General features: G+C 46.3%; 1 protein-coding gene across 1 annotated transcript; it reads left to right on the forward strand.

Annotated features, from left to right (window-relative positions):
* The first annotated feature begins 4,403 nt into the window (after positions 1–4,403).
* Positions 4,404–60,147, forward strand: LOC140387798 (cadherin-related family member 4-like). The gene is made up of 12 exons (XM_072470925.1): positions 4,404–4,473; positions 5,366–5,546; positions 7,737–7,893; positions 10,105–10,210; positions 10,292–10,507; positions 12,090–12,235; positions 21,500–21,641; positions 26,178–26,422; positions 27,752–27,882; positions 36,212–36,272; positions 59,820–59,850; positions 59,994–60,147. The coding sequence occupies exons 1-12, from the start codon at positions 4,404–4,406 to the stop codon at positions 60,056–60,058; spliced, it is 1,551 nt and encodes a 516-aa protein (XP_072327026.1). The 3' UTR covers positions 60,059–60,147.
* Positions 60,148–68,448: the final 8,301 nt, after the last annotated feature.

The raw sequence follows: 68,448 nt of genomic DNA on the forward strand, positions 1-68,448 counted from the left end.
TTATTGCAGAGCCCTCTAAAAGAGGTAGCTGAGGAGATTGTGGAGGGATTGATGGTGATCTTTCAGGAATCACAGGAGGCAGAGAGGGTCCAAGAGGACTGGAAAGTGGCTAATGTAACACTGCTGTTTAAGAAGGGAGAGAGGCAGAAGACGGGATATTATAGGCAGGTTAGCCTGACTTCAGTCATTGGTAAGATTTTAGAGTCCATTAGTAAAGATGAAATCGTGGAGTACTTGGAATTGCATGATAAAATAGGACAGAGTCAGCATGGCTTCGTCAAGGGGAGGTCATGTCTGACAAACCTTTCGAGTTCTTTGAAGAGGAAACAAGGAAGTTAGACAGAGGAGAACCAGTGGACGTTATTTAGTTATTTATTTAGATTTCCATAAGGCCTTTGACAATGTACCGCATAGGAGACTGTTAAATAAGTTAAGAGCCCATGGTGTTAAGGATAAGACCCTGCCATGGATAGAGGATTGGCTGACTGGCAGAAGTCAGAGAGTGGGGATAAAGGGGTCTTTTTCAGGATGGCAGCCGGTGACTAATGGTGTGCCTCAGGGGTCGGTGCTGGGACCACAACTTTTCACAATACACATTAATGATCTGGAAGAAAGAACTGAAGGCACTGTTGCTAAGTTTGCCGGTGATACAAAGATCTGTAGAGGGACAGATAGTATTGAGGAAGCACGGGGGGCTGCAGAAGGACTTGGACAGGCTAGGAGAGTGGGCAAAGAAGTGGCAGATGGAATACAATGTGGAAAAGTGTGAGGTTATGCACTTTGGAAGGAGAAATGGAGGCATAGACTATATTCTGAATTGGGAAATGCTTAGGAAATCAGAAGCACAAAGGGGCTTGGGAGTACTTGTTCACGATTCTCTTAAGTTAACATGCAGGTTCAGTCGGCAGTTAAGAAGGCAAATGCAATGTTAGCATTCATGTCGAGAGGGCTAGAATACAAGACCAGGGATGTACTTCTGCGGCTACATAAGGCTCTGGTCAGACTCCATTTGGAGTATTGTGAGCAGTTTTGGGCCCGATATCTAAGGAAGGATGTGCTGGCCTTGGAAAGGATCCAGAGGAGGTTCACAAGAATAGTCCCTGGAATGAAGAGCTTGTTGTATGAGGAGCGGTTGAGGACACTGGGCCTGTACTCGTTGGAGTTTAGAAGGATGAGGGGGGGATCTTATTGAAACTTACAGGAGACTGTGAGGCCTGGATAGAGTGGACGTGGAGAGGATGTTTCCACTTGTAGGAAAAACTAGAAGCAGAGGACACAATCTCAGACTAAAGGGACGATCCTTTAAAACAGAGATGAGGAGGAATTTCTTCAGCCAGAGCGTGATGAATTTGTGGAACTCTTTGCCGCAGAGGCTGTGGAGGCCAAATCACTTAGTGTCTTTAAGGCAGAGATAGATAGGTTCTTCATTAATAAGGGGATCAAGGGTTATGGGGAGACGGCAGGATGATGGGGATGAGAAAAATATCAGCCATGATTGAATGGCGGAGCAGACTCGATGGGCCGAGTGGCCTAATTCTACTCCTATGTCTTTTGGTCTTATGGTCTTATAGTAAGCAATGTAATGTCTCAGTAACCAATTGTATTTAAGCCTCCTTCCTGAGACACACATGATTTGATTTTAACTTATTCAAAATCCACCACTGACATAGAGTTCAAATTGAGCCCAGTCTGAAGTGGAAAGTGTTAGTTAGAATAGTCAGGTCAATGCCAAATCATGTACAGAATGCAAAACAAGGGAGGGAAGAAAAGATGGAATTAACAGAGAGAGATAAAAGAGAACAAAATAGTTTTTTTTAAAATACACTTCTGAAAATCTCCAACAAGAATTAAAATTTGAAAGAATGAAACTCCATAATTATAAAAGTGAATTTTCAAGATCAGGGAGGTTGTTTGGCAGTATTAAGACTATCAAACCATTAAAACTTAACTCACACTTGAAAGGCCAAGACCTAACATTTTTGGGTATTTTTATTGGATATTTATTGTGAAAGTACAATAATTTCCGACCATTCTGTGTGATTTGATACCAAGCCTGTTGGCAAGATATTATTATAGCGCAGCTTCTAGAGATATAAGGCACCTCTGGCAGCTTCCTAATTTCTATGATTCATTGCACGAGTATGGACTCCAGAAATTGCTGTTTGATTCACTTTTTAACGATGGTAAGTGCTGATAGCCTCACGGTTTTTCTCACTGTAAAATTCTGGCCTTAGATATTTTAGTTACAAATTACTTATCCATGTTAAGGTTGACATTACAGACACCTGTAGACATTGAACTGTGCTGTGCTTTCCTAAAGTACAGTTCAAGTCAACTTTATGAAGCAGTTAGTTGATTTTAAAGGGTTGTCCATTAAAATGAGATTTTGTTATATGATTATGCAATGTGTTGCTGCCCATATAACTAGGTTTAAATATTCAAAATATCTTTACCTACCTGCTTTACATTGTTCAGGCCAAACAATAAATTCAGAAGAATAGGACTGTATATTTTGACATTTGAATGCCTTCACGGTGGTCATACCATTAAGGAATTATTTTGATACCATTTTATTGGTATTTAGTTTGAAAACCACTCAAATTATTGGTTGGAAGAATTAGGTGTCATCAAGTCTGTACAGTTTTGAGTGTGGGAGGCTCCTATTGTGCCAGTGGTTAAACCAGATAGAACCAGGAGGACATGTGAGGACTATAAATTAACCATGAATTAGGCAGCAAAATTGAATTGATACCCAATATCAAGAATTAATGATTTATTCGCTAAATTAGCAGGTTTAATTTACACTAAATTTGATATGAGCCATGTGTACCAACAATTATAATTGGTTTAGCACAGTGCTAAAGAGCTGGCTTTTAAAGTAGACCAAGGCAGGCCAGCAGCACGGTTCAATTCCCGTACCAGCCTCCCCGAACAGGTGACTAGGGGCTTTTCACAGTAACTTCATTTGAAGCCTACATGTGACAATAAGCGATTTTCATTTCATTTCATTTCATTTCCAATTAGATGAAGCATCTGGGGTACTTGTTGCTATAAATGCATACAAAGGTTTGCAGCAGTATAAACTGCTACCTTTTGGAGTCTCATTGGCATGTGCTCTTTTCCAGAGCCTGTTGGAAAGCTCATTACAGGACCTACCTAAGGTGGTAATCTATCTAGACAATGTACTGATTACAGGAGCATCCAAAGAGGAGCACCTAGCAAATCTCAAGGAAGTTTTAAAAAGATTTAAGATGGCCGGTGTAAGGCTAAGAAGAGAAATGTGCATGTTCCAAGCTCATGAGTGAGGTCTTGGCATTTACATAGATGCCCAAGGGCTGCACCCTGTGGCAGAGAAGTTGAAAGCAATTAAGGAAGCACGGGCAGAAATGTGTCAGAATTGAAATCTTGTTTTAGGAATGGTGAAGACTCATTCTTAATCTTTCTACAATGTTAGCACCTCTACACATGCTGCTCAAGGAGCACTAGAAGTGGTATTGGAGAGAGCATCAGAAAGAAGCATTTGAAGAGTTAAACTAGCTTTACAGTCATCCAGTCTCTTAGTTTCTTTTGACCCCTCAAAGGAGATTATTAATTCTTACCTGCAATGCATCTTCTTATGGAATTAGAATAGTTTTATCACATAAGATGTTGCAGAAAGGCTCACCACCTGTATCTTGAGAATTCTGACCGATGCTGAAAATGCTTCTCCTCAAATCAAAAAAGAGAGACTAGCCGTAATGTTTGGAGTGAAGTAGTTCCATCAATATCTTTATGGACGGCACTTCATAGTAGTTACTGACCACAAACCCCTGTTAGGCTTCTTTAGGGAGGATAAGGTCATCCCACCCATTTCTTCAGTTGAGGTTCTATTATTAACAGTCTACGAGCCTTGGCCGGGTACATGCATGTCAAACACAAACGCTTTAAGCCACCTTCTTCTACCAAAAAATATACCACCTCCGCCAGTACCATTTGAAATTATTTTTGCTCTAAATATATTCCCTGTGTTGGCATGACAGATCAAACTTTGGACCCAGAAGGACCCCATATTATCTAGAGTTAAGCATATGGTCCTCCGAAGGCTAACATTATGATAACACGTCTGAGCAATTAAGACCCTTTCAGGTAAGAAAAGATGAGTTAAGTTGTGAACACGGCAGAGTATTATGAGGAGCAAGGGTGGCCGTCCCCACTCCTGCTGGAAAGTTGCTATTACGAGAGTTACACTGTGCCCATCTTGGGCTAACAAAGATAAAGATGCTCACACGCAGCGATGTGTGGTGGCCCGGGATGGATACCGACATAGAGAATCTGGTCAAACTATGTGATCAATGTCAAATGCAGCAAAGGTTGTCGGAGGATCACGTGACCCATTCGGCCAATCGGGCTGAAGCATGCGAATAATGGGGCTGAGTGCAGGTTTCCTTGCCAACTTTGGAGTTGTGGAGGATGATAGCCTTTACCTCACCATCTGTAAATAGTTACCAATCTTAACAAACCGTTTATTCATTGATCTATTTACTGCTCACCAGTCTTACAGGATTCTACAACACCAATCATCATTTTGATGTTGTCGCTGCTCCCATAATACCAGTTCCTAATTTCTTTGAAATACCTTTCTGTATTCATTAGTAACTGATGATTTCAGAAAGGGTATTGGTTCAGAAGAGTTACCAAGCCAACAGTGCAGGGAAAGTTAACACCTGTAGCTCAACAAACCAATCCTTTCAACTGTGAATGCCGCATGCTGTTTAATTTGGCAGCTCCCCAGAGCCAGATGGAGCAGAAATGGATGAAAATGTGTTCAAATTTATTACTTTTCAAATTGCTATTTTCTTTATTGATCGTAAAACATTTGTCCCCCTTGAGCTCTACAAATGTGCGGAGTTACTTATATCAATAACACACAGCATTATGAACAATGGACAATTCTTTGAACATTTGACATCAAAAGAAAAAGTGCACTATTCAAAATCTGACACGAGTCTTAGTAGATTCTCAACCGTTTCCTATTCTACCCAAAGTTTCTATAATGTAGTATCATGAGAAAGACCAAACACAGAATCAGAGGTCCATCGACAATGCAATAACATAAAAAAGCACCTGATGTAAATAATATTCTGCATGGAATTATGGCAAACAGGATGTTGACACCGTAAAATCCAGATAAATATTCTCAAACAGTTAATGTTGTGCAAATCTGCCACCTGTTTTTGAATTTGATGCACAGTCTGTGTTGTTTCCATTTTGCAATAACAATTTCAGAAAATATTCTGTATCCTTATCAGTTCTGGCACAATTTGAGGAACAGAGCTTAACTCCAGTCAAAGGGATGACCATTACTATTTGCACAATTTGTTTACAGACACGGGTGAAATCAAAGTGGCCTACTCCTTGGACTATGATGATCCCAATACACTGACTAGTCCAATACTGGAAATAAGAGCTTATGATTCAGACAGAGTTCATTCGTCCACAGCCACACTTACAGTCCACATTGCGGACATTAACGACAATCCTCCTCAGTGCTCCAGATACCTCTATATGTGAGTACCATTAAAAAAAATTATTTGATTCTGAACAACAATTTCAGTATTATCTGCCGATTGGACAATAAGTCTTCCAAGTACTGAAGGAACCACTGTGGCATTGAGAGTAAAGAACAAAATGGGACCTGGGCTGAGAAAGAATTATAGAATAGAATCTGTACAGTGCAGGAGGAGGCCATTCGGCCCATCGGGTCTTGGAAAGAGCACCCTACTTAAGCCCATGCCTCAACCCCATAACCCAGTAACCCCACCTAACCTTTTGGACACTAAGGTGCAAATTAGCATGGCCAAGCTAACCTGCACATCTTTGGTCTGTGGGAGGAAACTGAAGCACCCGGAGGAAGCCCACGCAGCCATGGGGAGAACGTACAAACTCCACACAGACAGTCACCCAAGGCCGGAATTGCACCCAGGTTCCTGGAGTTGTGAGGCAGCGGTGCTAACCACTGTGCCACCATACTGCCCTACAACCGTAATGTGTCAACAAGTGGCATGGAGTGTCTGTGTGAGGATTTCCACAGCATGGACTGTCCTTCTCATCACTAAAGATATGAGCTAGAATTTTATGCTGCTTTGTCGGGCAGTCGCCAACCCACCCGTGCTGCCCGGTAGAGGTCGTTGATCTTCTTACGGCACTAGGTGCCAGTCCTCCTGGTGACACTCCTCGAGCTGACGGCTTTGTCACTTCCGCCCAGGCGGCACTAGCTCCCCTGTGGCTGACCCTGCGAGATTCTCAGGGGAACAGAGCTTCCCATCTGACCTCTACCACGTTCAACATTCTGGCCAGGTTGGCATCCCCGAATCGTGGGGCTGGTCTCCTCGGTGGCATGGCTGCGAGCTGTGTAGGGTTGGCTGTGCAGGAGCGGTTTAAGTGCTGTTCTTGTTAGCAGGGGGCTGGCGAGCGCGGACCCAGTGAATCAGCTGGCGAGACAGGCATTTGCGGCATGAAGCCCATGGGGCCTCGTTAAGTGGTCCAATTTACGTTTTATAGCAGTGAAGGCCTCGCCGGGCCTAGTGTCGGGAAGGTCATGGCAGTTCCCCTCGCTACTACACTTAGCAACCTTTTGCATTAAATCATGCCCATTGAGTCAATGAAGGTTTCAGTCAGGATCAGTTCATAGCCAAAGCCCGTTTGGGACTTGAACCCGCATTGTTGGCCTCACTCTGCATCACGAACCAGCTGTCCAGCCAACTGAGCTAAACCGGCCCACCAACTGATATTGTTGAAGCCTATTTATTAATCAAGCACAATAACAGATACTGTAGAAATATGAGTGGAGCTACAATTTGTACATCCCAATTCATTGGCCATGGCCATTTTCAGAAAATGAAAAACAGATTATTATCATTATTTACATGTATGACATTCCTTTCTACATTTTTTAATCACAGAGAGAAACCATAATCCAAGTTTTTTAAAATTTTGTGCATCATCAGCTTATATATTTGGATCTAAAATTATATTTAAATCAACTTACAGTTAATTCTGTTTATGTCCCGACAATTTATTTAAACATTCAAAACTTTGGGACCTTGTATTTCCAATAAGGGGAAGTGGATTTACAACTATGAAGATGGAATAATTGCTGAACTATTTAAAGTGCCTCTGAGCCCAGGACATCTCAGCAGATTATCCTAGTTAGGTCACCAATTAAACTAAATTAACAAAACTGAGGGACAAAATGCGAGCAATGTCCATATTCCATGAACAAATTTTTTAAAACAATATTTTGGCTTCCCATTCAATTCTAGACTCCTGTCTGGAATCTGTTTCAGTGGGACAACACTGAACTTCTAAAATCATAACAAAGCCCCATGGTGAGTGCATTTAGCCAGATATTTCCCGGACCTCATAGCGCCGCGAAACACAAGGCTATAAAACATGACTCGCATTTAATAACGGGCCTCATTGGGGAACATGCGACTGAGGCCACACATAGCCCTGTTTTGTACACTGAGGAACTCCACTCGCCATTTTAAATTGCGTCCCGATCTCTGAGGCTTCCGAAGCGACCCCTGACCAGCCCTTTGCCCCCCCTTCCCCCCGAGCCTGCACCCATCATGGCTTTTTCGTATTCTCTGGTTCTTAAATGTGTTTAAATTGATGTTTGATTTAGAAGCAATGTTGATATTTTTCAAAATACATTCATTGAATGCTTTAACTTTTATTCTTTTTACACTTTGCAGCATTGAGCTTGCTGAAACCTCCCCAGAGGGTACTCCAGTTGTGTCACTTAACTGCTGGGATAATGACAGAACAGCAGCTAATAATATCCTGCTGTACACAATGATTCTAGACACATATTCAACAGAAAGATTTAACATTAGTAACAATGAAATAACTGTAAGTACAAATAAAGTTCATCGAAATGCTGTAGAAATAAACTTATTCTTTCCTTACGTGACTGTAATAAATGACCTAAAAGCTATTTCTGATTCTCAACATGATTAAGGAACTACAAGGTGTTATTTTATACTGAGTGAGACACTTCAAAGCACTTTAAGAAGGCTGGCTGAATTCTTCAATCCATTTCACTTTTAATTGCCTCATTCTTAAAGACTTTAAAGGATTACTGCCTGTACTAAATCAGCAAATAAAGTCACAACTATCCCACTTCTGAAGCTTCATAAAGCACTAGTTAGGCCCCATTTAGAATACTGTGAGCAATTTTGGGCCCCACACTTCAGGAAGGACATACTGGCACTGGAGCGGGTCCAGCGGAAATTCACACGGATGATCCCAGGAATGGTAGGCCTAACATACGATGAACGTCTGAGGATCCTGGGATTATATTCATTGGAGTTTAGGAGGTTGAGGGGAGATCTAATAGAAACTTACAAGATAATGAATGGCTTAGATAGGGTGGACGTGGGGAAGTTGTTTCCATTAGCAGGGGAGACTAGGACCCGGGGGCACAGCCTTAGAATAAAAGGGAGTCACTTTAGAACAGAGATGAGGAGAAATTTCTTCAGCCAGAGAGTGGTGGGTCTGTGGAATTCATTGCCACAGAGGGCAGTGGAGGCCGGGACGTTGAGTGTCTTTAAGACAGAAGTTGATAAATTCTTGATTTCTCGAGGAATTAAGGGCTATGGAGAGAGAGCGGGTAAATGGAGTTGAAATCAGCCATGATTGAATGGTGGAGTGGACTCGATGGGCCGAATAGCCTTACTTCCGCTTCTATGTCTTATGGTCTTAATATGCTCCAGGTTAGTTCTTGATGGTAAATATGGATACAATCTGGTTGTTTAATTTAAGAGTGCATAAAATTAACAACTGTCACAATAAACTAGCAAGTAGAAAAAATGTCACTTCCCATTCTCACAGTAATAAACGTGGAACAGATCCCCAGCACAATCGTCTAATGCTCAGAAGCACCTACAAGGGAAAAGGTACCTAAATTATGCAAACTCCATCAACACATGAACAACCATGACTCCCTCCATTCCAATCATGTCTGGGTCAAGATCCTGCAATTCCATACCTCCCTTCATTATGGGAGCAGATTCAGAGCAAGGATTACAATATTCGAAGAACCGGGCCAGCACCACCTTTGTCGGGTGACAAAGCATGGACGAGAAATGTACCTTTCCAGGGTAACCCACATCCTAAGAACAAACAAGCATTTATATTTATAAGTGGGCTTTGATTTTTTTTTGCAGGCTGTGCTCAGAGAAAATCTTTCCCTGCTGTTGGTCAATTCTTTGAACAAAAAAACCCCCTCCATAAATCAAATGAAAAATTATGAATATGATTGAGCCCATGAAATCCATACCTCCCAGATTCGGTATGACCTGCTGCATCATAGATTTGACCTAACTGAGTATTCCTCCCTAGCAATTCTTTTTCCAATTCTTTTTGCAATAATCAATTGCACAGACCATCATAATCTGTCCCTTGCCTTCTTGGGTTTGACCTTTCCAATTACTCTAAAGATGTTCCAACAACATAAAACATTCCTGTCTTGGGAAGACACAATTGATCCTAAACTCAACCAATTTTGGGAGAATGCATCACTGGGGACGATCACAGATTGCAAATAGTTACGTTTCTGAATCCTTCATAGCATCTTTAAGCTAATTATGACTAATATTCATGTACAATATCAAAAATAATAATCTCATCTTTTATTGAGTTTCATGCAATATTGTGGATGAAGGATGTTAGTGACTTGCTCAATTCTCAAATTCTACTTCATCACAGTCATTTTTGAAGCTTTTATATATTAACATGCATGTGGTGTGAAAGTTGAAATGATCCCTGCTGCGCTGACAGAGAAACTCCTTTCGAATCAGGTTGCAAAAAAATGTGGAAAAGGAATGTCGTCAGCCTCACCGTATCTGTGCTTTATTATAACAATCTGCAGATTGGTTTCAAGTTCACTGGAATTAAATCAGATTGAACGCAACTGAACCTAAAGTTTGAACTGAGATGAAATCACCATTTTTCCAAAATTAAACCTTCTTGGATTGACTACAAAAAACACAGTAACATCAGTGTAATCTCTTGCATAAGATGTTGATTCACTGATAATGAACCACATTATTTATTTTACAGGTTGGGTATTCACTTTTGCAATATGATGACAGTTCATTTGCTGCAGTTAATTTTCAACATATAATATTTGTTAAGGTGGCGGATAACGGCATCCCTCAATTGACAAGTAAGTCTGTGTCTTGGATTACTGATGCAACCATGAAGTTGAATTACTTTGAATTAGCCATTTGACATTCTGTTTGTTCAGGTACCTCCACAGTTATAGTGAAGGTCACACCCGTTAATGAGAGAACACCTTTCTCCGAAACAAGAGCATTTAATATATTTGAAGACAGCCCAATTGGGGCTCTGGTTGGAACAGCGGCATTTACTGATACGGACCTACCAGATAACAATGTAAAGTATTCTATTGTAGGAGGCAACACTGATGTCCCACCCAAGTTTTATATTGAACCTGACTCAGGTATTGTAAGATCACTTTAATGTTTCTATTCATATTTCTTGCTGTATAGGACTTTCTTTCTTTCTCACTGTAGGTTTCACTTAGCAACTCATAAAATATAAAACCCAGTGCATAATCCTAATAAGAAAGACAAGTTTGGCCTGGATTCTCCGTCAGCGGGATCCTCTGCTTAGTCGGCAATGCACTCACGCTCACGGATTTTCCGATGTGTGGGGGTACCCACAATGGGAAACTCCATTGACCGGCTGATGGAATGGAGGATCCTGCTGCCGGTGGGGACGGGCCGCACCAGAAAACAGGTTTGGTAGGATGAAGAATCCCACCCAAGGAGCGGGATTCTTCGATCAGCCAGCCGTGTGTTCCTCGGCGATGTGCCCTTGCTGACAGCAGGATTCTCCATTTCTGCCACCTGCCAATGGGATTTCCCAGTGTGGCCACCCTAAGCTACCAGGAAACCCGCGGGCGTCATGCGCTGCCGGTAGACCGGAGAAACCCACTGGCAGAGAATCTCGCCCAAGTTGTCTTTGGGAGCTATATATATATATATCATCACTCCTATTAGAAGATCTGTCAAACTGTGATTTTCCTATTTTTGTTTCATTGGCAGAAAGTCTAGCAGTAGGTTGAAAGCAGACTTCAATGGAAGTGGATTTAGCATTATTCAAGTGTGAATTTGGCTAAATTTGAAGGGATGGGAACAATTAAAGAGTTCCAAAAGGACAAGAACATTTCTGAGCATCTTCAGGGAGCCATTATCAGCCTTTACTCAAGCTAAATTGCAAAAATAGAAAACGGTATTTTCGGAATCAATACATTTAATTAAATCTGTAAGTTGAGTCTAATCATAGAATCCCTACAGTGCAGAAGGCGGCCATTCGGCCCATCGAGTGCACCGACCCTTTGAATGACGACCCTATTAGACAAATCCCCCACTCTATTCCTGCAATTCCACCCTAAGGGGCAATTTAGCATGGCCAATCCACCTAACCTGCACATCTTTGGACTGTGGGAGGAAACCGGAGCACCCGGAGGAAACCCACACAGACACGGGGAGAACGTACAAGCTCCACACAGACAGTTCCCCGAGGTCGGAATCGAACCTGGGTCCTAGCGCTGTGAGGCAACAGTGCTAACCACTGTTCCACCGTGATGCCTAAATATTCTTTATTTCAGTGAGAAGTAGAGCAGGAGGACTTGGATGAGTCGCAGAAACTGGATGGCAGGTTCCAGGCTAACTCACTACAGAATGAGACATTTTCTAATATACTTTGTAATAGATTGGGTGAATGAATGGCTGTGATATGAAAGCTACTCACTCATTACAGGCAACACTTATCATTCATATCTTTTCTCCAGTGGATGAATGGATTGCAAACACAGCCAGATAATCACCGTTCCTCATTTATATTATAGTTCTCCAGGTGAAGTATTGAAATACCCAAGAGAAAATCATGGCTGTCTTTAGAAATATTCAGTCATATTTATTTATTTGTATTTTGGTTTAATTTCGGGGGGAAGAATACCAGGAAGGATTTGTCCTTTAAAACTTCACTATTTCAGTAGCAGTTTTTTACTCCAACAGGTCGGATAAGGCTTCTAAATATACTGGACAGAGAAACACAAGATATTTATACCCTCACTGTCAGAGCTGTGGACATAAATAATGATCTGCAAATTGATCCATTCAGGCAGAGGAGTGGCTCAGCGATAGTAACTGTTAATGTGATGGTAAGATATCATTCTGTCAAAAATGAACTTTAGATTATATTTTCCCAACACAATTTGACTAAAACATTTAAGCTAAAGGGATTTGCTGGATTGCTTACTTCCGCATAGCTCATTCCATTTGGTTCTTTAGTGACAATTGATATCTCCTTGAACTGCTGTAGTTCATCTGGTGTGTATATGCCCACAGTGCTGCTCGGAAGGGAGTTTCAGGATTTTGACCCAGTGACAATGAAGGAGAGGCGATACAGTTCCAAGTCCCGCAGTGTACGGTTTGGCGCTGTGCTTGAAGGAGTTTGTGTTCTGGTTGTGACTCAAAGCGTGATGTGGCTTGATGGACAGGTGTCACCATTTTGGACGATTGGTAGCAAGATCATCAAAGTTATTAATGCTGCCACACCTTAAGGAGCATTTTAGAATGTCTTTGGGAGATTTCCTTTCTCCTCCCTTGGAATGGTGGCCACTTGAGATATGGGAAACTATGACCCGACAGGGCAGATGGTTTTTGGTCATCTGCGCACAGTGTCCAGTCCGTTAAAGTTGATTTTGCAGTAGTTTTGCCTGACTGCTTGTGGAGCTAACTTCAGAGACACGAGCATTCGTTCGATAGTCCTTCGGGTATTCACCTGTGACAGCTGTGCATATCATTGCCTCACTATTGGGAATGCTCAATCATATAACTCGACATGAAAAGATTTGCCTTTGGATCCTGTGAGAGAAAATACATGAAGCCATCTGTTTAACTCATTCACTTGTGTTTTTAATTAGAAGTTACATAATTACACAACAAATATAGAACTTGCTCGTAAGGACCTGGATGAGGTATGAGTATTAATAACTTACAAAATGTGGAACTGAACCAGAGGCCTGAATAAGGATAAAGGTAGAGGTAGAGGTTTCCTAAACGGTGTGGTCTCCCTATAAATATTATTCAATCAGGTCCACATGCATTAACCTTTCAAATGTACAAATCTCTGACGACTCAAATGTTCAAAACCAATGTATACTTAGAGTGCCATCTAGTGATAACTCACAGCATTTACATGTCAACTACAAAATAAGTATGGTTTCAATATTAACGGTTAAAGGAACAGGGGGTGGGATTCTCCAATCCCACGGCAGAGTGTCCACACCGTCGTAAACACCGCCGCGTTTTACGACGGCGTAAACGGACCGCTCCCAGGACTAATTCAGGCCCCTACAGGGGCCCAGCACACGAACTGTGTGCCGCGGGTCCCGTGCATGCGCAGTGGCCTCCTTCAACGTGCAGGCCCCGACGCAACATGGTGCAGGACTACAGGAGCCGGTGCATAGGAAAGGAGGGCCCCAGCCACAGAGGCCGGCCCGCCGATCGGTGGGCCCCGAGCGCGGGCCAGGCCACATCGGAGGCCCCCTCCCATCCCACAGGCCGCCAGCCGACCCTTCAACGCCGAGGTCCCGCTGGCCCAGAGTAGGTTACAACGGCGGCAGAGGGACTCGGTTCTTTTCTTACGGCCACTCGGCCCATTCGGGCCGGAGAATTGCCGCACCGGCCGCGTAGAGCGGCCCGCGACTGGCAGCACGCCAACCACGCTTGTGCCAATGCCGCCGATTCTCCGTTCTGCGGAGAATTGCATGCCGACGTAGGGGCGGCATGGCCCGTTTGCGGGGATTCTCCGGCCCGGACAAGGGCTGGCAGAATCCCGCCCAGGATGTATAAGTTCTCTCCTGCTTCAGGTGCCATGCCCCAAGAAGGTATTGACATCGATGGACTTCCATATGTTGGGCCATCATTATACTTAAATGCTGGCCTAACCAGTGAGGCCCACATCCCATAAATGAATTAAAACAAATTCTTGGCAAGGTACTAAAGTGTCTGTCTATTGCCGTTTACAGGTGGCAGATGAGCAGGAGATTCTCTCACTCTTACCAGCTGCCACAAGTGTATTGGAAGGATTTTAAGATTGATAGTCACCCTGTTTGGCCACACCATGAATGTGCCTTCCATCGCCATTGTGGTGAACCACTGTATTATATTGTACACACTGTTCTTACTTATGGTAATTACTGTTCTTACTGTTTGTTACATGTCTGGGTTTGTCCCTGCTGGCTCTGCCCCTCGGGCTCAAGTATAAAGATAGCTAACCTCCAATCCTGCCTTCATTCTGGGACTGGCTGCCAGCAGGTGTCTTTTAGCGGATTAAAGCCACAGTTTACTCTTCCGACTCTTGTCTGTCATCATTGATGGTACATCAATTTAATCAGCTAAAATTTTAAGATGGATCCATCACTCAAGCCTGATCGCCTGCAACTGGACCCCCAAGCAGCCGATGCCACTGCCACGTTTGAATACTGGCTAAGCTGCTTCGAATCTTACAGTGATTCCTCCGCCGCCGCCATCGCTGAGACCCACAAGCTGCGAGTCCTCAACTCCCGGGTGAGCCCGCAAGTTTTCTTTCTTATCAGAGACGCTACCTCGTTCGAGGATGCGATAATGCTGTTGAAGGGGCAGTATGTTAAGGAAGTCAACGAGGTGTACGCTAGGCATCTCCTTGCCACGAGGCGACAGCGCCCCGGAGAATCGCAAGCTGAATTTCTGCGTGCCTTGCGGGTCCAAGACACAGTACAACTCTCGGACTTGTTAGAAGTGGCCTTCCATAACATGGATGCGTACCCCTCCGACTACGCGGCACCCTCGTGGACGTCGTGGGCGCCGCCATCACCCGACCCAGGGGCGCCGCAAGCCTGTGCCGCGCAGCGACCCGCCAACTCTGGAGGCCCGAAATGTTACTTCTGTGGCCAGGATAAGCATCCCAGACAACGCTGCCCAGCGAGAAGCGCCATCTGTAATGGGTGCGGAAAGAAGGGCCACTTGTCTAAAGTCTGCCAGGCCCGACCTGGTTTTAAACCCAGCAGCGCTGCGTGTAGCCCGCGGGGACTGCTCCGATCTTCCACGTGCGACCCGTGGGGGCCGGCATCTTCGGCGCCACCCGCCACTTGCGACCCGTGAGGGGCGCCATCTTGGCCACCATCTTTGACGCCACCCGCCACGTGCGACCCGTGGGGGCCGCTCTTCAATGCCAGCCGCCACTTGCAACCCGTGGGGGCCACCATCTTGGAATCACCCCGCTGCCTCCCGGAAACTCTGCTCACCAGATCGTACGCTGGCCTCCGCTACCCTCGATTAGCCCACCCACCTTCCGAAGCTCGCCTCCATCACCCTCGACCAATCTCGACCTCATCACCTCACTAAATCCATGATGGCCGTCCGGATCAATGGCCATAAGACGACCTGCCTCTTCGACTCCGGGAGCACGGAGAGTTTCATTCACCCAGATACGGTACGGCGCTGCTCCCTCCCAATTTTACCCGCGAACCAGAAAATCTCCCTGGCTTCCGAATCACATTCCGTGGAAGTCCGGAGGTACTGTGTCACAACCCTTACAGTACGGGGCGTCGAGTACAAAAATTTCAAGCTCTACGTCCTCCCCCAACTCTGCGCTGCCCTACTACTAGGTCTAGATTTCCAATGCCACCTCAAAAGTCTTACCTTGGAGTTCGATGGACCCCTGCCCCCTCTCACCGTCTGTAGCCTCTCGACCCTTTAGGTCGCCCCACCCCCGCTCTTTGCTAACCTCACCCCGGACTGTAAGCCCGTCGCCACTAGGAGCAGACGATACAGTGCTCGTGACAAGGCCTTTCTCAGGTCGGAGGTCCAGCGACTCCTGCGGGAAGGGATCATCGAGGCCAGTACTAGCCCCTGGAGAGCCCAAGTGGTGGTCGTCAAAACTGGGCAGAAGCCCCGGATGGTCATCGACTAGTCAGACCATCAACCGGAACACGCAGCTCGATGCGTACCCTCTCCCCCGCATATCTGACATGGTCAATCGATTTGCGCTGTACCGAGTCTTCTCCACTATTGACTTGAAGTCCGCGTACCACCAGCTCCCGATCCGCCCGGAGGACCACCAATACACTACCTCGAGGCAGATGGCCGCCTCTATCACTTCCTCAGGATCCCGTTCGGCGTCACCAATGGAGTCTCGGTCTTCCAACGGGAGATGGACCAAATGGTTGACCAGTACGGGCTGCGGGCCACGTTCCCATATCTGGATAATGTCACCATCTGCGGCCATGACCAGCAGAACCATGACGCTAACCTCCAAAATTTCCTCCACACGCCAAGCTCCTTAACCTAACATACAATAAGAAGAAAAGCGTTTTCCGCACAACCCGCCTAGACACCCTTGGCTACGTTGTGGAAAACAGAGTCCTAGGGCCCGATCCTGACTGCATGCGCCCCCTCCTGGAACTTCCACTCCCCCACTGCCCCAAGGCCCTGAAGAGATGCCTGGGTTTCTTTTCCGATTATGCCCAGTGGATCCCCAATTATGCGGACAAGGCCCGCCCACTCATTAAATCCACCATTTTTCCCCTGACAGCTGAGGCCCGCCGGGCCTTCAACCGCATCAAAAGAGATATTGCCAAAGCCACGATGCATGCAGTAGACGAGTCCATTCCGTTCCAAGTGGAGAGCGATGCGTCTGACTTTGCTCTGGCCGCTACCCTCAACCAGGCGGGCAGGTCCGTGGCTTTCTTCTCCCGTACCCTCCAGGGCTCCGAAATTCGACACTCGTCCATTGAAAAGGAAGCCCAGGCCATTGTGGAAGCTGTGCGACATTGGAGGCATTACCTGGTTGGCAGGCGATTCACTCTCCTCATCAATCGCCGGTTGCCTTCATGTTTAACAATACGCAGCGGGGCAAGATCAAGAGTGACAAGATCCTAAGTGGAGGATCGAACTCTCCACCTATAATTATGATATTTTGTATCGACCTGGGAAGCTTAATGAGCCCCCAGATGCCCTATCCCACGGTACATGTGCCAGCGCACAAGTAGACCGATTTTGGGCCCTCCACAATGACCTCTGTCACCCGCGGGTCACCCATATTTTCCATTTTATCAAGGCCCACAACCTGCCTTGCTCCATCGAGGAGGTCAGGACCATGACCAGGGACTGCCAGATCTGCGCAGAGTGCAAACCGCACTTCTATTGGCCGGATAGTGCACACCTGGTAAAGGCCTCCTGCCCCTTTGAGTGCCTCAGCATCGATTTCAAAGGGCCCCTCCCCTCCACTGACCGTAATGTGTACTTTCTCAACATCATTGATGAGTACTCACGTTTCCCTTTCACCATCCCATGCCCTGACATGACCTCTGCCACAATCATCAAGGCCCTGCACAGCCTCTTCACCTTGTTCGGTTTCCCCACTTACATCCATAGCGATCGGGGTTACTCCTTCATGAGTGATGAGCTGCATCAGTTCCTGCTTAGCAAGGGCATCGCCTCAAGCAGGACTACCAGCTACAACCCCCGGGGAAACGGACAGGTGGAGAGGGAGAACATGACGGTCTGGAAGGCCATGCTTCTTGCCCTACGGTCGAGAAGTCTCCCAGTCTCTCGCTGGCAGGAGGTCCTTCCCGATGCGCTCCACTCCATCTGGTCGTTCCTGTGTACCACCACCAATGTGACCCCTTATGAGAGGATGTTTGTCTTCCCGAGGAAGTCCACCTCAGGGGTCTCGCTCCCATCCTGGCTGACGGTTCCAGGGCCCGTCCTCCTCCGGAAGCATGCGAGGAGTCACAAGTCGGATCTCCTGGTCGAACGGGTCCTTCTCCTCCATGTTACCCCCCAATATGCCTACGTGGCACACCATGACGGACGGGAGGACACAGTCTCCCTTCGGGACTTGGCACCCGCAGATTCCCCAGCGATCATCACCACTACCCCTGACTCTACACTGTCTCCCTCCGTTGTTACTCACGACTCTACACCGTCTCCCTCCGTTGCTACTTATCCGGAAGACGACACGCTCCTGGATACGCAGGCCTCAACACTTCATCCGACACCAGTGTCCTCACCACAGCCGGGACTGAGGCGATCACAACGGAAGGTCAGAGCCCCCGACAGACTCGATCTCTAATTCACCCCGTCCACTTCACTCCTGCCGGACTCTTTTTTTAACAGGGGGGTGAATGTGGTGAACCACTGTATTATATTGTACATACTGTTCTTACCGTTTGTTACATGTCTGGGTTTGTCCCTGCTGACTCCGCCCCTCGGGCTCAAGTATAAAGGTAGCTAACCTCCAGCCCTGCCCTCATTCTGGGACTGGCTGCCAGCAGGTGTCATTCAGCTGATTAAAGCCACAGTTTACTCTTCCGACTCTAGTCTGTCGCCATTGATGGTACAGCAGCCATCAAGTCCCAGAGTGGGATTGGAAGCCAGAGTTTCAGGCTCAGGGGCAGGGACGCTACCCACTGCACCACAAGACCTCCCACTGCAAAACATTACACAACAAAAACATATCATGTTGGTCACTTGGTAGCACAGAACTTAAATACTGCAGGAAAAAAAGAGACATGCTGTCGAGGCTTTTCATCTTGCATGCATCAGGCCAGATTCACAAGAATACCAAATCTCAAAGGGAACAACAATCTATACTACATGAGTGGAGGGTGCTGATTTGTTGACAAGTGGAATCTGATTGATAGAGGCATAGCCATGGACAATGTATCAGGCAACAGCTAACTGTCAAGCCTTTGCTTACATTCAAATTAGGCAGGTTGACTCTTTTGGTCAAAGAATTGCCATGGGGAATGAACCAGGGCACCCCCAGACTTCTGTTTAGTTGAAAAGAATACAATGAATGGGCATGCTTGTTCAGTCTGCAAAGGCCAGGGCCCTATGTGTGAATATGTGGAGCTTCTAGCTTGTGTAAGTGAGCACACAATGAGCCCAACTAAATTGATGTTTGTCTAAATCTTAGTTTAGTAAGTGTTGTTCAATCATGGAATCACTAACGATGTTGGACACTGTGTTCTGTGTTTTACAAGCATGGGCTGGAAAAGTGCGATCGGTACTTTGCCTGTTGTGGCTACAGTATTTCTATCACTAATCCAGTTCATTTTCTGGTCAATGGTAATCCCCAGGATGCTGATAGTGGGGAATTCAATGATGATAAAGCCATTGAATGTCAAGGGGAGATGGTTAGTGATGTGTTGGGTGTTCTGGATCACATACAGGTCACCAACACTTGAAGTAGTGCAACACTATTTTATTAAAAGGTTAACTGTTTAAACATACTTGAACTGTGGGTAAATAAGATACTAGCTTTAACTAAAGACCTTTGCCTTGTCCTAACCAGTTGATGCACTCAGCACATGGTGAATGTCTGTGTTGCAGGCTGTGAGCTCTGTGCTCCTAGCTGGCTGCTACTCGAATGAGCAGGAACTCTGATGCCCCCTGGCTTTATAGTGCGTGTGCTCTCACTGGTGATTGGCTACGGTGTTGTGTATGTTGATTGGTCCCATTGTGTGCCCATCAGTGTGTGTCTGCACCATGATATACTGGTGTATATTATGACAGTTAGGTCCTCTCTTGCTGGAGATGGTCATTGCCTGGCACTTGTGTGGTGCAAATGTGAGTTTCCACTTGTCAGTCCAGAAAACACAGGTGCCATTTTGGACACAGCAAGCTCCAAACAAACATCACTTTGATAAAGCCCCCCCCCCCCCCCCCCCCCCGCCCCCACACACACACACACACACAGATATTAAAGATAGGGAAAGTTAGAATCCAATAAGTAAAGTTAAAATAATATATGGTTGAGTGTCCTTTGATTGTCCTTGAGGTGTAGATTTTTAAACATTACGGCCAATTTGGATTAGTTTGTTTCTTGGATGTGGCAACATGTGTCGAAGGTGTTGGAATTATTATGAGATCTCTGTTCACTGGTAGAATTTGAGTCAACTTGTATTCCAAACTGGGTAATATACTTGTACCAAAAGAAAGAGAGAGAGAGAGAGCCCAGCCTTCAGCCTGTCTCTTCTGCTGAAGTCTTACTTGCAATCTCTGCAGTGGCTGCAGACTTGCCTTGAAATATTTCACCCATTGTATATTTTCAAGAGGTTTTGGGTGGTCTGTGGCAGCTATTGTTCTAATAACCAGTACTTTGTATTTTAGTGTCTCTTCCTTAGACAGTGCCGAGTTTCGATCGGTGTCATTTAAAGGGCATGGCCGCGTGACATTTGCCACACAGATTCTTACTGTGAGGAGGAGGTTTAAGAATTAACCTAATAACTGGTGGTTTATGATCCATTGTAGGATAAATAATATTTTGAAAATCCAGTAACATTTTCAATTCAGGCATGAAGTTCACAGGGCAATGGGGATAGAGTGGTGAATGGGACTGATTGGAATGCTCTACAGAGGGCTGCCACAGACTCGAGGGCCAAATGACCTCCTTCTGAATCTTAATTGATGTAATTTTCCCATAATTTGTCAGAGTGTCAGTCTCTGACTGAGAACTGTTCTGTATCTCTCCAAATACACTGCCGAGTTTTCTCACAAAAAAAAACTGGGGGCGGAGTTTATGCAGTCAGTCGAATGGAGCGGGATCTGACGGAGCCGACAAGGCCGGCTGCATAGAGATCAGGGTGCCATCTTTAAAGAGCGCGCTCCTCAGAACTGCCATTAAACTCCCCAAGCCCCTACACCGTGAAGTCATTGGGGGCCCTCCCCCCCACCCCCCACCCCAGGCACAATTACCGGGGGTTCTTCCGCACCCCCCCACCACTCAATTATCAGGAACTCTTTTCCCCTCCCCAGAACCACCCACCCCTCAATGCAAGCTCCCACCTCAATGCAAGCTCCCCTCCTTCATTCAATTCTAGGGTTCCTCCCCTCAATGTCAGGTTCCCCCCCCCCCCCACCCTCAGTGCCATGTTCCCGCCTTTACTGCCCGCTCCTTCCGTCACTGCCAAGTACCCCCTTCCAAGGCGTCCACGTTCTCCCCTCCCCCCAACACACATCACAGGAACCCCTCAACTTGGGTTCCTCCGAGAGCCCACCCTGGCACTTCCCCCTCGCACAGGTTGTCACTGCCGGGTTGTCACGAGTCAGTACTGCCAAGTTGGCTCTGCCATGGCAGCAAATATCTTGTTTCCTGACTCTTGCAGTATATTGTGCCTACCTCGCCCCAATTACTCCAAGTAGTTTCCGTTAGACTGCAACATTTATTCTGGAAGATGTATTAATGAACTGCTCTTTACTTGATCAAGCCATTATATTTTAATGGTTTGAAGCTGCTTTGTTTACAAAGATCAACTTCAATTTTGATTCATTGACTTGAATTCGTCCATGTTGAAAATTAGTTTTGTTATTCATCACCCACATACTTCTATCTCACTTCAGCTGCTGTTGCTAATTAGCTGTTTGAATTCCAGAACGTGAATGATGAGCCTCCAGTGTGTGACCCAGAGTATTATGAGAAAACGATCTATTCCACTATCACATCCTCAATTATCCAGTTGCAGTGTTCTGACAAGGACTCACCTGATCATGAACTCAGCTATTCAATCGTAGGGGGTGAGCCTAAATATTCTTTTGATTCTGGGATGTTCTTTGGAGATTGATGTTCCTAGTCTTAACAAACGTCTTCATTAAAATTGATTGAAACCTAAAGACTTGTAGAAATAACCTAGAATTTCCTTGATCATCTTTACATCAGAATTGCAGCAATGTTTCCGTTTACCCTCACCTAGCCAGCAGGAATATCCACACAAATTTCCTGAAGAATTTAGTTGCCCACACCAGAATGTAAAGCCAATGTAAACCAAGCACGCATCTAGATGCTCTCTCGCCAATAGGGGTAATAGTGTATGTGCCACTGCCTTTTGCATTATGTTTCACTCTCAGAAACCCGTGGAGCCAGATTTTTGTATCAGGCACAGACATCAGGAGTCAGGAACTTTCTTGACCCCCAAAATCCACCTCCGTCCTGCAGGAGACCGCCCATCCGCCCTATTCTAATGTTGGTGAGGCAGGCATGGACTGGAGACATGCCTGCTGCCTCCAGGAGTGGATCCGCTCCAGTAAGTGAGGTGGACAGATGGTGAGCTGCCCATTTCCCTTTACTGGAACTTCAAAGAACAAAGAAATGTACAGCACAGGAACAGGCCCTTCGGCCCTCCAAGCCCATGCCGACCATGCTGCCCGACTAAACTACAATCTTCTACACTTCCTGGGTCCGTATCCCTCTATTCCCATCATATTCATGTATTTGTCAAGATGCCCCTTAAATGTCACTATCGTCCCTGCTTCCATCACCTCCTCCACTAGCGAGTTCCAGGCACCCACTACCCTCTGTGTAAAAAACTTGCCTCGTACATCTACTCTAAACCTTGCCCCTCTCGCCTTGAACCTATGTCCCCTAGTAATTGACCCCTCTACCCTGGGGAAAAGCCTCTGACTATCCACTCTGTCTATGCCCCTCATAATTTTGTAGACCTCTATCAGGTCGCGCGTCAACCTCCGTCGTTCCAGTGAGAACAAACCGAGTTTATTCAACCGCTCCTCATAGCTAATGCCCTCCATACCAGGCAACATTCTGGTAAATCTCTTCTGCACCCTCTCTAAAGCCTCCACATCCTTCTGGTGGTGTGGCGACCAGAATTGAACACTATACTCCAAGTGTGGCCTAACTAGGTTCTGTACAGCTGCAACATGACTTGCCAATTCTTATACTCAATGCCCCGGCCAATGAAGGCGAGCATGCCGTATGCCTTCTTGACTACCTTCTCCACCTGTGTTGCCCCTTTCAGTGACCTGTGGACCTGTACTCTTAGATCTCTCTGACTTTCAATACTCTTGAGGGTTCTACCATTCACTGTATATTCCCTACCTGCATTAGACCTTCCAAAATGCATTACCTCACACTTCGACCCAGTTGTATTCATGGTTGTTGGCCCTCTAGCTCTCACCCCTTATCACCTCAGCCAAGCATTCATAATGAGACCACCTGACAAATGGGTTCACAGAAGGAGACTGAACATATGACCAGACATCTGTTTTGCTAGATGGCCTCATTATGAATGCAGAACAGGATTATATTCATTCTGCATCTCAATACAACAGCCGAGAACTTTATGGATAGATGTGAGAAGCGGGGAGGTGTAAAGGATTTTGAGGGCAATAAGACTGACAGAATTTTGGTTAAATATACTGCAGGTCTCACTGTGAGTAGTTCAAAATAATTGCAAAAAATTACTATCAAACTCTAGACATCAGCCATTTTGTTATCAACTCACTTTAAGCCCTGCTCCACATTCATTTTGGGGCAGAAACTATGCAAGCAAATAGGACGTAAGAGCAGGGGTAGACCATTCATTCCATTAATATTCAATACGATTATGGCTGATCACCCACTTCAATGCCTTTGTCCCACATTATCCTCATATCCTTTAAAGTCATTGGTATTTAGAAATCTGTCACTCTCTCTTTGAAAGATACTCAAGGACTGAGCTTCCAAGGACCTCTGGGGTAGAGAATTCCAAAGATTCACAACCCTCTGAGTAGAAATATTTCTCCTCACCTCGGTCCTAAGAGGCTTCCCCCTTATTTTGAAATGATGTCCCTGGTTCTAGATACCACAACCAAGGGAAACATCTTACCTGCATCTACCCTATCCACCTCTTTAAATATTTTGTATGTTTCAATGAGATTACCTCTCATTACTCATAGCCTTAGAAAATATAGGCCCAGTTTCCCCAATATCTCTTCATAGGACAGGGTAATGATCTGGGAACAAGACTGGTGAACGCTCATTGCACTCACTGTATTGAACAATATCCTTTCAGAGGAAAGGGGTCATAACTGCGCACAGTACTCTAGGTGCAGTCTAACCAATGTTCTGTACAATTGAAGCAAGATTTTATTACTCATGAACTCAAATCCTCTTGCAATAAAGAATAACAGACCTTTAGCCCTCCTAATTGCTTGCTAACTTTCAGTAACCTATTGAGGAGGACACCCAGGTGCCTTAGTATATCTAAACTTTCGAATCTCTTACAATTTAAGAAATACTCTGCACATCTGTTCCTCCCACCTAAGTGGATAATCACACATTTTTCCACCTGCCATGTTCTTGCCCACTCGTCAAGTCTATCCAAATATCCATGAAGCCACTTTGCATTTTCCTCGCATTGCACATTCCCACTTAACTTTGTGCCACCCACGAATTTGAAAATATTTGGACTGCAGTTAGAAAACCACCTGCTCCCCTGAGTTAATGGATCCCTGCAGAATTATATAAATAATCTTAATCTCCCCTTTAAACTGCCTCAACCAGTCAATCAAAAAGCTTTTAAGGGGCAATGGTGTGTGAAATTGAAGTAAACAATGCAGTTCAAAGCTTTTAGCCTTCTAGGCATTCAAACCGGCTCCCATACTTTAAGGGAAATGAAATTGACTGTAAACCACTTCAAAGGTTTAGATCACATTAAATTTTATCTTCATCTCACAGATCTTGAACTTGGCAAACCGACAAACTGCTTAAAGGGTTTAGGGGTAGAGATGGGGACACTTTCACTTTATTATGAGAGAACATTTTGGATATTGACAGGCTGTTTAAAGAGTTTAAGGCTGCAGATGGGGAGACTTTCACTATATCACGTGGGAACTTAAATTTCTAGATACTAACTGACTGTTTAAAGGGTTTAAAGGCTGCAGATAGGACGAGCAGCCAAACAACACTCATCTCAGGAAATGCCCCCAATCTGAACCTGTCCAGCCCAGAAGTCCACCCCCACCCCCGACTCCCACCTTCCATGAAGGCCTCCCCTTGGCCCCATGGAGGCAATTGTAGGGTGGGTACTCCCTCAGTGCCACCCCCCCCCCCCCCCACTCAGGCTGCAAACCACCAGGAATCCATTTTTAAATACTTGCACCAAATCCCGCCCCCGTGACTCCCATCTGGGGCACACAAGAGCAACACAGGCAGCACTTGACCAGGCTTCAAACCTGATAAAAGCATCCAGCATGGGGCGAGAAACCCTTTATGGGCAGCGGAGCAGGCCGGGAGACTCGCAATGGGTCTGAGACCTGAAGCAAATCCCGATTTTAGCCCGACATGGGAATCAACGGGCCATCGCGAGCCCCGGAGAAAGCTGGCGCCAGTAAGAAAGAATGACTTTTATTAATTTAGTGCTTTCATGACCACTGGAAATCTCAAAGTGCTTAACAACCATTGAAGTACTTTATGAAGTGTCGTGATTGTAATATAGGAAATGCAGCAGCCAATTTGTACGTAGTAAACTCCACAAACAACAATGTCATGATGACCATTGTCTTAGCAAATGTATCTCGTAAATGTCAAAAACATTTATGCTTATTGATGTTTCAATGTGAAACTGACATAATTCCACAAAAATTGCCTTACCAAATGTAACGTCACACCATTCTTTAACCTTGATTCCAAGACAAGTTCCACGAAAATGTAGGTCAATCAGCCGGAGATTGTAGAAATGTGTACAAGATTGGGCATTATTTGAATTTTAGTTAATCTCTCAATTGATTGAGGGACAGACATTGGCCAGGACACTGGAGATAACTACCCTGCTCTCCTCAGAATAGTGCCATACAATCTTTTACATCGGAGCAGGCAGAGGGTCTCACCGAAAAGACAGCACCTTCAGTCCCGCACAGGATTGTCAGCCTTGGGCTTTGTGCTCAAGTTCTGGTGTGGGACACAAACCCAAAACCCTGTGGACACTGTAACAATGGGGTAATTTACTGGATCATCGCCAACTCCAATCAAGGAGTTAGGGTGATGAGCTTAGATGATGCAGGAGATGGCTGGACGAGGCTCATCTGCTCTGTTGAAGAAAAAATAGGACCCTAGATACATCTTGTTATAATGGGATAGATTTCCAGTTTGCCAACTGGGCATGAAACTGTCATTGTAGATCAGCCACCTATTCTGGAAAGTGACAATTTATATTTCATTGACTTCCCTGGACACTGGGTGGTTTCTGATCTGTTTTACACCTGGGCAGCAAGTAGAAATCCCATCCCGGAAATGCATAATTTTCATGTCTGTGCGATGTTTTGGTAAATATTCTGCAGCAAACACGGATAACCTGTTTGAACTACAGAGGCCAGACAACAATCCTGCAAAGGTGGCCTCCACTCAAAGATTTCAGTTTGACGTCTTTCAAGGCATTGAGCACCCCAGGGAGTACACACTGCTGATCCAAGTGACAGATGAGTTTGGTGGGGATAAACATCAGCAACTGACTTCAACAGTAACTGCGGTGATACATGTGGTGCCATGGACAACCACCCAACCTACAACTACCACCAGTACCGAGGTAGCACTTTCTCCTTGTAATAGGTTTAACAATTAACAGATAAGGATGATTATTGTTGAGATGCAAGGAGCTATGCAGAATTCAAATATAATTATTCTATAACTTTGTTAGAAACATGTTCATATTATTTTAAAACATAACTTTATTTGTGATACTATGTGGACTATTACAGGAGAACAGGGAATAAGGGCCGAGATAGAATGGATAGGAAAGCCTTATTCCGGTTGAGAGGTCTATAATCAGGAGCATAGATTTAGGGGTAATAGGTTTAGAGGTGATTCAAGGGGAAATGTTTTCACTCAGAGGGTAATGATATTCTGGAACTCATTTAATTTTCTAATTTTTCCAATTGCGGGACAATTTAGCATGGCCAATCCACCTACACTGCACATCTAATTGTTCCTGATTCATAAGGCAGAGATTACGAGGACTTTAAACTTCATTGCACAAATGACCGTATATGTGTTGTGGGGGTGAGACCCACTCTGTCACGGGGAGAATGTGCAAACACCACACTAGCAGTGATCCAGGGCCAGGGTTGAACCCAGTTCCTTGGCGCCTTGAGGCAGCAGTGCTAACCAAGATCTGGAGAAAGGGATGAGGCTGGATAGCTCCTTGTCAGCCATCACAGACATGATGGGCCGAATGGCCTCCTTGCATGTTGGAAATTTCTGTAATTCTAGGGAGACTTGTGCACTACCACAGGGAGGCCTTGCACTAACTATCACTGGCTGTCTTTAACTTCCTGCTGACCTGGATTTTCACTGGGTGGATTGTGTTAAAATCACTCCAGTTTCCAAAATCCCCAAATTTTTCAAAGTGTGTTTTTTTCCATCTAATTTATTCATTGGTTATTACTAAACCTGGCAGAGCTGTATTTACTGCATGAATATGATGATGAACCTTTTTCAAGCGATTCCTCCTGGAAACTGGGGGTTGGCATAACCACGTTAGAGGGCATTAATCAGGCAACCATTTTAAAATCATACTGTCCAAGCTCCTGAATAAAGTATAATTTCTGGATTCCTCTGCAGATAGGAACAGGGTGATATTCAACATCGTTTACTTTTACATTTGAGGAAAATGAATAAAGCTAATTAATTTGAGATAATTCTAGTGCGTCAGGACATTTGGTAAGACTTAACTTGGACCATTTTGTAAGAATGCAGGTTCCCTCACTTTGATTATTCTGTCTCTCAATTCATTTCTGCTTCTTACATTAGAATTTGAAAGTTTGGGAACGATTGATGGATGTTGCTTTGGTGAAGGATTTATGCCATGATTCCTAATTGGATTCAGACTAATTGATATTTGTCCTCTTTTCCTCAGTTCACTACTCATGTGTTAACATTAACCTCCTTTTACTGGAGTCCAGAGAAATGGTTCACTGCGGTGCTGACTCTTGCCGGAGCTGTGGCGGCGGTCCTCGTTTCTGGCATTGCCTGGGTGTGCTATCAACGGTAGGTATTGGACTGTTACACTTTCTTTCAGGAGTACAACATTTTGGATTGTCTGGGCATTTTTGAATTGTATTATTCATTCAATAAACTTGATAGGCTGGAATGAATGAAAACAGAGAAAGTTGGAAATGCACAGCATCTAAAAGACAAAAATAGGTTAACATTTGGAGTGTAATCATTTGTCAGATCTGTTGAATTTTGCAGGGAAATTGCTGCTATCAAATCAGTCCAATCAGTCGAAAGCCATGTGTCAGTCATCATTGTACTGCATTAACTTTACATGGTTTGTTTAACCCAGTTGTCTATGACTGAAGCGTTCTCTTCTGTACCCTGTGTGGACTGAGTACTGACCTGTACCCCATTTCACACCAGGATCCTCTTTTTCTCAGCTGGATGCGACATGACCTGAGTCCACCAAGAATTTGATAGAACTTGACAGTGCAGGCACGATTGTTGCCCCTGGCTGGAGAAGTTAGAACATGAGGGACCCCTTATCTTAAAACTATGACTTCTCGTTCTAGATTGCCCCACATGAGAAAGCATCCACTCTACATCTACTTTGGCAATACCTTTTATCATCTTATAATACAGTAAGAAGTCTTACAACACCAGGTTAAAGTCCAACAGGTTTGTTTCAAACACTAGCTTTCGGAGCGCTGCTCCTTCCTCAGGTGAATGAAGAGGTATGTTCGAGAAACATATATATAGACAAATTCAAAGATGCAAGACAATGTTTAGAATGCGAGCATTTGCAGGTAATTAAGTGTTTACATATCCAGAGATAGGGGTAACCCCAGGTTAAAGAGGTGTGAATTGTCCCAAGCCAGGACAGTTGGTAGGATTTCGTAAGCCCAGGCAAGATGGTGGGGGATGAATGTAATGCGACATGAATACCAGGTCCCGGTTGAGGCCGCACTCATGTGTGCGGAACTTGGCTATAGGTTTCTGCTCGGCGATTCTGCGTTGTCGCGCGTCCTGAAGGCCGCCTCGGAGAACGCTTACCCGGAGATCAGAGGCTGAATGCCCTTGACTGCTGAAGTGTTCGCCGACTGGAAGGGAATATTCCTGCCTGGTGATTGTCAGGTATTGCCAAAGTAGATGTAGAGTGGATGCTTTCTCATGTGGTGCAGTCTAGAACGAGAAGTCATAGTTTTAAGATAAGGGGGTCCCTCATGTTCTAACTTCTCCAGACAATCACCAGGCAGGAATGTTCCCTTCCAGTCGGGGAACACTTCAGCAGTCAAGGGCATTCAGCCTCAGATCTCCGGGTAAGCGTTCTCCAAGGCGGCCTTCAGGACCCACGACAACGCAGAATCACCAAGCATAAACTTATAGCCAAGTTCCGCACACATGAGTGCGGCCTCAACCGGGACCAGGGATTCATGTCGCATTACATTCACCCCCCACCATCTGGCCTGGGCTTGCGAAATCCTACCAACTGTCCTGGCTTGAGACAGTTCACACCTCTTTAACCTGGGGTTACCCCTATCTCTGGATATGTAAACACTTAATTACCTGCAAATGCTCGCATTCTAAGCATTGTCTTGCACCTTTGAATTTGTCTATATATATGTTTCTGGAACATACCACTTCATTCACCTGAGGAAGGAGCAGTGCTCCGAAAGCTAGTGTTTGAAACAAACCTGTTGGACTTTAACCTGGTGTTGTAAGACTTCTTACTGTGCTCATCCCAGTCCAACGCCGGCATCTCCACATCATATCATATTAGATCTCCTCTCATTATTCTAAACTCGAGAGAGTATAGGCCTAACCTGCTCAATCTCTCTCCACAAGACAAACCCCTGGGGTGGGACTATCCGTCCATGTGCACCTCCGCCGGCAGCGAATTTCCCCATTGTGGACAGCCCTATACCATCGGGAAATCGCTGGGCATGGGTGCGCTGCTGGCGTAACGGAGAATCCAGCCCCTCATCTCTGGAATTAATCTAGTGAACCTCCTCTCAACTGCCTCTAATGCATCCCTCCTCAAATAAGGGAACCAAAACTGTACACAGTCTCACCAATGCCTTGTACAGTTGTAGCAACACTTCCCTACATTTATACTTTATTCCTTTAGCCATAGAGCGGGATTCTCCGACCCCCCGCCGGGTCGGAGAATCCCCGGGGGGCGGCGCGAATCCCGCCCCGACGCCGGCTGCCATATTCTCCAGCGCCGTTTTTTTTTGGGCGGTGGAGGGATTCACGCCCGTTTTTGGCAAGTCCCGCCGGCGTGGGTTACGCATGGTCCCACACGGCGGGACCTGGCAGGTACGTCGGCGGGGGCGGTCCTCTGGGGGGCGCGGTAGGATCCAACCCCAGAGGGGGGGGCACCCACGGTGGCCTGGCCCACGATCAGGGCCCACTGATCTGCTGGCGGGCCTGTTCCATGGGGGCACTTCCTTCTTCCTCCCCGGCTCCTGTAGGGCTCCGCCATGGCCGACGCGGAGAAGAGAACCTCCGCGCATGCGCCAAAATATATGCCAAATATGCCAAAATACACCTATTTATCCTGACTCTGCCTTTTGTTGGTTAGCCAGTCTTCTAACCAAACTAATAAATGACCCCATATACCATGTGATCTTACCTTGTATATTAACCTTTTGTGTGGCACCTTGTTCAGGTATACTACATCTACAGGATCCATATTATCCACTTGGCTTGTTACATCTTTGAAGAACTCTGGCAAAACCAGACTCTGATGGATTGAGTTTTGACTTTCCAAAAGTCCTGTTGTTACTTCCTTAACAATGGATTTGTAATAACCTCCTGGCTGTTGTCTAGAAACTGCAGCCAGAATAACATGAGCTCAGGAGCTCCATTGGAGGATCTGGCAAAATAAAAAAGAGCACAGACCTTTCTGTGCCTTCCGGGTCCTTGTTGCTTTTCTGTTTCACATCTTTCAATGTGGCAAGACAATGGCCTAGTGGTGTTTTCACTGGACGAGTAATCAAAGACCCAAGGTAATGCTCCGCGTACCCGGGTTCAAATCTCACCAGAGCAGGTGTTGAAATTTTAACTCCATAAAAATCTGGAATTAAAAGTCTAATGATGACCTTGAAACAATTGTCACTAAACACCCATCTGTTTAGGGAAGGATATCTGCCCTTACTTAGTCCAGACTACATGTGACTCCAAATCCACAGCAAACCATTTAGTTCAGGGCAATTATGGATGGGCGGTAAATACAGGCCCAGCCAGTGACACCCACATCCCATGAACGAATAAAACAAAAGTGTAAGTGGAGCAAGATGAAAGGCCTTCTTCTTCATGATTGCCAGTAGACACCTGACCAGCATTGACAGAAACATGAGGAAATGAGCATTCCTCAGCCACAAAGCAGAGTTCATTCCCTGAACGACTGTTCCTTTCTCCCCAGCTGCCTGACTGCCCTGTCCTTGTGAGTTGATGAGTGAGAAGTAAATTCTGAAATGCTATTATTCAGTCGGAGTTGGTGCTCTATAATATATTCTTATTAACAAGCCTTTTCGTCTGTCAGCACTTCCTCCTGCAAAACATTACTTTATTCTTTTCTCTCATATTCATCATCTTGTAATTGAATAATCTGGTCATCCGGTAGCTTTTCCTCCCAAATCACTCAACATGGCTTCAAATGAAAAAAAAAATCAGAACGTTTGTGACTCACTATTTTATTCTTAGTGTCTAAAATTTGGGCCTGGACTTTCCTCCTCCAACCCACCCCACTTCAGGCAGAGCAGAGAATTGGAAAGAAAAGTAAAATGGGATGTCTTTGTTTCTTAAAAATGCTCCATCTGAACGTACGCGGAGGAAGGTGGCTGTGGTATTGCTCTCTCCAGTATTTTCCTTAATTCTCACCTCGGGAAACACTGCCTCTCTAAAGGTACAGTAAGAAGTCTTACAACACCAGGTTAATGTCCAACAGGTTTGTTTCAAATACGAGCTTTCAGGAGGAGCAGTGCTCCGAAAGCTAGTGTTTGAAACAAACCTGTTGGACTTTAACCTGGTGTTGTAAGACTTCTTACTGTGCTCACCCCAGTCCAACGCCGGCAACGCCACATCATCTCTAAAGGTAGTGATGCTGCCTGCTGTGCTGAAACCCAGAGATGAGAACACTGTTTGAGTTTTCCAGTGAATCAGCAGTTTTTCTTTTAAAAGGTTTTAATGGGTTTAACATAATTAAGAATTAAGTACGAATTAAGAATTAAGAAATTAAGTTCCGAGTGAACCAAGGCAAGTTTGATAACTTTTCATCGGGGCGATAAGTGAAAAGGCTGAGTTCCCGGCCTCAATAAGGGAGGCACTCTTGGCAGTAGTCCCGCAGCCTCTTTCCATGAGAGCCACCACCTTGTCAGCGGATGATCTGGTATCAAATGCCCTTAATTTTTATTTTACTGAATTTTTCTGGGTAAAATTAAATCAACTAGAAGGGTTTTGTGAAATGTTTGTATATGAGGGGGCCAACCATTTCCTTCTGCTTCTGAATGTATGCTACCATGGAAGCTGCCATCTTTCTTTGGTTCCCTCCCAATCAAAGAGCATTACTCAACAATTGCATCCTGATGCTCAGAGATAGGGGTTATCTTCTTACATCCTGGGTAATGAGGTCACATTGTAAACCAAGAACAGACGCTCACCGCAGGTTCAATAAAGCCTTTTATTCAATGTTATTCAACAGACCATCCTGGGTTCTGGAGTCAAGCTTAGATAGTTTAGGGAACCCTACAGAATAGCCTGGCAAGAGTGTTCAGAATTATAGCACAACATACCATTCCCAAATGGATTAGACAAAGAAGATGGCTGGGTACATTTAGAAGCCATCCACTCCGAAGTCATAACGGGATTGTCCCAGAGAAAGTGGATGCTGCACGGGATAATTCTTGCCAAAAGCAGAGATAATCAGGAAACCATGGAAAATCATTTCCAGCAAGTATTAGACAGCCCACACCCAAAATTCCCAATGCTGTTGAAGAAAATTATTTTTAGTAGTCAACAGACATGCAACTTTCAAAAGATATTCAGTCCTCCAAAAGGTTAGTCTGCCATTTTGTTTCAGTGCTGTGTGACGGTGGCAAAATATGTCCTCTGGATGTGTTTTTTTTATAACTACATTTCACTACGGTTGTGATTAGTTTATTTTGAAAATTTTATCTGAATCCGATTGCTCATTAGTGAATCAAGAAGTTGAACTTGCACTAATTTCCCCTTTTCAAGTACTTTGTGCTGTGGACATTAGCTATCATTAGCACCAGCAATGCATTTTACACCCACTTCGACAAAGGACAATTCCAAACCTTTGGTGATGTCCATCCATCTTGGGAGGCAATGGACTTCTCCCAGAAGTCTTTCACTTCTGTATGAAACATCACCAGTTGTGACTATAGATGTTGATTCATGAGTCACTTTTACAGCTGGCACACATGAATAGCGTTGTGCCGAGATTGCAGGCGCTTTTTTTTCTTCAAGCAGACTTTTCCACATCTGGTCATTTCTCTTGCAGGGCCAGCAGCAGCGCCGGGTGAAACACCCGGCTCCCACGTCGAAGACGGCTAGAGAATGGCCAGCTCCGTGGCCACGCATGCACACGGCGATGACCTGCAGTGGTCGCACCATACAACATGGCTCTGCCCGTGTGCGGACCCGACCTGCCATCCGCGACCCCACCGGCCACCCCCTGGTCATCCCCTACCAATACCCCCAGCCCTCGCGGAAGCCCCCCCTAGCCAACGGCATGGCTCCTGACTGAGTGTGGTGGCGCTGGACACAGTACGCAGCCGCCACGCCAGGTTACTGCCCGCTGAGACGACACATCAGCCTCGCGGTCGGGCACTCGGCCCATCGGGGGAGGTGCATCGTGGGAGGACCTTCCGGTGACGCGCCAACGCCGTTCCAATGGCGTCTGGTGCGCGACGCGATTACACCACTTCCATGGGGGCAGAGCATGGCTGACCGGTGCCAAACCGGCGCCGGAGGCCATGGAATGGATTCTCTGCCCGATCGCCGATGATGATATCGGCGTCGGACAACGGAGAATCCTGTCCAACATCTCTGATCCTGGTCAACCTAAGGATTCATTTACAGGCATCTTTTTATTGTAGATGTGGGTGACCTGTTAGTTTCATGTCAATGGCAAGCTTGCCATAGAGCATATCTTTGGTCAGGTGGTTGTCATACATTCGGCCCACGTGGCACAGTCAACGACTCTCTGCTAACTTGAGGGAAAACATGCTGGGGATCCCTGCACACTTGTGTACTTCCACGTTCATCTTGACAGAAAGTGCCCACTATTCATCAGAGGTAGCAGAGGTGGAAGCTGTTGAGCTGCTTTTCTTCATTTGCACAAGTTATCCATGCCTCGCTATTGTACCGGAGGGTGTTCGGAACACAAACCTGGGTACACATAGAGCTGTGTATTTTCAGTTAGTCTGGCTGTCAGTCCACGCTCCATTTCTTAACTTTGACAGCACAGCTGTGGCCTTGGAAATCCTGGTTCTGATTTTGACATCAAGGGACAGGTTGCTGGAAATTCTTCATCCAAGATTTGTGAAGCTGTCGACAACCTCCAGAGTGAGGTTGCTGATGGTGATGAAAGGTGGAGTCTCTACATCCTGGCCCATAACTTTGGATTTCCTGACTTTGATTGTTGCTTGCAGATTATCTGGAGAACCAATATACAAGAGGTTGCAAGTGAACTTGAGTATATTAACCTACATTAATAAACAAAAAGAAAACATAAAATGGATCCTTGCAAAACAAATTTCCACAAACACACCAATGTGCAAAATTATCAAAGATTTTCCAACTTTCACTTCATTGTGCATTTGAATTATTTTCCCTTGTAATGTCCAGCTTGTGTGAAGAAAAGGCTTGTTAATGAAAATCTAACTAGTCTTTGTGACAATAAGCGATTATTATTATCATTATGATTAATCTTTCATGTCCTTGAACATTTCCCCCCAGCGCTGTAATTTTGTGAACTGCAATTAGATTCTGCAATCTGTGCGTGCAAAATATGTCTAATTTCCTCTGATACAGTAGCAGCATTCAGTCAGCCACAGTGATGGAACATTTTTCCCTTTTCAAAATTCTTCAAAATTATTTGAAGGAACACAAGGACAAAGGTCACGATCGAACTGAATGGGAACAGAGTCCCATAATGAGCGCGTTTAGCTGTGTGCTTCCTGGTGCTCGCAACATGAGATACGCCATGCTGTCTACCGGGATTCTGGTTCTATCTGTGGCCTCAGTGGAGGCAGAGGCCAGGGTCACACTTAATCCCATTTCCTGCGCTGAGGAGTTCCGCTCGCTGGAACTCGGTGCAGCGAGAGTTTGGGCCGCCATTTATAAATGGCATCCCGATTACCCCCCCCCCCCCCACCCCCCGCTGATACGACCCCCTGTAAAGCCCCAGCTCAACTATAAGGGGGTCTTCAGGCCCCCCGCACCCACATCGTGCACCCCCAGGCCTGATCCCCATTGTGGTAAAAATGCCAGCTTGGATCCTTGGCACTGACAGCCTGACACCCTGGCAGTGTCCCTGCCAGCTGGCAGTGCCAAGCTGGGAAGATCCCGGAAGAGGATCTTTAGGGCGCAACGTGGCCAGTAGATTGTGCCCAAATTCTGAAAGCTTTATTGATGTGCATTATATATTGAGTCTATTTAAAAAAACAATAGATAGGGCTCATGCATATGTATATCAGCGTGAACATGTGCATTTCGTAAAGGTTTGCCCCCCATTCCAGTTGCAGCATTACCTTGTCTCCATCAATAGAATCAAATATCTGCTCGCTTTGAGCCTCTGGAGAATCAACTCAGAAAGAAAATGCTTCGGCTGATAGCTTTTCATGAATGATTTTATTATATAATTACAGGTATGAGAATAACATAAATCAGATTTAATTGGGTACAGAGTTAAACTGTAACAAAAAATGAGCAATACTTTATGCCTAGCTTTCAGCTGATGTGACCCTACATCCTCTTCAATACTTCATTCTGTCCAATATCCAATATTTCTCCATTTTAATCTCAGGATCATTTCTAATCCCATTACCTCACCCTCCGACTGAATTTTACTCTGGTTATTATACTCAACCAAATTCTCTGGACAAAGGCAAAACCTCACTACTTTTGTGTTCTATGTTTTTCTTTCTAAACTGGAGGGCTCTATATGTTTTGTGACAGTCTTTTAACCTGGCTTGACATTTTCAGTGATTTATGTAAAGAGCATGTGATGTTTTAGATTATCAGTCTGAACTAAACTATTAGATGGTGAAAGACGTACCATCTAACCTTTATGTCTTCTCCGAAACATTTGTTACGAGTTGGGAATGCTCAATGAGGTTTTGTATTTCAGGACTCAATCAGTCACAAACCAGCCAAGATCTATCCTAAGACAGTCTCTGCCTCCAGATGAGGTAATGTTCTAAACGCGGTCAGATGCACTAATTTCTCTACATTAAAGGAAGATGTCTCCTGCATGCCAGGGATCAAGTGGCAAAACTTTCAGTATGCAATTATTATTTGACTTTGCAAAATTTCGTACACAGAGGGAATCTCTATCTATGCTGATCTCTACATCAAGCACATCTAATATTAACTTTGCAATTTAGTAATACCATTCACATTTAATGGGGATTTATGGTTTCCTACCATGAGAATAAAAATCTTCTCATCTCATTTGAGGATCAGTATAGGTTATACTTACATGCTCTAGTTCTCTGTTCATACTTTGAATAATCTGTTTATATCACTGTAGTAATCCAAGAGACAAGAAAATGAAAGTTTAAATAGATTTATTCTAAACTTGAAAGTGAAGCTGTACCTGCGGCCCAGGCCGGAGCTAACAGGCACCCGGTGCGAGTCTGGGACGGCATTTAAAGGGCTCGGTAACGAGTCCCACTTCGGCCCGTTACCATGGGAACCTGTACTCCACGAGTCTCACGGGGAGATCGATGAGTGATTCGCCGTGGTCCTCATGGGGGGTATCACAATCACCATTATTGGGTTCTTTCCTTGCCAAATGTTGTACACATCTTCATCTGTTAGCTAACAAAACCACTCCTCTTAAGCCTTTCCCAATTTGAGGGACTTTGGGCCTTTACAGCAATAATAACTGGGTTGGGAGAGTGGAATTTGGAGCAGGATCCAGTTACATTCAGCAACTATCCTTTTTACAGCTGATCAAAAATTAAATAAACCTTCCCACAAATAGGTGGACATAGTGTCAAGCCGTGCGAATAAGGGAAATAGATCACATAAGATTTTTCATTGAATGGAATTGTGTAATGGAAGTTGAGCGGTCGGAATAGTGGGCATTTTTATTTTAAACAGTCCATAATGTTCTCCTCCTGAGGTCCATGGATATGTTTACGACTTGGAAAGACAATGGGTTGAATTGTCTTCAGTCCCTGTAAAACCCATTGAGAATGTGTACTTTAACTTTTGTGTATTTTGTTTCAATTTAAAACAAAGCAGAGTGGCTTCACTGCAGCCACACGAGGAGTTAATGTTTTCTGTAAATGATCAATACTTTCAGTTAATGACCAATGATCACTCCTATTCACCTCTTTTAATGAATTCTTGTCGAGATGGCAAAGTAAGACTTTGTGAGAGTGCCTCCCTCTCCCATTGGGTCGAGTTTGCACTTAGTGTGCCATCGCCGGGACTGTAAGATCCCTCCAGCGTAAATGGTCAGAAAATCCCGCCCGATGCCTTTAAGTTAGAAAAATGTAAGTCACATCACTGGAGTGTTATCAAACACAATTGAATTGAGTTACACCAGGAGATAAGGGGATAATACAACAGGTGATCACAAACCTGGTTAAAGAGATAATTTCAGGAAGCATGTTAACAGAGGAGAGAGAAGTCGAGAGGTTCAAGGAAGCTTTGTCCTTATGACAAGGTAAGGGAATTGGGTGATACACAGGAGGCCAGAGTTTGATGAGCACAGAATTCTTAGAGATTTGTAGCCCTGGAGAAGTTTTCAAATTTGGGAAAGGTTGACGCGTTGGAGGGATTTGAACATGAGCCGGTGTTATGTATCTTGGAATGCACTCTTGTTAGGTCTGCATCTTGTGACATGCAGTTACGTCAGCAGAGTGTTTGCACAGGCTTTGGGCAGATCTCCATCTTGTTTGTATGAGGAACACCCTTAATAAACCTCTAATCGTGTGGGCGTCTCCATACCTTTTCTCTTTGCGGCAACAGGAGAGAAAACAGGCAATGAGGATGTAGCAGGAAAAACTGCTGGAAAGAAGATTTTTATCAACTAATTGTGGGATGGCATTGGGTTCAATGGAAGATTCCCGGGACCAGACTCGCACACATGCATTGCCGCCGATGTGAAAGTTCAACAAAAGCTTTTGACAGCAACTGTGAGTAAGAAGACTGACCGTCAGGGAAGACTTGCTTGCGTTGAAGTGAGTGGGGTCTGCTTCGCAGCAACTTCACTCATGCCGAAGCTATACTGATATCGAAGTCTGCTGACTCTGCGCAGGCCACACTCAGGAGAAAAGTCAAAATACTCAGGCGTGAAGGGGAAAGATTTCCTCTTGCTTGTTCAGGCATTGTCTGTGCCATACATTCCAACACAGTCGGAAGGGAGGAAGAGCAGACTCGGGAGCCGGGAACCAATAATGGCTGGAAAGATGGGAACCATGGACACGTTTGATGAGAATTATGAAACACGGAATTCACATGAAGAAAGAGTCCAATTGTTTTCAATGGATAATCAGACACTGAAGGACCTAAAGGTTGCAACATTTCTCAGCTCAGTTTTTTCCCCCAGAAATCTAGAGTACCCAATTCATTTTTCCCAATTAAGGGGCAATTTAATGTGGCCAATTCACTTAACCTGCACATATTTGGGTTGTGGGGGCGAAACCCACGCAGACACGGGGAGAATGTGCAAACTCCACACGAACAATGACCCAGAGCCGGGATCGAACCTGGGACCTCGGCGCCGTGAGGCACCAATGCTAACCACTGTGCCATCTTGCTGCCATTTCTCAGCTCAGTTGACCGTAAAACATTTATGCAGAATCTTGTTCACCCAGCAAAACGAGGAGACAAGTCCTTCAGTGAATTAATTAAATATTTCTAGAAATATTTTTATTGCAAAAAATATTTTTTCATTATTCCAAAGTAAATCCACATTAACCAACAAATACATAAATGTACAGCACATGAATATCACCTTCAAAAAATTAAACAGAAAAGAAACCCCTTTCCCATCCCCCTGTAACTAACTACAGACTAATAACCCCCCCTAACAGCTGACGGTGACCAGCTCTCTGAAAAATGAAATAAATGACTGCCATCTGAAATAGAACCCTTCCACCAAACTTCTAATGATGCACTTAAGCTTCTCTAGGTATAGGAATTCAATTATATCTCCCAACCATGCCGAGGCACTGGGCGGAGTAGGAGAACTCCACCTTAGCAGAATTCACCTCCAAGCTATCAATGAGGCAAAGGTGAGGACATCCACCTTTACACCCCATCGGTGGCACTGGCAAGTCTGAATCCTTGAAAATAGCAATCTCAGCCTCCAAAGAGACAATCCGATCACTCAACATTGAGAGAGCTGCCTCCAAACCCTGTAACACTGTGCCATGCCCCTTGACCCTTTCGTCCGTTTTCGCCAGCACTGATCGAATTGGAGCTAGGACCACCTCTATTGAGATATGGATGTCCTTGGAGGTAGCCTGCCGCTGTTTTTTAAATTCTGCTTCCAAGATGCCTGTAAGCATCTCGATCATCAATGAAGTGACCTGAGTTACGGCAGCAGTTTCCCACATTTTATCTTTTTAAAAATATATTTTTATTAAGAATTTTTCAATAACAATATTTTCCACCTTACAAACAAAGCCCCCCCCCCCCCGCCCCCCCGCCCCCCGTAACAAAGAAAAGAAAAAGAACTCGCGTGGCAAGACATGAACATGGCAAGTCAATAAAATACAGAACTTTGTACATTGGATTCTTCCCGTACATGTCAGTTTCGGGATCATTCATGTGCTTTCTTGCTCACATGCCCCCCACAGGAACACCCCCTTCCCCCCCCCCCCCCACGAACGATGTCCCCCCCCCACCTCTGGGTTGCTGTTGCTGCTGTCCGACCTTCATCTAACGCTCCGCGAGATGATCTAGGAACGGTTGCCACCGCCTGTAGAACCCCTGCGCAGACCCTCTCAAGGCAAACTTTATCGTCTCTAACTTAATAAACCCTGCCATATCATTTATCCAGGCCTCCACACTGGGGGGCTTCGCCTCCTTCCACATTAGCAAGATCCTTCGCCGGGCTACTAGGGACGCAAAGGCCAGAATGCCGGCCTCTTTCGCCTCCTGCACTCCCGGCTCGCCCACTACTCCAAATAGTGCTAACCCCCAGCTTGCTTGACCCGGACTTTCACCACCTTAGATATTGTTCCCGCCACTCCCCTCCAGAACCCCTCCAGTGCCGGGCATGACCAAAACATATGGACATGGTTCGCCGGACTTCCTGAGCACCTCCCACATCTGTCCTCCACCCCAAAGAATCTACTCAGCCTCGCCCCCGTCATATGCGCTCTATGAACCACCTTAAATTGTATCAGGCTACGCCTGGCACACGAGGAAGAGGAATTAACCCTACTTAGGGCATCGGCCCATAGCCCCTCCTCAATCTCCTCCCCCAATTCCTCCTCCCATTTACCCTTCAGCTCCTCTACCAAAGCCTCCCCCTCTTCTTTCATCTCCTGGTATATCGCCGACACCTTGCCCTCCCCGACCCATACGCCCGAGATCACCCTATCTTGAATCGCCTGTGCCGGGAGTAGCGGAAATTCCCTCACCTGCCGCCTCACAAACGCCCTCACTTGCATGCACCTGAAAGCTCCTTTCCGCCCTCCTCAACGGTAGGTCCTCTATCCCTCTTCCCTGGTCCCCCGGATGGATCACAAAGAGCTCACTCTTTCCCACATTGAGCTTATAGCCCGAAAAGTCTCCAAACTCCCGTAGGATCTGCATTACCTCAACCATCCCCTCCACTGGATCCGTCACATACAGCAACAGGTCGTCTGCATACAGCGACACTCGATGTTCCTCTCCCCCTCGAACCCCCCCCTTCCATTTCCCCGACTCCCGTAACGCCATGGCCAAAGGTTCAATTGCTAATGCGAACAGCAGAGGGGACAGGGGGCACCCCTGCCTCGTCCCTCGATACAGCCGGAAATACGCCGACCTCCGCCGGTTCGTGACCACACTCGCCACCGGTGCTTTATACAGGAGCTTAACCCAACTAATAAACCCTCCCCCAAACCCAAACCTCCTCAACACTTCCCAGAGATACTCCCACTCTACCCGATCAAAGGCTTTCTCTGCGTCCATGGCTGTCACTATCTCCGCTTCTCCCTCCACCGATGGCATCATTATCACATTCAAGAGCCTTCGCACATTAGTGTTTAACTGCCTACCCTTTATTAATCCCGTCTGGTCCTCGTGACTCACCCCCGGAACACAGTCCTCAATCCTCATGGCCAACATTTTTGCCAGCAACTTAGCATCTACATTAAGGAGCGAGATCGGTCTATATGACCCACATTGCAGTGGGTCCTTATCCCGCTTTAAGATCAAAGAGATCGTCGCCTCCGACATTGTCGGGGGCAGGGTCCCCCCCTCCCTTGATTCATTGAAGGTCCTTACCAGCAACGGGGCTAACAGGTCTACATACTTCCTGTAGAACTCCACCGGGAACCCATCCAGCCCCGGGGCCTTCCCTGCCTGTATGCTCCCCAGTCCTTTAACCAGCTCCTCCACCCCAATTGGCACCCCCAGACCAGCCACCTCCTGCACCTCCACCCTTGGGAACCTCAACGAATGGCAGATGGAGTTTAATTTAGATAAATGTGAGGTGATGCATTTTGGCAGATCGAATCAGGCCAGGACCTACTCAGTTAATGGTATGGCGTTGGGGAGAGTTATTGAACAAAGAGATCTAGGAGTACAGGTTCATAGCTCCTTGAAGGTGGAGTCGCAGGTGGACAGGGTGGTGAAGAAGGCTTTCGGCATGCTTGGTTTCATTGGTCAGAACATTGAATACAGGAGTTGGGACGTCTTGTTGAAGTTGTACAAGACATTGGTACGGCCACACGTGGAATACTGTGTGCAGTTCTGGTCACCCTATTATAGAAAGGATATTATTAAACTAGAAAGAGTGCAGAAAAGATTTACTAGGATGTTACCGGGACTTGATGGTTTGAGTTATAAGGAGAGGCTGGATAGACTGGGACTTTTTTCCCTGGAGCGTAGGAGGCTTAGGGGTGATCTTATAGAGGTCTATAAAATAATGAGGGGCATAGATAAGGTAGATAGTCAACATCTTTTCCCAAAGGTAGGGGAGTCTAAAACTAGAGGGCATAGGTTTAAGGTGAGAGGGGAGAGATTCAGAAGGGCCCAGAGGGGCAATTTCTTCACTCAGAGGGTAGTGAGTGTCTGGAATGTGCTGCCAGAGGTAGTAGTAGAGGCGGGTACAATTGTGTCTTTTAAAAAGCATTTAGATAGTTACATGGGTAAGATGGGTATAGAGGGTTATGGGCCAAGTGCGGGCAACTGGGACTAGCTTAATGGTAAAAACTGGGCGGCATGGACTGGTTGGGCCGAAGAGCCTGTTTCCATGCTGCTAACTTCTATGATTCTATGATTCTATAACTGATCCAAGAATCGCCGCATCCCCTCTTTTCCCTCTATGGGCTGGGACCTATACAGTTCCTCGTAAAAGGCCTTAAAAGCCTCATTCACTTTCCCAGCACTCCGCACCGTAGTTCCCCTGCCATCTTTGACTCCACCTATTTCCCTCGCTGCCATCCTCTTACGGAGCTGGTGTGCCAGCATCCGGCTCGCCTTCTCCCCATATTCATATATCGCCCCCTGTGCCTTCCTCCACTGTGCCTCTGCCTTCCCTTTGGTCAACAGGTCGAACTCCGTCTGGAGACTTTGTCTCTCCCTGAGTAGTCTCTCATCCGGAGCCTCTGCATAGCTCCTGTCCACCCTTAAAATCTCCCCCACTAACCTCTCCCTTTCCCTGCCCTCGCTCTTCACCCTGTGAGCCCTGATGGAGATTAACTCTCCCCTGACCACCGCCTTCAGCGTCTCCCATACTATTCCCACCTGCACCTCCCCGTTGTCGTTAGCCTCCAGATATCTTTCAATACACCCCCGCACCCTCCCGCACACTTCCTCGTCTGCCAGCAGTCCCACATCCAACCTCCACAACGGGCGTTGGTCCCTCTCCTCCCCCAGCTCCAGCTCCACCCAGTGCGTGGCATGGTCTGAAATGGCTATGGCCGAATACTCCGTTCCCTCCACCCTCGGGATCAGTGCCCTGCCCAAAACAAAAAAATCTTAGGCCTTATGTACGTGGGAGAAAAAAGAAAATTCTTTGGCCAAAGGTCTGGCAAATCTCCACGGATCTACTCCCCCCATCTGATCCATAAACCCCCTAAGCACCTTGGCCGCAGCCGGCCTCCTCCCCATCCTAGATCTGGAACGATCTAATGCTGGGTCCAGCACCGTGTTAAAATCCCCACCCATTATCAAGCTCCCTACCTCCAGGTCCGAAATACGCCCCAACATCGGTTTCATGAATCCAGCATTGTCCCAGTTTGGGGCATATACATTCACCAGTACCACCTCCGTCCCCTGCAACCCACCACTCACCATCACGTATCGGCCTCCCTTGTCCGCTACTATGTTCTTGGGCTCAAATGACACCCACTTTCCCACCAGTATTGCCACCCCTCTATTCTTCGCATCCAGCCCTGAATGGAACACCTGTCCCACCCATCCCTTCCTTAACCTGACCTGATCTGCCACCTTCAGATGTGTCTCCTGAAGCATGGCCACGTCTGCCTTCAGTCCCTTTAGGTGTGCGAACACTCGGGCCCTCTTAACCGGCCCATTTAGGCCTCTCACATTCCACGTGATCAGCCGGATTGGGGGGTTACCCACCCCCCTCCCCCGCCGACTAGCCATCTCCTATCTTAGGACAGTCCCGTGCTCGCGCCTCCCACTCCCTCCAGTCCCCCAGGCCGGGAACCCCCGCCCCAACCACCTCTTCCATTTTCAGTTCCCCCTCGGACATTGCAGCAGCAACCCTAGAATCCCCCACCCCACCACTAGATCCACATCTAGCACTTTTGCTCCCCCCATATTACTTCCGTGAGCCAGCTGACCTCTGCTGACCCCGGCTTCCCCCGCCTTCCTGTTGATCTCCCCCGTGTGGGAGTCTCTCCTCCTCCTTACCTTCCTCCATCCCCCCCCCCTTTGACGCGGGAAAAAAGCCCGCGCTTTCCTGAACCAGCCCCGCCCCCTGTGGCCCCGCCCCCTGTGGCCATCATCCCAGTTCCCTCATCCCCGAGTCTCACCTCCCTCCAGGACCGACACCCACATTCCCCATCATCATCATTTTGTCTACAGACAGGAAAAAAGGAAATTTTAGGAATTTTAACCAGAACTCTACCCACATCCCCAGCCATCATCCCACCCACAAAATATTCTTTACCCATATTTACAACCCCATATACAACCATATCCCCTCAGTTCGAGTCCAGTTATTCCGTCTGTATAAAGGTCCAAGCCTCTTCTGGCGTTTCAAAATAATGGTGTCTGTCCTGATAAGTGACCCACAGTCGCGCAGGCTGCAGCATTCCGAACCTGACTCTTTTTCTATGCTGCGCTGCCTTGGCCCGGTTGAAGCCAGCTCTCCTCTTTGCCATCTCCGCGCTCCAATCCTGGTATACTCGGATCACCGCGTTCGTCCATCTGCTGCTCCGCACCTTCTTGGCCCATCTCAGCACACTTTCTTTATCCACGAAGCGATGCAACCTTGCCACTATCGCCCTTGGCGGCTCATCGGCCTTGGGTCTCCTCGCCAGGACCCGGTGAGCCCCTTCCAACTCCAGGGGGGTCAGAGAGGCCTCCGCACCCATCAGCGAATGGAGCATCGTCCTCACGTACGCCCCAGCATCAACTCCCTCCACTCCTTTGGGAAGACCCAGATTTCGGAGGTTCTTCCTCCTCGACCTGTTCTCCAGGACCTCAATTCTCTCGGCCCAGCTCCTGTGGACCGCCTCGTGCGCCTCCATTTTTACCGCCAGGCCCTGGATATCGTCCTCGTTGGTGTTTACCTTATCGTTCACCTCACGAAGCTCCACCGCCTGGGTCGTCTGGGTCACCTTCAGCCCCTCGATCGCTAACAGCATCGGCGCCAGCAACTCCTTTTTCAGTACCTCCACACATCTCATGAAGAACTCCTGCTGGTCTGGCCCCCACGCTGCTTGCACTCCGCCCTCCGCCACCTTGCCTTCTTCTCCCCGTTTTGTTCTCTGCTCCATGGCCTCTTTCCTCGTTGCTGCTCCCTGCCAAATTTTGTGTGGGGGGACCTCACTGCTCCTTCCCACACGGGATCAGTCAGAAAAAAACTCCGTTGGGGCTCCTCTGGTGAGCCCGAAAGTCCGTTTTCGCGGGAGCTGCCGAAACGCGCGGCTTAGCTCCGCATCGCCGCAACCGGAAGTCGTTTCCCACATTTTCTCGACAGACAAGTCTCAAAAGGCTTCCGAATCATTTGACGACACTTTACTTGCTGGCTTCTTTGACCTGGATCTTTTAGGCATTTCTCTTGCATGGGTGCCTTATTCCATTGAATTATCAAAGTTTCAGCCCAAACCCCCCCCAAAAACGGAGTGAAAAGGGGCAAAGACAAAATACCCAGGCAGGAGCCATCTCGTGTGTGACTACTTCCTACATGCCGGCACCAGAAGTCTCCCAATCAATGAAAATTTTAGAGGGACAATTCTCTCCTAAACCGTTACTGATTGCAGAAATGTTCCGATTCCACTGTCATGGTCAGGAACAAGACAAAACCATTTTACAATTCATTGCACCTTTAAGAAGATTAGCTAGATATTGTGAATTTGGTACAATACTTGGTGATACTCTTCGAGACAGGCTGGTTTGTGGAATATGCAGTGAAGCTATTCAGAGGAAACTGCTTACTGTAAATGATTTAACTCTAAATGCTGCTGTAGAAGTTGCCATATCTCTGGAGCTTGCAACAAGAGAAGCTTAGCAGATAGGGGCTGGCGCGAAGATCCACAAAATGAATACCTCAAGGAACAGGGCTGCAAAGGTGCAACCATGTCACCATTGTACACAGGTTGGACACTTCGTGGGGGAATGCAGGAGTTAATCGAATACATGTAAGCAATGTGGCAAGAAGGGCCATATTGACAAAGTATGTTGTGCTCAGAAAACCTCGCCTGCACCAAGAAAGTGCAAAAAGAACAACGCAGCTAAACAATCTAGTCATGGCTACAAATTAGTTGATAAAACTCAGGATCACATAATATCAAGCTACAGAAAGAGCTGAGCTTTTCAATACAGGGAGACTAAAAATGTTTTTGGACATATCCAACAACTTGAAGGTCATGAAATTAAAATATAAATGGATAGGGGCGCAGGGGTAATGTTAACACCTGCGACCGTTTATTATCAAAAGCCGAGGCATCTGACTTTAAAACCATCCAATGTGATCCTAAGAACATACACTGAAGAGGTTGCACCATTTAAAGGACACATTATAGTGAAAACGGGCAGACGGTGAAATTGCCTCTTCACATTGTCTGTGGAAACTTTCTTGTGTTATTTGACAGAGCATGTTTGGCTAAGATTAGGTTTAACTGAGAAAAAGTCAATCTCTAGTGGATTCAAAGAACAACTTGCAACAACTTCTGAAGAAGTGTGAGAAGGCGTTTAAAGATTCACTAAGACTGAGAAGTACACCTAAAAATCAAGCACACCCAAATGTCTCAAAGCTAGAACTGTACCATATGCCATCAATCCTAAAGTTGAAGAACTAGACTGATTAGTGTGGACAGGAGTCATCAAACCTGTTGCTGCAAGTGATTGGGCGATACCAATCATTCCTGTATTAAAGCAAGATGGTGTAGTGAGAAACTGTGGAGATGTAAAAACTACCATTAACCCAGTTTTGTGTGTAGATCATTATTCACTGCTGCTGATTGGAGACTTGTTTGCCAAACTTTCTGGAGTACAGAAGTGAAATTGATCCTTTACAGGCACATCTGCAATTGAATGTGGCTGCCAAATCACAGCCACTACTCGTCACAGTGACACACAAAAGCGTATTTCCTTTTGGGATAACATCTTTGCCTGCTCTTTTTCAAAGATCCATGGATCAAATTCTAAGTGGATTGAATCTGTGATTCAGATTGGATTGGATTTGTTTATTGTCACATGTACCGAGGTACAGTGAAAAGTATTTTTCTGCGAGCAGCTCAAACAGAGCATTTAGTACAATGAAAAGAAAATACCTAATAGGGCAATAAAAGGTACACAATGTAAATACATAGACACTAACATCGGGTGAAGCATACAGGGATGAAGTGCTAATCAGGTCAATCCATAAGAGGATCGTTTAGGAGTCTGGTTACAGCAGGGAAGAAGCTGTTTGTATCTGTTCGTGCATGTTCTCAGACTTTTGTATCTCCTGCCCGATGGAAGAAGTTGGAAGAGTGAGTAAGCTGGGTGGGAGGGATCTTTGATTATGCTGCCCGCTTTCCCAAGGCAGCGGGAAGTGTAGATGGAGTCAATGAATGGGAGGCAGGTTTGTGTGATGGTCTGGGCGGTGTTCACGACTCTCTGAAGTTTCTTGCGGTCTTGGGCCGAGCAGTTGCCATACCAGGCTGAGATGCAGCCAGATAGGATGCTTTCTATGGTGCACCTATAAAAGTTGGTAAGAGTCAATTGTGGACATGCCGAATTTCCTTAGTTTCTTGAGGAAGTTTGGTGCTGTTGTGCTTTCTTGCTGGTAGTGTCGACGTGGGTTGACCAGGACAGATAGCATACTCATCACTGGTTCAAGTGAACAGGAACACTTGACAAATTTGGAAGCTGCACTGAAGCGGCTACAGAGCCACAACCTTCGAGCTAAGAAGGAACAGTGTGACTTTTTATAAGTCATCCATAAATCACCTTGGCCATATTTTGGACAACGACAGTTCATGTAAAGAACCAAAGAAAATGTCAGTAATCTTAGAAGCACCTCAAACTGTAACACATTTAAGGATTGATCAATTATTATGGTAAAGTTGTGCCAAATTAGGTAACATAATTGAAGATTTTACACAATTTGCTATGTACCAAACAGGCATGGCACTGGTCGGAAGAATATGAAAATGCATACAATGAAGTGAAAGAAGCTTTACTGAAATCCAACCATGTTGATTCATTGTACCCCAAAAATGAAGATGTAATTAGCTTGCGATGCCCCACCCTATGGGGTTGGTGCAGTCATCTCACACACTATGCTTTCAGGAGAGGAATGACCAATGGCATTTGGTTCATGCACTCTTACTAGTCTAGAAATTAATTATGCTCAGCTAGGAAAAAAAGCTTTGAATATCATTTTCGGTGTAAGAAGGTTCCACCATTTCCTTTAGAACATAGAACATACAGTGCAGAAGGAGGCATACAGTGCAGAAGGAGGCAATTCGGCCCATCGAGTCCGCACCGTCCCACTTAAACCCTCACTTCCACCCTATCCCCGTAACCCAATAGTCCCTCCTAACCTTTTTGGTCACTCAAGGCAATTTATCATGGCCAATCCACCTAACCTGCATGCCTTTGGACTGTGGGAGGAAACCGGAGCACCCGAGGAAACCCGCACAGACAGTGACCCAGTGGGGAATCGAACCTGGGACCCTGGCGCTGTGAAGCCAAGTGCTATCCACTTGTGGAACCGTGCTGCCCATTAAACATCTCATGTCTTTGCCCATTTATGGATGTCATTTTACCCTTTTGACAGATCATTAACCCTTGACTACAATCTTTGGGCCATATAAACGTATATGGAGCTGCGGATGGACTCACTTTGGAGCATCTGCGATGCTGAGGAGGTCGTGGATAGCACGTTTAGCGAATTGGTCACACCACAGATTAGGATTGCTGAGGGAGAAAGGGAATGGGTGACCAAAAGGCCGAGAAAAAGCAGGAAGGCAGTGCAGGTGTACCGTTTTGGATACTGTTGGGGGAGATGGCTTACCAGGGGAAGGCAGCAGTAGCCAGGTTCATGGCACCGTGGCTGGCTCTGCTGTACAGAAGGGTGGTAAAAAGAGTGGAAGGGCTAGAGTCAAAGGGGATTCAATTGTTGGGGGAGTAGATAGGCGGTTCTGTGGTCGAAAACGAGACTCCCGAATGGTATGTTGCCTCCCAGGTGCACGGGTCAGGGATGTCTCAGATCGGCTGTAGAACATTCTGAAGGGGGAGGGTGAACAGCCAGTTGTCGTGGTGCATATAGGCACCAATGATATAGGTAAAAAATGGGATGAGGTCCGACAAGCAGAATTTAGGGCGTTAGGAGCCAAATTAAAAAGTCGGACCTCAGAGGTAGTATTCTCAGGATTGCTACCAGTGCCACGTGCTAGTCAGAGTAGAAATGAAAGAATAGGCAGAATGAATGAGTGGCTTGAGAGATGGTGCAGGAGGGAGGGGTTCAGATTTTTGGGACATTGGGACCGGTTCTGGGGGAGGTGGGACTGCTACAAATTGGACGGTCTACACCTGGGCCGGACTGGAACCAATGTCCTTGGGGATGCTTTTGCTAATGCAGTTGGGGAGGGTTTAAACTAATGTGGCAGGGGGATGGCAACCAAATGAGGAGGTTAGTGCCTGTAAGGAACTAGATCATGAAGTCAGCGTGACTAAGGGGAAGAGGAGGCAGGGAGCAGATGATAAACACAAAGGGACTGGTGGTCTGAGGTGCATTTGTTTTAATGCAAGAAGTGTAGTAGGTAAAGCAGATGAACTTAGGGCTTGGATTAGTACCTGGGAGTATGATGTTATTGCTATTACTGAGACTTGGTTGAGGGAAGGGCATGATTGGCAACTAAATATCCAGGATATTGATGCTTCAGGCGGGATAGGGAGGGAGGTAAAAGGGGTGGAGGAATTGCATTACTGGTCAGAGAGGATATCACAGCTGTGCTGAAGGAGGGCACTATGAATGACTCGAGCAGTGAGGCGATATGGGCAGAGCTCAGAAATAGGAAGGGTGCGGTAACAATGTTGGGGCTGTACTACAGACCTCCCAACAGCGAGCGTGAGATAGAGGTACAAATATGTAAACAGATTATGGAAAGATGTAGGAGCAACAGGGTGGTTGGTGGTGATGGGAGATTTTAATTTTCCCACATTGACTGGGATACACTTAGTATCAGAGGTCTGGATGGAGCAGAATTTGTAAGGAGCATCCAGGAGGGTTTTCTAGAGCAGTATGTAAATAGTCCAACTCGGGAAGGGGCCATACTGGACCTGGTGTTGGGGAATGAGCCCAGCCAGGTGGTTGAAGTTTCAGTCGGGGATTACTTTGGGAATAGTGATCACAATTCCGTAAGTTTTAGAATACTCATGGACAAAGACGAGAGTGGTCCTAAAGGAAGAGTGCTAAATTGGGGGAAGGCCAACTAAACCAAAATTCGGCAGGAGCTGGGAAATGTGGATTGGGAGCAGCTGTTTGAAGGTAAATCCACATTTTAAAGAGAGGTTGATTAGAGTGCAGGACAGACATGTCCCTGTGAAAATGAGGGATAGAAATGGTAAGATTAGGGAACCATGGATGACAGGTGAAATTGTGAGACTAGCTAAGAGGAAAAAGGAAGCATTCATAAGGTCTAGGCGACTGAATACAGACGAAGCTTTGGAAGAATATCGGGAATGTAGGACCAATCTGAAACGAGGAATCAAGAGGGCTAAAAGGGGTCATGAAATATCTTTAGCAAACAGGGTTAAGGAAAATCCCAAAGCCTTTTATTCATATATAAGGAGCAAGAGGGTAACTAGAGAAAGGGTTGGCCCACTCAGGGACAAAGGAGGAAAGTTATGCGTGGAGTCAGAGAAAATGGGTGAGATTCTTAATGAGTACTTTGCATCGGTATTCACCGAGGAGAGGGACATGACGGAAGTTGAGGTTAGGGATAGATGTTTGATTACTCTAGGTCAAGTCGGCATAAGGAGGGAGGATGTGTTGGGTATTCTAAAAGGCATTAAGGTGGACAAGTCCCCAGTTCCGGATGGGATCTATCCCAGGTTACTGAGGGAAGTGAGAGAGGAAATAGCTGGGGCCTTAACAGATATCTTTGCAGCATCCTTGAACACGAATGAGGTACTGGAGGACTGGAGAATTGCTAATGTTGTCTCCTTGTTTAAGAAGGGTAGTAGGGATAATCCAGGTAATTATAGGCCGGTGAGCCTGACGTCAGTGGTAGGGAAGCTGCTGGAGAAGATACTGAGGGATAGGATCTATTCCCATTTGGAAGAAAATGGGCTTATCAGTGATCGGCAACATAGTTCTGTGCAGGGAAGGTCATGTCTTACCAACTTAATAGAATTCTTTGAGGAAGTGACAAGGTTGATTGATGAGGGAAGGGCTGTAGATGTCATATACATGGACTTCAGTAAGGCATTTGATAAGGTTTGCCATGGTAGGCTGATGGAGAAAGTGAAGTCTCATGGTGTCCAGGGTGTACTAGCTAGATGGATAAAGAACTGGCTGGGCAACAGGAGACAGAGAGTAGTAGTGGAAGGGAGTTTCTCAAAATGGAGAACTGTGACCAGTGGTGCTCCACAAGGACCCGTGCTGGGACCACTGTTGTTTGTGATATACATAAATGATCTCGAGGAAGGTATATGTGGTCTGATTAGCAAGTTTGCAGATGACACAAAGATTGGTGGAGTAGCAGATAGTGAAGGGGACTGTCAGAGAATACAGCAGAATATAGATAGATTGGAGAGTTGGGCGGAGAAATGGCAGATGGAGTTCAATCCGGGCAAATGCGAGGTGATGCATTTTGGAAGATCCAATTCAAGAGCAAAGTATACGGTAAATGTAAAAGCCCTGGGGAAAATTGATGCACAGAGAGATCTGGGTGTTCAGGTCCATTGTACGCTGAAGGTGGCTGCGCAGGTCGATAGAGTGGTCAAGAAGGCATACAGCATGCTTTCCTTCATCGGAAGGGATATTGAGTACAAGAGTTGGCAGGTCATGTTACAGTTGTATAAGACTTTGGTTTGGCCACATTTGGAATACTGCGTACAGTTCTGGTCATCACATTACCAAAAGGATGTGGATGCTTTGGAGAAGGTGCAGAGGAGGTTCACCAAGATGTTGCCTGGTATGGAGGGCTCTAGCTATGAAGAGAGGTTGAGTAGATTAGGATTATTTTCATTAGAAAGACGGAGGTTGAGGGGGGACCTCATTGAGGTGTACAAAATCATGAGCGGTATAGACAGGGTGGATAGCAAGAAGCTTTTTCCCAGAGTGAGGGACTCAATTACTAGGGGTCACGAGTTCAAGGTGAGAGGGGAAAGGTTTAAGGGAGCTATGCGTGGAACGTTCTTTACGCAGAGGGTGGTGGGTGCCTGGAACGCATTGCCGGCGGAAGTGGTAGAGGCGGGCACGATAATGTCATTTAAGATGTATCTAGACAGATACATGAATGGGCAGGGAGCAGAGGGATACAGGTCCTTAGAAAATAGGCGACAGTTTTAGATAGAGGATCTGAATCGGTGCAGGCTTTGAGGGCCGAAGGGCCTGTTCCTGTGCTGTAATTTTTATTTGATCTTTGTTCTTTGTAAACCTCCTTTGGCAACTAATGGATTGTAAAAATGGTCAATGATATCATCGGCACACACTTACAATATTCAGAATTGCAAGCCCGAGCAGCATGCAAATGCTGATGTTTTATCACGTTTGTAAATGCAGATGTTTTGTCATGATTGCTGTTATATTGTCAATATTTTGTATTTCTCGCTCATAGATAGGGTACCTGGGACTTCTTCTCAAGTTCAAAGATGTACACGAACCAATCCAGTGATGGGGAAGGTGATCATAGATCATAGAATTTACAGTGCAGAAGGAGGCCATTTGGCCCATCGAGTCTGCACCGGCTCTTGGAAAGAGCACCCTACGTAAGGTCAACACCTCCACCCTATCCCCATAACCCAGTAACCCCACCCAACACTAAGGGCAATTTTGGACACTAAGGGCAATTCATCATGGCCAATACACCTAACATGCACATCTTTGGACTGTGGGAGGAAACCGGAGCACCTGGAGGAAACCCACGCAGACACGGGGAGGATGTGCAGACTCCGCACAGACAGTGATCCAAGCCGGAATCGAACCTGGGACCCTGGAGCTGTGAAGCAATTGTGCTATCCACAATGCTACCGTGCTGCCCACAATGCTACCGTTTGAAATCCACATCAACACTCCTAAATTTTGGACACTAAGGGCAAATTATCATGGACAATCCACCTAACATGCACATCTTTGGACTGTGGGAGGAAACCGGAGCACCTGGAGGAAACCCACGCAGACACGGGGAGGATGTGCAGACTCCGCACAGACAGTGATCCAAGCCGGAATCGAACCTGGGACCCTGGAGCTGTGAAGCAATTGTGCTATCCACAATGCTACCGTGCTGCCCACAATGCTACCGTTTGAAATCCACATCAACACTCCTAAATTTTGGACACTAAGGGCAATTCATCATGGCCAATACACCTAACATGCACATCTTTGGACTGTGGGAGGAAACCGGAGCACCTGGAGGAAACCCACGCAGACACGGGGAGGATGTGCAGACTCCGCACAGACAGTGATCCAAGCCGGAATCGAACCTGGGACCCTGGAGCTGTGAAGCAATTGTGCTATCCACAATGCTACCGTGCTGCCCACAATGCTACCGTTTGAAATCCACATCAACACTCCTAAATTTTGGACACTAAGGGCAATTCATCATGGCCAATACACCTAACATGCACATCTTTGGACTGTGGGAGGAAACCGGAGCACCTGGAGGAAACCCACGCAGACACGGGGAGGATGTGCAGACTCCGCACAGACAGTGATCCAAGCCGGAATCGAACCTGGGACCCTGGAGCTGTGAAGCAATTGTGCTATCCACAATGCTACCGTGCTGCCCACAATGCTACCGTTTGAAATCCACATCAACACTCCTAAATATGTTGTCACTGCTGGAGAGGGTTTTAGGAAGGTGCTTCCCACCAAAATGTCATGCGGCCCCTTTAATGAGCACTAACTGGTCTACGAACATACAAACACATGAATTAGGAACAGAAGTAGGCCATTCAGTCCCTCAAGCCTGTTCCGCCTGTGGTGATGTGCATCAATGTAAATACATGTAGGCGAGCTAGACACTAGAGGTAGCACAAGAGACATCACACACACACTCAACCAATAGATCAAGTAGATAGGACACGACCAATAGACATTCACGATACACAAGGAGGTGACACGACCACAGGGGGGCATTACACCAACCCATATATAAAGGACACCACACACATGGTCTGCCTCTTGCCAGTGTAGACAGTCAGTGAGTAGAGACACAGGGTTGATTCAATATTACACCCACCACGTGGATTGCAGCAGCTGTTAGTCAGTCTGGGTAGCTATAGTAGGATTAGCAGTAGTGTCGAACCGAGTAATAGAAGTGTATCATCGGCACACACTTACAATATTCAGAATTGCAAGCCCGAGCAGCATGCAAATGCTGATGTTTTATCACGTTTGTAAATGCAGATGTTTTGTCATGATTGCTGTTATATTGTCAATATTTTGTATTTCTCGCTCATAGATGGGGTACCTGGGACCCAGATCTCAAGCTGGAGTCGAACCTGGGACTCTGGAGCTGTGAAGCAATTGTGCTATCCACAATGCTACCGTGCTACTGACGTGGTCCAAATGGAACAGTGTCAGATATTCATCAGAAAAACAAGAGAAAATGCTGGAAAATCTCAGCAGGTCTGGCAGCATCTAGGGGGAGAGAAAAGAACTAACGTTTTGAGTCCAGGTGACCCTTTGTAAAAGCTATAAGACTTAGAAAGTGGGAAATATTTATACTGCGGAGTGAGAATGAAAGATGAGACATAGCAACAGAAACCCAGGGAAACGGGGTGCTAATAGCCACAGAAACCACAGGGAAGAGTACTAATGGCAGTCCCCAGAGAGGACAAAAAGTGTGAAAGGCCAAACAGCAGAGAAACTAACATCAGAGGGTAAACTGTGACAGATGTAGATGTGGGGGAGGGGAAGGGGGAAGCAAAGGGGAGAAAGGGTAAGAAAAGGTGGATAAAATGGGGTGGGGTTAAATATATATAAAGAAAGGCAAGAGAGAAAGAAATGGTAAAAGACAGTTAAAATGAAATGGGATGAAAACAAATGGGTTGAGGTGGGGTAGAGCTAATCTTCTGAAGTTGTTGAATTCGATGTTGACGCCAGAAAGCTGTAGAGTTCCTTATCGGAAGATGAGTTGTTGTTTCTCAAGTTTGTGTTGAGCTTCACTGGAACATTGTAACAGACCTATCTAGTTCACTCCTCCACCATACCCAACTCCTCTCCCATCACCCATGGCACCTTCCCATGCAATCGCAGAAGGTGTAGCACCTGCCCCTTTACCTCTTCCATGTTTACATCCCAGGCCCAAAACACTCATTCCAGGTTAAGCAGTGTTTCACTTGCATCTCTTAGAATTTGGTCTACTGCATTCGATGTTCCCAGTGTGGTCTCCTCTATATCAGAGAGACCAAATGCCGAGCATCTTCGGTCTGTGGCTCCTGCATTCAGGATCCTGACCTTCCCGTTGCTTGCCATTTTAACACAAGACCCTGCTCCCATACCCACATGTCTGTCCTTGGCCTGTTGCAATATTCCAGTGAAGCTCAATGCAAACTGGAGGAACAACATCTTGGGCGGGATTCTCCGATCCCCCACTGGGTTGCCAAATTCTCTGGTCCCGGATATTCGGCGGGGGTGGGAATCGCGCCGTGCCGGTTGGTGCCCCCCCCCCCCCCGGCGATTCTCCGGCCTGCGATGGGCCGAAGTCCCGCTGCTGGAATGCCTGTCTCGCCGACGAGAATCAAACCTTACCGGCGGGACAAGGCGGCCCGGGCGGGCTCCGGGGTCCTGGGGGGGGGGGGGCGCGGGGCGATCTGGCCCCGGGGGGTGCCCCCACAGTGGCCTGGCCCGCAATCGGGGCCCACCGATCTGCGGGCGGGCCTGTGCCGTGGGGCACTCTTTTCCTTCCGCCTTCGCCATAGTCTCCACTATGGCGGAGGCGGAAGAGACCCCCTCCACGGCATATTCGCGGGGGTTGCCGTGTGCGGCCGCTGACGCTCCCACACGGCAAAGGCCTTTCCCGCCAGCTGGCGGGGCAGAAATCAGTCCAGCGGGGGCCTAGCCCCTCAAGGTGAGGGTTCGGCCCCTCAAGATGCGGAGAATTCAGCACCTTTGGGGCGGCGCGATGCCGGACTGATTCGTGCCGTTTTTGCCGCCGGTCGGCAGACATCGCGCCGATTGCGGAGAATCTTCCGATTAGGCCTTCCGGTCTCAACATCGAATTCAACAACTTCAGATGATTAGCTCTACCTCACCTCAACCCATTTGTTTTCATCCCATTTCAGCCCATCGAGTCTGCACCAGCTCTTGGAAAGAGCACCCCACCCAAGGTCAACACCTCCACCCCATCCCCATAACCCAGTAACCCCACCCAACACTAAGGGCAATTTTGGACACTAAGGGGCAATTTATCACGGCCAATCCACCTAACCTGCACATCTTTGGACTGTGGGAGGAAACCGGAGCACCCGGAGGAAACCCACGCACACACGGGGAGGATGTGCAGACTCCGCACAGACAGTGACCCAAGCCGGAATCGAACCTGGGACCCTGGAGCTGTGAAGCAATTATGCTATCCACAATGCTACCGTGCTGCCCCGATATTTCTTTAGATATATTTAACAACCCCATCTTATCCACCTTTCCTTGCCCTTTCTCCCCTTCCCCTTCCCCTCCCCCACATCTACATCTGTCACAGTTTACCCTCTGATGTTAGTTTCTCTGCTGTTTGGCCTTTCACACATTTTGATCTCTCTGGGGACTGCCATTAGCACTCTTTTCCCGTGGTTTCTGTGGCTATTAGCACCCGGTTTCCCTGGGTTTCTGAGGCTCTGACTCATCTTTCATTCTCACACCACAGTATAACTATTTCCCATTTTGTCTTATAGCTTTGACAAAGGGTCATCTGTACTCGAAATGTTAGCTCTTTTCTCTCCCTACAGATGCTGCCAGACTTGCTGAGGTTTTCCAGCATTTTCTCTTTGGTTTCAGATTCCAGCATCCGCAGTAATTTGCTTTTATTCAAAAGAAAAATCCGGATCTCAAGCCCGAAGTCACACGGCGACTTGAGTTGATAGTCCAGAATGGAATTCGATTGTGGGGAGTCCATACAATTATTCCTCTGTCATTACGTAGTAGAGTCCTTGACTAACTGTAAGAGGGACCTTCTGGTGTGGTAAGGATGAAGGAGTTAACACACAGTTATTTTTTGTGGCCACGATTAAATGTGAAAATTGAAGAGCAAGTTGGGCAATGCCAATCTTGTGCAAAAGCAAGGAACACTCCACAATTACAAACATTACGTCCGTGGGAGTGGCAAAACAGACATGGCAGAGAATACACATTGATTATGCTGGTCCACCAGAGAGACACATGTGCTTGGTGATTGTGGACTCGCACTCGAAATGGCCAGAAGCCCAATAATGAAGTCAAGGACGACTGAGCAGATCTTTGAAAAACTAGACAAAATATTCACAAGTCTCGGAACACTGGAGCAGATAATGGTACGCAGTTTACCTCAAGGGGTTTGAGGACTGCTTGAAAGGGAATGGTATACACCATCGCAAGACAGCTCCATATCATCCAGCAACTAATTGATTGGCCAAACATTTTGTGCAATCATTAACGCATTCTATCAAAGGACCAGGAAACATCATTAAGAAGAGTAAACCGATTTCTAGTACCTTATCGGAATCATATTCATGCTACCATATATAGATCACCAGCAATGCTGTTGTTCAATTGAAAACTATGAACACAGTTTGGTTTATTAACTCCATCTGGATACTTGAATCATCGAATACTTACAGTGCAGAAGGAGGCCATTTGGCCTATCAAGTCTGCAGCAACTCTCTGAAAGAACACCCCACCCAGGCCCAATCTCCGCTCTATCCCCACAACCCCATAACCCCATTTAACGTTTGGACAGTAAGGGGCAATTTAGCATGGCCAATCCACCTAACCTGCACATCTTTAGACTGTGGGAGGAAACCAGAACATCCGTAAGAAACCCATGCAGATATGGGGAGAACATGCAAACTTCACACAGACATCCACCCAAGTCGGAATTGAACCCGGGTCCCTAGAGCTGTGAGGCAGCAGTGCTAACCACTGTGCCTCCATGCTGCCAGACATTGTCGAACAACTACAACAAACACAAATTGCTAGGAGGTAAAAAAATCTCTAAAAGACAAGTGTTTAACCAGGGAGAGAGAATTCTAGCTCAGAGTTACACCACCAACAAGAAACCAGCTATGATCCTAGCAAGGACAGGTCCATTATCATACACCGTACAGACGGATGATGAAAGAGTTTGGCGATGTCATGCTGATCAGTTACTTGCTGCATGAAGCAAGTTTGCAGAAACTTCTCAAGCGGTTCTACCTCTAGAAGATCTAGAGAGCTGTACTTTGGAACAGAGATCAGAGACAGTGACGGGTTTAGATTCGGTTTGAGGACTTTTCAATGCCTATCATGACAGATACCAAGGTAACTATTCAAGAAGCACCATTTACAGAAAGCAATGAGGACATTTCTGAGGTCACAAGTAGCCAAGTTGATAATGCCATTTTCTACCAAAAATGAATAGTATCCATCACAGAGACTGTCTCATTGAATTTCATCTTTGTGCCAAAATAATATGTCAGGGGATCTGTTGTATGTATTTGAATTGGTGTTGCACCAATGAAGGAAAGAGGGAGGGGTGTTATATAACTGGGATTACATTCTTGCTGGTTCTGCACCACGTGATGTGCAGTGACATCAGCAGGCTGCTTGCACGGTCTTTGAGCAGATCACCAGCTTGATTGTATGATCAACATCCTTAATAAACTTCTCACTATGTTTTCCAAGAATCCAGAGTGCGGGCACCTCCATATCTTTTCTCTTTGTGGCAACAAAGAAATATGACAGATGGAGAAATTTAAATTTGAGGCACTGGGTGATTTGGAGTCAATGTCAACTATGGCCAGTTACAATTGAAAGTTGTACAGCTTTCCTGGTCAGTCTGACTCATAGAATTTAGTGAGTTAGACTCGTTAAACAAAGAACTATATTTTAAATCTATATTGATTGTTAACAGTAACTGGTAGAATTTCAGGGAGGCGACATACAGCTGATGGGATAATGTGTCATATATTGTCCAGAATTGAATTGAGTTCTGCAAATCCGTCAACGCTGTATGAAGCGAGGGGAATATCTAATGGGAAATAAAAGGTCTCGACTCAGTTGGGGAGAATTTGTTTGCAGTGACCAAAAGGAATGAGCGCTGGGAATACTCTGTCATGTTTTGATGTTTCTAGAAGCCGAGTGGAATTGCATTTGATCTGAATGACAAATTTCATCTTTCACATACCATCCCTCTGCATATAAACCTGAAGACACTCAGGCTCCTTTTCATTATTTTGGATCAAGCATAGTTTCTATTTGGCATGTCAGTTTTTTTCATTTTATTGTATTGGTTCAGTAATGAGTCAATTATTCTCTCTCGCAGCCCCCCCCCCAGTCATTACTCCGATTTGAAAGGCAGCTGGATAAGCAATGACACAGAGGAAAGGTCTTAGGAGGCATTTCTTTAATTTTGATTGCCTGTGTTATTTGATGGAAATATGTTTACAAATGAATGGGGGGGGGGTGCAAAAAGCTTGGACATTACTTTGTTTAGCAAATCAGATTTGGCTCACAATTCATATTTCAGTTTTGATTTCAGGTAGCATTTGATGGACAAGCAAGAGACCCAGGTAACAATTCTGTGATTCTGTGAATGATGTTGTATGATGTGAGCCGTCAATAACCACTGGAGACTTTCTGTAATTTTCTACAATTGTACATATCATTTAGTTTGGACGTTGAATGCAGGATACTATTAACTTGTCTGTCTTAGTTTCAGGAAACTGGTACATGTACAACAGTGAGACTGGGCAGCGGAAATGGTTGAGTGATAGTTGAAAACCATTGGGAATTACTTGGTGACAAGATCATTTTTCCCGGTGTTCAAATTAACACAAATTTATACCTATGTTTCTTATGATGGATTATGATGTAAATCATGCAGTCTTTCAAGATTTGAAACATTAATATATACAATAAAAATTACATGTTCATTTATACTCTGATGTTGGAACAGAATTACTGACATCTAATTTGACAACTTTCTCAAAGTTTTGTGAACTTTTACTCACAGCTGAACATCTGATCATTCCTGTATGAGCCTGTTCCACAGATTTTATTTCTATCTATTATTACACACAGGGATGAGAGAATCTTGTATTTTCCTCTTCCCTTCTGTCCATAATCAGAGTATGTTTGGAAAGGAAGGTGTGTGTACTTTTCAATCCCTGAGTGCATGATCTAATTTTGAACAACCAGCAGCAAGCTTTTACAAATAACAAAGAACTGTACCGCACAGGAACAGGCCCTTCGGCCCTTCAAGCCTGCTCTGATCATGATGCCTGTCTAAACTAAAACCTTCTGCACTTCCGGGGTCCGTATCCCTCAATTCCCATCCTATTCATGTATTTGTCAAGATGCCTTTTAAACGTCACTATTGTATCTGCTTCCACCATCTCCCCCAGCAGCGCATTCCAGGCACATACCACTATCTTGTGTGAAAGAATGTGCCTCGCACATCTCCGCTAAACGTTTCCCCCCCTCACATCTTAAACCTATGTCCCCTAGTAATTGACTTCTTCACCCTGGGAAAAGTATCTGACTATCCACTTTGGCAATGCCACTCATACTTTTGTAAACCTCTATCAGGTCGCCCCTCAACCTCCATCAGTCCAGTGAAAACAATCCAAGTTTATCCAACCTCTCCTCATAGCCAATACCCCCCAGACCAGGCAACATCCTGGTAAACCTCTTCTATACCCTATTCAAAGCATCCATATCCTTCTGGTAGTGTGGCAACCAGAATTGTAGGCACTATTTCAAATGTGACCAATTTTTATACTCAATGCCCTGATTGATGAAGACAAGCATGCCAAATGCCTTCCTGATTACGTTATCCACCTGCGTTGCCAATTTTAGTGATCTGTGGACCTGTTCGCTCAGATCTTTCTGCCTGTCAATACTTCTAAGGGTTCGCCATTTACTGTATAATTCCCACCTGTATGGAATCTTCTAAAATGCATTACCTCACATGCGTCCGGATTAAACTCCATCTGCCATTTCTCCGCCCAAGTCTCCAACCGATCTATATCCTGCTGTATCCTTTGACAATCCTCTTCACTATCTGCAACTTCACCAATCTTTGTGGCGTCTGTAAACTTACTAATCAGACCAGCTATATTTTCCACCAAGTCATTTATACATACTACGAACAACAAAGATCCGAACACTGGTCACAGCACTCCATTCAGAAAATCACCCTTCTACCGCTACCCTCTGTCTTCTATGACCGAGCCAGTTCTGTATCCATCTTGTCAGTTCACCTCTGATCCTGGGTGGCTTCACATTTTGTACCAGTCTGCCATGAGGAGCCTTGTCAAGGCTTTACTGAAATCCATATAAACAACATCCACTGCCCTTTCTTCATCAATCATTTTAGTCACTTCGTCAAAAAACTCGATCAAGTTAGTGAGACATGACCTCCCCTTCACAAAGCCATGCTGCCTATCGCTATAAAGTCCATTTGTATGTTTCAATGAAAGAGGATTATTTATTCGCACACTCAGCCCAAAAGTGGAACACCACGTGAATCACTCATGCACGCACACACACACTCAAAAATGCAGTTGGAGAGAATATATGTTACATGTTGTTGACATAATAATAGTTCATAGTGCATGAGGTTGGCACAATGTTGGAGAAACAGTCGGTGCAATCCCAATGATGAAGGCATTTTCAATCCTGAAGATTTAATCCACGTAGTTAAAATTGCTGCAATGAATGTCAGAAGTGTTGAGGGATTCTCTCAACGAGATGGGTTATTCCAGTTGGTTGGTTCCTTGTATTTTTTTACCATGAGGTCAAGTTTCTGTACAGGTGGATTTGGAATAGGGACCAAGCTGGGAGATTTGTAAAAAAGTATCAGTCTCTAGATTTAAAAACGCATGTGTCTATTGCCTTTTTCAGCTGCTGGATGCCATGCAGTTGGTGGTTGGTATAGACTGACAAGTTTTCCTCTGGTACTTGGGGTAATAGATTTGTTATTAGCTGATCAATTACTTCTATTGTCCTCCCAGAATTGTTTGAAGTTATAAGCTGTTATATAATGGGGAATGGATGGGGGAGTCTGTTCATACTTACTTATGATGAACTGGGGCGAAATTCTCCCCCAGCGGCGCGATGTCTGCCGACTGGCGCCAAACACGGCGCCAATCAGACGGGCATTGCGCCAGCCCAAAGGTGCGGAATGCTCCGCATCTTTGGCGGCCTAGCCCCAACATTGAGGGGCTAGGCCGACGCCGGAGGGATTTCCGCCCCGCCAGCTGGCGGAAATGGCGTTTGTTGCCCCGCCAGCTGGCGCGGAAATGCGGCGCATGTGCGGGAGCGTCAGCGGCCGCTGTCAGTTTCCCGCGCATGCGCAGTGGGGAGAGTCTCTTCCGCCTCCGCCATGGTGGAGGCCGTAGCGGAGGCGGAAGGGAAAGAGTGCCACCACGGCACAGGCCCGCCCGCGGATCGGTGGGCCCCGATCGCGGGCCAGGCCACCGTGGGGGCACCACCCGGGGCCAGATCGGCCCGTGCGCCCCCCCAGGACCCCGGAGCCCGCCTACGCCGCCTGGTCCCGCCGGTAAATACCAGGTTTGATTTACGCCGGCGGGACAGGCAATTTCTGGGCGGGACTTCGGCCCATCTGGGCCGGAGAATCCAGCAGGGGGTCCCGCCAACCGGCGCGGCCCGATTCCCGCCCCTGCCCAATCTCCGGCACCGGATACTTCGGCGGGGGCGGGATTCACGGCGGCCTACGGCCATTCTCCGACCCGGCAGGGGGTCAGAGAATGACGCCCCTGGTTTCTCGACAGCTCCTTTTGTGAGTTTCAAGCTCGGAGCCACAGAGTCTTGGGGTCTATAGGTTTGAGTGTCAGGTTAGTCCACAAGCAATACAAGGTATAAATCACACAGATAAATTATCATCTTGGCATGTCCATTCAAAGGGGAGGCCCGAGCCATGGTTATTTAATCAGGAATTTTCCAGAGACCTGAGACAGAAATTGCAAAAGTCACCTGACCTTCAGCAGCCAGTTTATCCACATATTAATGTTAATTTTTAATTAAAAGACAGCTCCAGGAAACTATATGCCGCATAGAGCCCATGTTTAAACTTATGAAAGATGTGCCTTCGCTGAGCATGGCACTATCCCTCAATTCACTTCTGCTGCAATTCATCAGTGAGTCCAGATGGAATTAGCTATTTTACAGTGAAATATTACAATTGCCATTGAATGTTTTTCTCCAATGGATTAGAGCAAGGTTTCCCAAACCTTTCAAGGCATGGAATACTTTTGACCTCCCAAACATACTGACAGAACCCCTGAGAAATATTCTTATTGAGTTGAAGAGTTAAACCACAAAAACAAAATCAATTTTTATGCGCAATAGGTACAAACGGACCGAATTTATAGAAATCTTTTCTATTTCCTTTATGTGTACATTCATTATAATTAAAACGTTTTCTTATTCAAAAAGTACTCAAGTCTTACCTGTTTGTCATTTTTTAATGGGAGGTTTGCTGCTGGAAAGCTGGATTCTCATAATGGGCACACAACACACATGCATACCTCTCCGACACACCTCCGACACTCACGCACGCTCACAGATAGATACATACATAGACTCACTCTCTACTCTCTCCATTTTCTCTCTCTCACATGCACTCACCTCTCTTTCTTGCATACACATATACACTGACACACACACATCTCCCTCATATCCCCCCTATATTCTCTTACACACCTCATGCTCTCAGGCACATATCTGTTGCACACACACCTCTGTCCCTCAAACACGCATCCACATTCTCTTACACACACGCCTCACTCTATCTCACTTGCACAACTCTCTCTCACACACCTCTCTTTTCTTATATACACACACCTCTGTTTCTCACACAACTCCCTCTTACACCGCCCTCTCTTGCGCATACACACAATTCTCTCACACACACATGCGCATGTCCTTCGCACAAATAATTATTTCACAACTTTTTTACACACACACTTCTCTGACGCACTCACTCCTCTCTTACACACACATGCACAATTCTCTCTTACTCACACACCTTCCACTCTTACACACCCATCTCACTCTTACACACACATGCATGCACACGCCTCTCTCTTGCACACTTAAACCTCTCTAACTTTCACACTCACACCCATACCTCTCTCTTGCACACGCAGATGCACATATCTCTTACACACTAACACATCTCTCTCTTTCACACTCGCACCTCTCTTACACACTCACATCTCTATTACACAAACAAATCTCTCTCTAACACACACTCGCACATCTTTCTCCCTTACACACACTCACACACCTCTCTCTCTTACAAACTCTTACCTCTCTCTTACACACACTCACATCTCTCTTACGTACATTGGCGGTATGGTGGCACCATGGTTAGCACTGCTGCCTCACAGATCCGGGGACCGAGGTTCGATCCAGCTTCGGGTCACTGTCTGCGTCGAGTTTGCACATTCTCCCCGTGTCTGCATGGGTTTCCTCCGGGTGCTCCGATTTCCTCCCACAGTCCAAAGATTTGCAGATTAGGTGGCTTGGCCATGATCAATTGTTCCTTAATGTCCAAAAGGTTAGATGGGGTTATAGGATTACAGGGTTAGGGCGGGAGTGTAGGCTGAGGTAGAGTCCTCTTCCAGAGGGTCGGTGCAGGCTCGATGGGTTGAATGGCCGCCTTCTACACTGTAGGGATTCTATTCTATGATACACTGACACACCTCTCTTACACACACACACACAAGCAGGCAGACACAAATCTCTTACACACATGCACCCACATCTCCCATACACACACTTGACTCTCTTATAAACAGCCACATGCACGCATGCTGTCCACTCACCCAGTCACTCAATTACTCCGTTCTCCCCATTTACTCCACTCCTGTGCTCCATCCTCTCCCCATCATTCTGCTTTCAACTCAGCCCATCACTCCGCTCTCCTCATCACTCTGTTCTTCCTGCTCAATTTTCCAGTTTAATAAGCAAAGATTGCTAATGAAGGTACTACAATCCCGGGCAGTGACTGGACAGAAACGCCAATATTTTATTTAATTTTTAAGACTATGAGGAAAGGATACTTCGCTCCAGGAGTGATTTCACACACAAATAGGGATATGGTAGATTAAAAACACAGGATGACTAACTTTAACATTATAAAAACAAATAGCTTTAAATGACCAGTCAAACAATGCTTAACAGCACAATGAAACAATAACCCTTAACTGCTATCTTGCGATTCCCAATGGTCAGCCATGCCAACTTTTGCATGGTGAGGCTTGCAAGGCATTCCCACTCTCAGGCCGCCATTTTGAGCAGGCAGCCTGGTAGTGAGGTCCTGCGGCTGCCCCAGCAATGCAGTTCAGCACCCCACTGGGATTTTATGGTTCACCCCCCCCCAGTACACGGGTGACCCGACCCCCCCCCTTATCATTCACCCCCCCTCACCAGAGATCGCCTAAATAAAGCGACTCCCTCAACAGACCCCTAAATAAAGAGACCCCCATAGAGACCAGCCAAATAAAGAGACTTTCTCCACAGACCCATAAATAAAGAACCCTCCTTGAAATAAAGAGATCCCCACAGAGACCCCCCGGAAGCGAGACCCTTGTCAGGAAGCCCCCCGCCCCCCCAGAGGAGATACCCCTGTCAGGATCCCGGGCTAGGCCCCAACAGTTGCTAGGATACTCGACAGAAACTACTAGATTTTATTTATTTTGTAAGACTATGAGGAGAGGATACATCACTCCAGGAATGATTCCAAACACAAATAGGCATTTGGTATATTAAAAGAAGCGTTATTACTAACACGGTATTACTAACTTTAATATTATACAGACAAATAGCTTTCAATTGTCAGTTAAACAATGCTTAACAATAACCCTGCTATCTTTATCTCCACTCAAACAAAACCCATCCCAGATCACAATCCACTTGTAAATGTAGTTAGCAGATTCAGGAATGCTTGCTGTAAAGAGATGTACCGGATAAACCACTTTGAGAAAGCGATATCCTTCAGGACCCAGCTTGCAGATTCTTGCCTGTCTCAAAGTACTGTTTAAACTCCCAACCTTTTCAGAAATTGTTGTTCTACCTAAACTGCTTTGAGAAAAGTTGCTGGTCTGTCCACAGTCAAATATTAACTGACTGTTTCTCCAGAAACTGCTAGTCTCCTCTCAGATAGATCTTTAACTGAGAGTACAGCTTCTTGCCTGTTCACATCCTAATCTAAAACTAACTTATGAAACTCAACACCTGACTGCTTCAGCCCCTGGTTCCAACCATTAAATACATCTTCTTACTAAAACTAAACATAATGGGCAAAATTGTCTGCTTTGGATCCTCACTGTCTTCAGGTGATGTCCTGGAGGACTGGAGAATAGCCAATGTTGTTCCTTTGTTTAAGAAGGATAGCAAGGATAATCCAGGGAACTACAGGCCGGTGAGCCTTACATCAGTGGTAGGGAAATTACTGGAGAGAATTCTTCGAGACAGGATCTACTCCCATTTGGAAGCAAATGGACGTATTAGTGAGAGGCACCATGGTTTTGTGAAGGGGAGGTCATTCTCTGGCGCAGATTTTCAGGTGCCTGCAGGATTCCCACCGCGCCGGTCAGGGGCCATTGACACTGGCACCCCCGGTGATTCTCCGGGCCCCGATGGGCTGAGTGGCCGACGGGTTTGGCCGAGTCCCGCCAGCATGGGTTACTCAGGTCCCACATGGCGGGACCTGGAAGGTGAGTGTGCGGGGGCCATCCTGGAGAGTGTGGGGCGATCTGACCCCAGGGAGTGCCCCATGGTGGCCTGGCCCACGATCAGGGCTTACCAATGGGCGGCGGGCTAGTTCCGTGGGGGCCTACTTTACTCCGCGCCGGGCCCCTGTAGGGCTCTGCCATATTGCCCGGGGGCTGGCACGAAGAAGGGAACCCCTGCACATGCGCAGAATCACGCCGGCCGTTCCGCGCATACGCAAACTCGCACCGGCCGTTCTGTGCCGGCTGGAGCTGCGGGAACCACTCCGGCTTAGCCCCCTAGAAAGGGGAGCTTTCCTCATTATCGGGGACCGTTGATGGCAGAGTGGTTGCCGCTGCTTTTCATGCCGGCATGGGGACATAGCTCTATTATTAGAGAATCCCACCCATAATCTCCCAAATGGTTAATTACACCCAATGTCTCTAATTATCTACTTCCCAGGGAACCTTTTTAATATAATCAAAAGTCCATCAGCCCATCTTCAGCAAACAATATCCATGCCTGGAATGACTTATGGGGCGTCATTCTCCGCCAGCGGGAGTCTCCGTTTTGCCGGCGCCCGGGGGTTTCCCGACGGCGTGGGGCTGCCCCACAATGGGAAACCCCATTGACCGGCCGGTGTTACGGAGACTCCCGCCGGCCGGTCGGGGCAGAAATGTGGCAGGGCGGGTAGGAGAATTTCACCCCTGGTCTTACTTTTACCATGCTTTAATTGCACCCCTAATTCCAAAACACCTAGCTGCCTTTCAAACCAGGATTTTTAAAAACATGACTGCACCATCACACATTAACCCAGGCTGTTAACCTTGGCTCTACCAACTATATATAATGCAATGGGCGGGATTCTCCACCTGCTGATGCGCGAAACCCGATTGGACAGAAAATAGGTTCCAACGCCAAAATCGCATGGGCACCGATTTCACGGCAAACCGCAATTCTCCGTCGCCTCATCATCGGCCTCCATGCATTCCAGATGCACATACAGTAAACACCGCTTGCATATCATTAGCAGGTCCGACCCGGTATTCTCCGGGTTCCTGACAGGCCGAATTCCTGACAGGTTTCACTTGTGCTTTTAAAAATCGTGAAAGGGGTGTCGTAGCCAGGAGGTGAGCTGTGGGGTTGGGGTGGATGGGCATGGAGCAACATTGCTATGGCCTGCCAGGCATCCCTGCAGCTGTCCATGCTGCTGACTGCCCACGGTAAATTTAGGGCCAATGGTCGTATAGAAGTACCTATAGGTCGTATAGGTCGTCTAGGTGTCTCCCCTCATTACCCTCTGGCCCCAGCCGACAAATCAGCAGGATGGGCGTGCTCCAGTGCCATCTTGTTGGCTGGGAGGAGTGCGTGTGGGGATTGTAATGTGTATATGCGGCTGCAGCTTGTCAGCCTCCCGAGTGTCAATC

The sequence above is a fragment of the Scyliorhinus torazame genome, chromosome 13 (assembly GCF_047496885.1).
Source record: "Scyliorhinus torazame isolate Kashiwa2021f chromosome 13, sScyTor2.1, whole genome shotgun sequence".
Classification (NCBI taxonomy): domain Eukaryota; kingdom Metazoa; phylum Chordata; class Chondrichthyes; order Carcharhiniformes; family Scyliorhinidae; genus Scyliorhinus; species Scyliorhinus torazame.

Bases quoted from the DNA above. Each gene is read 5' to 3' on its own strand.
- LOC140387798 (XM_072470925.1), top strand. From the start codon at position 4,404: ATGGGGCTGAGTGCAGGTTTCCTTGCCAACTTTGGAGTTGTGGAGGAT. The intron at 10,508-12,089 runs GTATTGTAAGAT...TTACTCCAACAG, and splicing joins TTATATTGAACCTGACTCAG to GTCGGATAAGGCTTCTAAAT. The intron at 36,273-59,819 runs GTAATGTTCTAA...TTTTGATTTCAG, and splicing joins AGTCTCTGCCTCCAGATGAG to GTAGCATTTGATGGACAAGC.